We start from the raw sequence: 69,461 nt of genomic DNA, 5'->3' as shown, positions 1-69,461 counted from the left end.
AATGTCCTCCTTGAATGTACTGTCATTTAGATTTTTGTGCTTTATTGTTCTCACAGCGGGTAGCTGGATTAAAAACCTTGACTACTATCGTCTTGATGGTTCCACCAGTGCTCCACTAAGGAAGAAATGGGCAGATCAGTTCAATAATGCCAGCAATGATCGGTACAGATGATCTAACTGTTATTCCAATCTTTCTAAATATATTGATTGTTTTAATAAACTTTAATAAGATCCAGACAGAATGTTTCACTGTGACATGACAAAGTTCCTCTTCCGATTGCATTTTATTGATCTTTATTTTAGCGGCCGATTGTTTCTCATCTCAACAAGAGCCGGCTCACTTGGCATCAACCTCGTTGCTGCCAACCGGGTCATCATCTTTGACGCCTCATGGAATCCCTCATATGACATACAGAGCATATACAGGGTGTACCGCTTCGGTCAGCTCAAACAAGTGTTTGTGTACCGCTTCTTGGCTCAGGTAAAGTCACTAGTCTTCATTTATATCTAAAACGTGAGGGTTTTGATAAACATAAGAGGAAAAGTGTTAATTTTAGTAAATAACTGATGCTACTGTTTAACAATACCACGGCAACATTTTATGTAAAAAACAAACTGCACAAAATTACACGCTTGACATATGTGATACAGACTGTAATCTAAGTCAAACAAGCTGTTGTGCATTCTAGTTTTAAAAGAGTTAATCTGTCTCTTTACAGTTTGTAACTGGCTGCACAGTGCCTGGAATAGTTGCTTATTTATTTTTTTAAGTTTTAACAAGTAGGGATTTTGCAGCGAATACAGCTATCATCTATTGTCTGAAAATAACCAATTAAACAGAACTTTGTTAGCATTGTGTTTTTGGGACAAAATGCAAGTCTTCTTGAGCTTCACTATTTGTACCTTAAGTCAGATCAATTTGAGGGTTCAAATGAATTGATTGATGATTAATTGATTGATGGAATAGGAGTAAAGACATTCCATTCTGCTACATACATTTATGTTAATTTTGTTCTGACTCTCCCAATCTTTGCTTTTTTTTCCTTGAGGAATACTGGATTATTTTTTATTTTTTTGTGGTCAGTATAAGATCTCCCGGAGCTGCTGTATTTCTGTTGGACTTATATACCTTTCAGTCCTGTTTATTATTGCGGTCATTTTCATCTCCAGGGCACCATGGAGGAGAAGATCTATGATCGCCAGGTGACCAAGCAGTCTTTGTCCTATCGAGTGGTGGATCAGCAGCAGATTGAGAGGCACTTCACCCTTTTTGAACTGACTGAACTTTACGTGTTTGAGCCAGACCTGCTGGGCGACCCAAACTCTAAGAAAAGCAAAAGAACAACCCCTGTTTTGCCAAAGGTGCCTTTATGTTCAGGTTCTTCGATGCCATGTAAAAATTACACACAGCTCTCTGAAAAGGGCTTACACAATGGATTTGCAGTATCGAATGACTTTTTGTGTCCGTCTCTCAGGATAAGGTCCTAGCACAGCTATTACAAACCTGTAAAGACCAGATAGTGTCTTTCCACGAGCATGAATCTCTGCTGGACCATAAACAAGAAGAGGAGCTCAGTGAGGCAGAACGCAAAGATGCCTGGGCTGAGTACGAGGCCGAGGTAAAGAGCCGATCACTGCAAGGCATTAATTATCATTAACAGGCCTCTATTAAAACTGCATGCCCTAGACTTTGCAGTGTTTTACATTATAACTATGTGCTTACTGTATGTAAATATGTGTCTTCCAGTCTACCAACCCTCCACCCAGCTCAAGCCTAAACAGCTTGGATACGAAGACCAATGAACAGCTAATGGTATACATAAGTATCATTTTCTAAATTCTTTTCTTAAAATTGCTGCTAGTGTTTGTTTGAACACATTCCATAAAAAAAAGGTCTTTGCAGGAATTGCTGAACAGCAGCAGAGCAAATGTAGCGGAGGCCTTTAAGGCAACGCAGAGGACGACGTCTCCCACTATCGAGGATTACATATTACGAGTGGTGAGTGGCATTAAGGTCTCGTGGTAAAAGGAAGGATTTAAAATTAGGGTACATTTTTTAATGTGATGAAAACAAACTTACAACAGCTAATTAAGGTCATATTTGACACCTACCATGTTTTTAAAAAAAATATGATTATATAGCATGTTCATAATCATAAATGTATCTTTCCGAATGCCCTCCTTTTTATTGTTAACTCCACACATGCTGTGGAGTTAATAAAATACATTGCAGCACATTACTTTGCAGATAACAGATGATGCAAATGGCTCACGATATCGATCTTATGTTACAGTGAAAGATGTAATGTAAGATGAAAGTACAGTGAAAATTGAATGAAAGTAAGTGTTAATGACTGATATTGTTTGAGGGGTGCATTGGTAAAGGGTTGTTTTAGATTTGTATATTGGTTTGGAGGGGTTTAGAAATGGCAGGACTCATTTGTATGTTGATTCATAACAGGTAAAAAGAAATCTTATGTTACAGTTAAAGATCAGTTGTTCAGAATATTCTTTCTACCTTCTGTGTGTAACCATTTATTTATTTATGTTACAGTGGCAACAGTATCCTCAGCTGCCTGAGGACACGGTTAAGACCAAAGCTAAAATTTGGAAAGTGTCTGATGAGAAGGAGAAGGAACGTAGACAGGCCTTTTATCGAGACATTTTTGCACAGCAACAAACGGTAAGTAATTTTTACGTGTGTGCGCGTACGTATATACATAAATGTACAAATAGCCATTATCATGTTTCATCCCCCCCCCCGTAGCTTACACATAGCATTCGGGCCATACTGAAGAATCGAAGGATTCAAGTGAAGAAGCCGACCATGACCACTGTGACCCAGCCTGGACAGACTTGAAGAAAATCATGTTTTGGTTGGAAAACAAAATGATGCCTCTCCTCTTTATCACTGCTCTTGAATGTATGTTTAACAATATGGAAAAAGTTGAGTCTGAGCTCTTATATCATTAAAACAGCATACCAGCAGCACATTATCAGATGTTATAGAACTTTATTTCCATTTCTTAGGATTTCAAGTAATGTAATTTCAGTTGCAATGTTCAGGTGTACTAACCATGTTGTTTTGTAACTTCTCAAGCACTTTAACTAACACCTAGTTAGGTTTAACAAATGTCTTTTATTAAGAGTTTGCAAAAGAAACGAGTTGTTCAACTGCTTCATACCAAAAACTTCTTGAGTCCGAACATCAATTTGATGGTGTACTGTACCTGCAGCCTTACTGTACCTGCCTTACTGTTTAACCTCAATGTTTTTCTATTGAATTGTGTTTAACATTGTATGGGTTTGTTTCCAGTTGTTATAATTATGTAATAAATTGACAAAACTGAAAGTGGTTCTTATTTTTAAATTTGTGTGCGTTTGTGAACCAGCAACAAGATTCAGGCCATGACAGAGATGGAAAGATCTGTTAAAAGAGATCAAAGTTTTAACAGTGAGAATATCTGTTCAGTGTTATAAACACTTACAAAAAGTCCTCTCAGTTGTGCAGGACAATGAAACTGTAAGGGAACAACTTATTTTTTCAAGAATATCCTCAGAAATTGTGTGCATATGTAGCTTAAATGCTGTTAATGTGTGTATCTCGCTACAGTGTCGGTCATGGCATAAGCCAACATAACTCTCCCTTCTGAGTTTCCAAGTAGAAAGAGAACAGCTGTTCAGCCACTGAGTTGTTCCCCTGAGAGGAAGGCTCCATGCCCAGAAGTGTGTTTGTTAATGAAAGCAAGCCAGCTGCAGTGGTGTAAAAACCCTTCAACGTTTCCCTCCAGCTCCACTTCAACTGACAATAGTGCAAAGGTATCAGTGTGTACAAAACTACGCAAAAATGTAAACACAGGATACCATTCTTATAAATTATATTTTTAGATATAAAAGACACTGGGAAAAAATTAGAGTAACAGTCTTTGTGCACATGTAGATAGAGCAGTTCATACAAAAGTTGGCAGTTTTACGATTATAAAAAAGGTGTCGGTGTTCATGAACTTTTAATGCACAATCACCATGAAAGTGGTTTGGATTTGTGTAAACATGTCTGTCCAATTTATCTTAGATGATAAGCATTTTTCCCTTACACAAATGTTATCCAAGATAAATAGCTTTTATGCTTGAGTTTGGGATACAGTACAACCTCAAAGGGGAAATTGGATCTGTTTAAACAATAGAAATTGTTAGATTTTAATGCACTATGTAGATCAACTGTATCAACTATAATGCTTAAAATGCACTGGAAACGTTGAGTTCAAAGTCGAGCAGGAAAGAGAACACATTTGAACATATGGATTGGAAATGTGAAATGGCATTTAACCACCAGCTCTGATTATGATGACATGCATTTAGCCAGTCATGTCCACTACTTGCATATTGTCTTTCAGGGTATAGGAGTGTATCCCAACATGCACTGGGCAGAAGAGACAACAGTCCATCAAAGGTTTAACAATATATGGTTAACATGTGGATCGCATTTCAGTTTAAAATAGTTGCTTGACTTGTGTTTAGAAAGGAAAAGATGATACACACACTCACAGGGAGAAAACTCCACAACAAATAAAACAAGTGATGTGCTCTCACATAACCAACTAAAAAAAGAAAACACCAACAAGCAAGTGAAGGATAATATTAAATTATTTCTGGATTGAGGTACTGCCAAATTTTACATCCATGTAACTAGTTTAGAGGGTTTGCTGAGGTGTAAAAAAGAAATGATAACACGACAACTCAGACACAGTCATCTTTTAAGTTAATTAATAAAAACTTGGTATATTAAAAAAATAATTTCAGTCCACGAAAAAGTAGTCCTTCCATTGCCTGAAATCCTGGAAGTCTGACCCTCCAGATGGAGTTTTTAGTCTCCTACATACAACAGTCAAGTTTGAGCTTCTTAGTCTGTCCACAGTAAAAATAAAATAAAAAAGCAGCTCCAAGCTGTGCGGTTGTCAGGTAACATATTCACGAGTGTCTCGAGCAGCGGGTTGTCAGTGTCCTGTATCCAGGTCCCTCATGTACTCCTGAAGTGCCAGGAGCCTGGCATCAATCTCTGACAGCTCAGCACCTGTATCTACAGAGCTCTCTGGGGTTCGATACATACAAAATGGTAATAAGATGATATGTGGTGGCTAGCTTTTTCTTTTTTTCTTTTTTCAATTTAAATCATTTTATTGCAGCAAAGATGTTAAAAGACTTGCATTAATTACCTTTGTCTTTCATTCTGTGTGTTGGAGTACTGCATAATGGCTTCCTGGTCAAAAAGCCTCCTTTAGACTAGAAACAGACAAGTCGCACATTAAAGGATAATAAGCCTGGCAATATTCTGGTTTTTCTTTTATTGTCAACAAACCCCACGAAAAACCCAAAACCATCAATGAATGGATCTTACTAACTAAGTATTGTCTGTGTCACCAAACTTGATATACTGTATGTAGCTTATTCCTCTGTGCATTAGAGCTCCATTGTTAAAACAAATATGAAAGAAATGATTGCACTGGGTGAGGTATTCCTTCATTACGATGAACATGGGCACTGTAGTTTATTTTGAGTCATTCCCGCTCACTTGTGTCAAATTTATATTAATCTACGGATGAAAATAGTCCCCGACGAATGCACCATCTACTCCTTTTTGAATATGTTTGTCTAAAAACTACAGTGCCCAGATCGTTTAGAAAACTACTGAGCCCTTAAAAAAAAAAAAACTACATATTTGCAACTTGTTTTAAAGATTTACATCTTCAGAAGGAACTGAAGGTGTGAGCCACAGACAGAACTGAGAGACACACACACATACACACAGTTTTGGTGTTTTTGTGGGATTAGTTTTCGGTAAGAAAAATAGAGAATAACCCGAACCTTATCCTTGAGATGAGAGAGCAGCAACAGTTAGTAACAGCGTACTAGAGTTAAATTAATTACCAAGCCACTCACCACACTGGGTCCATTGTAAGTCTGTTTTCTTGCTCTGTAAACACACACAAAGAGATGTTCAAATAACTAGCTAAAACAACAGAGACTAAACAAAACCTATCCAGAGGTAATTCCATCACCTGAACAAAGTTTTGGCCATTTCATCCATATCCACTAACGAGCTTTCAGAGGAGTTCCTGCTCCCTCTCCGCTCCACTGATAAACTCCTGCCTCTGCTGCCAGAACGGGCCATCTGAGGATAGGCCTCTCTGGAACGTGAACGGCCCCTCTCAGAGACAACGGGCGATGCCAGCATGTCCCTCCGTACCTTTCTTTGTCTGACACAGAAAACAGGGTTAAAACTGTTGCTCCGAGCAGCTACAACATCAAATGCCAGTGTGCTGTCCAAAGGAAAAAGAATGGAGACCAACTTTTTGACATCTGCCTCTTTCTGTCTGCGCTGTCTGTCCTGGATGTAAGCAGTTGGGTCAAAGCGTTCTACCCGGGACCCTGTTAGATAGTAGGTGTGAATATTTAGATTTAAACACATCATTACCTTATATTTGAAATAATAGGCCAAACTACTGCAACATCATGAGCAGATCCAGTACCAGTGGGGGAAGGTGACGGCCTGGGTATGCGAGCACGTGGTCCCGAGGAGTCCGCTCTTCTTCCCCTTTCCTCTGACCTTTGCCCTCTGTCCTCCATCCGTTCTCTGGATCCTGAGCGAGCCCTGACTGTCCCGTACCCCGACCTCCTCTCGCGGGAGAGAGAGCGATAGATTTCCCCATCAACTCGAGAGCGAATGTGACCGGCCACAGGAGTCACTCTACTGCAGACACACAAAGAGGGTGTGTGCTAAGTAGGTAAACAATATTCAGATTTAACTCCACATTGTAAGTAAATGAATGGAAAAAAAGAGAGAAAGTAAAGACATAGTACACGCTTAGACAGTCTTACCCTCTCCGTAGCAACGCCAGTTCACTGGTGAGATTCTTGACACGAACGCGGAGAGCACACTCCGATGCTCTCAGCTCCTCAACCTAGCCAGGACAGGGAAAAAAAAAAAAAATAAAAAATAAAAAAAAAAGAGTTAAAACCAGCTGAGTCACAAAGGAAACAAGATTCATCTTTTTGACTACTTTGAGAAGCAGAAGAGGTCCACCTGCTCCATTAGGAGTCGCTGCTCCTGGCATCTCTTGCTCGCCGAGCGTTGACTTTTGGCCCTCTCCTTCACAAGCTGCTCCTCCAGCGTCCTCACCACATCTCTGACCCTCCAGTCCTCTCGTCCAGATGTGGGACCACTTCCGCTGATCTGCAGTCGCTCCAGAACCTTGCCCATAGACTCCTTCTCTTCTTTGACCAGAGCCAGCCTTGAAAACAGTAGGAGACTTTAATAAAAAAATAAAAAAAAACCTACATCCCTTCACATTGGTCATGACGATGGAAATGAAGTGCAACCTACTCTGCTCGAAGCCGCTGTATTTCTAGTTCTGCAGATTTGTTAATTCCATGAGAGGAGACGGTGTTGAGCTCGGCCCTCAGAGCTCGGACTTCCTTCTGTAGGGCAGCCGGGTCAGGCTTACCCACATAGGGCAGGGGTAAAGGGTAGTGTATTCTACAAATACAAAACAGTCAGCAAATCATGTGTTATTACCACAGACATAACCAAAACACTGAAGAACTAAATATGTGACCCAAAGAGGGCATCACCAAACTAAATTTGGTTTAATATGTAACTATGTTTGTTGCTACAGAGGCACAAACCTGTCAAACTCCACAGTGTATATGAGGATTAGATATCTTTTGGCAGTGAGAACAGATGACTGCTGATGGCCGCGAGGACGACTAACCACTCCTGCTTTTCGGTTACGTAGCAGCTCCAGGTCAGCATAGGTCAAGAGGTCAAGTGTAACTGAATCACTCATCTGCAGAAAAAGTGCAAGTTAACTATGCAACATCAGAAAATAAAACGGTAACAACACACATCTGTAGCTGCTCTGGTGGCCTCCTGATTTAAAAATAATTATTTTGTTATGTCTGCCTGACCCTTAGGTTTACAGCAATACATTTTTTTTTTTTTTTACCATTTCATTTACATTTAAATACACAAATAATAATAATAATTATGTATTTTCCTATCTGAGAATCATTAATCTAGTGTGATATTAAAGGGGTGACAGAATGATTATATAGGGTATTTTACACTGTTCCTTAAGGTCTCCTAATAGGGTATGTAACATTGGTTGGGCTGAAAATTGCCCGAATACTATTTTATTAGGCCCTTAACTACCCTGTGAATATGGCTCTATTTGGAACAAGAGCTTTTCTTCCAAATATGGTATGCTCATGAATATTTAGATGAGCTGCGCACTGATTGGTTTGAGCGAACCCCATAGAAACACTTTGGAGACAAGACAGCAGGTCTGATATTTCAGACACTGCAAAGTTATATAAATCAATCAATCAATATTTGTCATTGAAAAAATACAGTGTATTAAAACAACGAAATTCAGGGTGCCGCTCCAGATCAGTGCTTTTACATATATTTCACTCTCTTTTTCTCTCTCCCACACACACACACACTCACTCACCCACCCACCCACATATACAGCACATGTATCTTGGGATACAGACAGTTGACTGACACCCTACCATCCCTCCCAGACAATACACACCCTCCCTCACACATGTGTGTAAAATAGCAACAGGCTTCAGCATAGAAAAGTTCAGTTGCCAGGGGTAGTGTGGTTGGTCATGACAGGGGATAGTAGATGGTTTAAGGTGCGAAATGGCCATTGTTTTACAGGGTTATTGTTTGTTCAGTGAACGTATGGCCCAGGGGAAAAAGCTGTTTGTTAATCTGGCGGTGCATGCTTTCATTGACCTATAGCGCCTGCCAGAGGGAAGCAGGTTGAACAGGTGATGAGCAGGGTGGGCAGTGTCTTTGAGGATGGATTTAGTTCTGTTGAGGCAGCGGGAGTTGGCGAGCTCTTCCAGGGAGGGCAGGCTATGGTCTTTTGGGCTGTGCCTATGACCCTCTGCAGAGCTGTAATGGAAAAAGTGAGTACACTTTCGATGATTGACCGGTAGAAGGACACCAGCAGCTTCTGTTCAAGATGGTTTTTCCTGAGAATTCTCAGGAAGTGTAGTCGCTGCTGGGCCTTCTTTGTTATTTCTTTAGTGTTTGTGGACCAAGAGAGCGCTTCAGAAATGTGTACTCCCAAGAATTTAAAAGATGAGACCCTTTCCACACAGACGGCGTTCAGGTGGAGTGGGGCGTGGGCTGTGCTGCTTCGTCTGAAGTCCATGATGATCTCCTTGGTTTTTATTGTGTTCAGCAGTAGGTTATTCGATGAGCACCAGGTTGACAGTTGCTGGACCTCATCTCTGTACTCCGACTCATCTCCACCTGAAATGAGACCGACCACCGTGGTCATCTGCAAATTTTATAATGAGGTTGGAGGGGTGAGAGGGGGAGCAGTCAGATGTGTAAAGTGTGTACAGGTGTGGGCTCAACACACAGCCTTGGGGGGATCCAGTGCTGAGTGTAAGGGGGGAGGAAAGATGGTGGCCGAGTCTCACTTGTTGAGGTCTGTTTGAGAGGAAGTCTTTTATCCAGGCGCAGGTGGAGGGGGGTGTAAACCCAAGAGTTATTTATTTTTTTTAAATCAGAATGTCCGGGATTATTGCATTGAAGGCTGAGCTAAAGTCTATGAAGAGCAGTCTTACATATCTACCTGGGTGTTCGAGGTGGCTCAGCGTTGAGTGGAGAGTGATGTCGATGGCATCCTCAGTGGAACGGTTTGCCCTATAGGCAAACTGGTGAGGGTCAAACGATGGTGGGAGGCAGGCCTTGATGTGCTGGGCAACCAGCCGTTCCAGGAATTTCATTACCACTGATGTAAGTGCGATGGGCCTAAAATCGTTCAGGCTTTTACGAGCTGATGTTTTCGGAACTGGGATGATGATGGCGGATTTCCAGCAGGATGGGACGATGGCTTGGGTCAGGGAGATGTTGAAACTCTCAGTGAGAATCCCCGTTAGTTGATCAGAACAGGCCCGAGTACTTTCCCTGGTACTCCGTCGGGTCCAGCCGCCTTCCTCGGGTTCACTTCCCTCAGTACTCTCCTCACCTGATGTTCCTGGAGGGATAGCGAGATGTTGGTGAAGGCTGGGGGAGGCACTGATTGGCCGTTTTCCTCAAACCGGGCAAAGAAGCTGTTTAATTCCTCTGCCATTGTAACATCAGGGGAGGTAGATGTGATGTTGTGACCCTTGTAGTTGGAGATGTGTTGTAATCCCTGCCACACTTGACGTGGGACATTGTTTGTCAGGCTATTCCGTTATTAAATTCACTTCTGAGACTTTTTTAAGCGACAAATCAACTATATAAAGCTCAAATATGGGCCGTTTTACGAAAATTGATGGCTAATTGCAAATTTAGTAAGACGTGTCGGACTTTAGGAGCTCCACACAGTCTGACAAGAAAGCAGCAACCTCCATACCCAGTTAAAGTCACCGTTTCTCGGTTACTGGACAACCGGGGCTCGGGGCTCCGCGGAGCTCCGGAGCTGCACGCTAGGCTGTGTGTCCCGTTTAATCCTATAGGAAAAGATTGTTGCTACACTTTCGGTATAACTTTTGTATATTTACAGTTTGAATTTCGTCACAAGGTCTTATAAAGCTAACAATGGTGTCCGATTTGAATGTAATGCATTTTTGTGAACATTAGGGATTTCATTAGCTGCGACTGTCCCTCCAATCCTATGTTTACAGGTCGCGGCTAGTTAGCTTCATTTTCGGCGTAATTCGAGTATATTTACAGTTTGAATTTCATCACTCCACTTACATAACATGTACCCCAAGGTCTTATAAAGCTAACTATAGTGTCCGATTTCAATTTAATGCATTTTTGTGAACATTAGGGATTTCGTTAGCTGCTACTGTCCCTTCAATCCTATGAATCGCGGCTAGCTGCAGGCCCTGGAGCTCCATCAGGGCCTCGGCATTTTGTAGTCCAGTAACCCAGAAACGGTGACTTTGCGCGGGTATGGAGCGCCGCGGGCTTCCCTTCGTGACGGAGATCCAGCTAGCTCACAGCGAGCCGGAGTCTATGAAGTAGGACACGGGGCGGCGAGGCAGCACCGGCGGCTGTCATGTAGCCTGCTGAGCTCCTGCTGAACTGCGACACGCAGTCGGACAAAATTTGCAATTAGCCATCAATTTTCGGAAAACGACCCATATTTGACCTCTACATAGTTGATTTCTCGCATAAAAAAAGTCTCAGAAGTGAATTTAGTAATTAAATAGCGGACCTCTGGAGATCTGCATGACCTAGCTAGATTCAGAAGACTAAGCTGACCTCAGGTCAGTGGTGTAGCCTATGCAAATGTTGGGGCGTGACAAAGACTAGGAGTTGGGATGCTGACGTCAGCTTCCAACTTTGTTGAGATTCACCCGTTTTCAGCAGCAGTTTCAAAATGTGAGATTTACAGAGGAAAGAGGTATCAATGGGATTTTGAGCTTCTATGTATGTCCTATTTACCCACCGAACTGTCGCTATTCAACTATGACAAGGTAAAATCGGTTTTGCATTCTATCACCCCTTTAAGGTGTATTGATATACAATTCTTTGTTTCACTGTCTTTGCACAAGTTTGACTGTGTATTTGTTGTCTGTGTGCATTACTTTTGTTTTAGCAACAAATGGCCTGACAGGCAGTACTGATGTTTGTTGAAACAGCACACACAAGATTTCTAAATGTACCAAAATTTCCAATTGTTTCTTATTTTCCTCCAGGCCCTCTCCTTTTGGCCCCTGGTCCTTAACATTAATGAAAAGATTAGAGGGAGTAAGACAGCTCGGGATAACTGTACTTTTTTTTTTTTCCTCGCTCAAGTGGAAACATTGAACTCGAATGAATGACTCGCGCCTCAGCTCACACAGCCCCGGGCAAATCTGTGTCTGTTCACATCTTTCTATTGTCTTTGTATGCATTTGTGCCACCCTTGCATTTGTTTTTCATTCATATCATATATTTATATCTGTGTGCACCTTCAAACCTACCTTTCTAACAGCTGATTCCAACATGCTGCAGAAAATAGGGAACTGCTTGAAGTTGCCAGTTTTGCGGGTGAGGTCCTCAATGTCTAAAAGAAAAACATGAAATAGTGTGAGTGAGACTATATGTGCCTGTGATGACATTTCATGTGGAATAAATGTATGCTACTTACATGCTGGATCAAAGTCCCCCCTCCATTGATCGGCTGTCACTGAGTCAGAGATTTCGACTATCAGCAAACCCTTGTCCACCTCTATCTTCACAGAAAACTCCACTCCTCGAAATACAATGTCCTCCATCACCTCAGAGCCCTCCTCCATCGCTCTGAGTCTGTGTAGGAGAAATAGCTCTATCAATCAATCAACTGCAGTTCAAAAGCTGAGTAATGTTAGTGGGCAAGTTTACAAGCTCCTGTATGGTTAGGAATTGCAATGTCACAGAGGTACATCTGATACCAGGAACAAATCTAAAGCCTGATCATAACCCTGATTTGACCAAGAGAACTAATTTTCATCTTGCAAAGTCTTGCAGGAGGGCTGGGCGCCCAGATAGCTCAGTTGGTAGAGCGAGCGTCCATATATAGAGGTTTACTCCTCAACGCAGCAGGCCCGGGGTTCGACTCCGACCTGCGGCCCTTTGCTGCAGGTCATTCCCCCTCTCTCTCCCCTTTCATGTCTTCAGCTGTCCTGTGGAAATAAAGGCCGAAAATTCCCCCCCCCCAAAAAAAGGGGGGCTTAATGTTAACAGTTTGCACTTGTCCCATAGTGTGGTGGGGGTTTAGGAACTTAGATCTCTGGCCCCCCAACAGAGCCTCAGACCAGATGGAGCCATCGACATAATATCAAACGTCTTGACACATTTGGACACAACTGAACCTGATTCAGTGGCTTAAAGAGCTTAGCAGGGGGAATCTGAATGGAGAAAACTGTATTCTGTTAAAATTTTAAATGATACGTTTGCTCGTTTTTGAGTATTTCATACATCCACTAGTGGGTTCATGGTCTGAGGGAAACCAAAGCCACATTATCAGTAAATCAGGTAGTGCATATAGCATGTGTTTGCACTGTTTTCTACTCACATGATTGTTTTTTAAGAGTGTGTTATATTTGTACTTTTTTGTTTCAGTAACATAAGAACCTAGATGTAAAAACATAAACATGGGGGTATAAGGTTGTTTTAAACGTATCCATATCATTCTTGCGTTCTCTCTTATTTCACCTGGCTCGCCCATAGACTGTAAAAATAAGGGCTCACCTCACAGTCTGAACAGTCATCAACACAACGCGAGGGGCGGTAGCGAGCCAACCAAGTCCATTTCCAAAGGTGTCATCATTTTTATTGGGAAAAAGTTCTGGTTGGTTGGGCATACCATTTGTCGAGGACTCCGCAAATGTCTTAAGTCATGTTTTACGAGGTAAGTTATTAATTGTGTCTCTTTTGTTGCGTTACAATCCTGTTAGATTGACTCCACTTTCTCCCGTGCACAGTGAAATCCGTGTTAACCTCATCTTTCACTGTTCATGCACAGACAACATTATAGACGATTGGGGTAACGGCGGTAATGCTTGTTTAACGTTAGCTAGTTCACAACAGCAACGTTAATTTTGGGACTCGGCTAAATTGATCACTTACTTGCAGACTTCTGAAATATACCGTTAGGCAACTAACGTAAAGTTGACGCTACGTTATCTTCTAACGTTATTTCTCTGTCAATAGATCCTAACATATTCGCTCTGGTAACATTAGCTAAGGTAAGCTAGCATGGACATTATCGTTAGTTAGCGCTGGGTCACGCAAGTTAGTTAAATTGAGTCACGGTTAGCTAACCAAGCCATTTGTAAGTGAAGCAAACATGTTATTCAGTGTCCGAATAAACAACCAAACAAAAATACGTTAACGTTACCTTTGGTCGCAGTAATGATCCGTAAGTTACTGAGGTAAGCTGTCAACACATAACGTTAGCTAGTCGTTGGAAAAACATCGCGGTGCGTTAGCTAGGTGAAGTTCATGAAACAGCTGACCGCTTGATTGGTGGTATAATACGGTCCAAAACCATTTGGAAAAAACCACCGTGGAGACGGGAGCGGTTCAACAACCGGGAACCGTTAAATTCTTCTTCTTCACTTTGCTTTGCCTACGCTGCCTCTTCCTCTGCTTTAACTTGACAGAGGCTCTACGCCTCTCAGGCGCATCGCTGCCCTCCATTGGTGGTGAACGGACACTACCTCCACAGTACTACACGACCTGTTTTATACACTCTATGTGCACGACTACAATATGATGCTGAAAATGAATAGTGGTGGGAAAAATATCTGATGTAGTTGCAACATAACAATCTAAATGCTCCATTATACAATTTACATTACAAAATGTGACTGATATACAAATGCAGGAGTATCATCACTGATTATATTGCTGCAGAAAAATGTGAATGTGCTATAAAAATGCAAAATATACTATATATATATATATAAATATTCTCTATAAGGAAACCCTCTCTGGTAAAAGTAAAAAATGGCATCTGTGCATATTTTCAGATTATTATAACTTGCATTAATTTGTAAGCAGCATTTTACTGTTGTAGTTGGTTGAAGTAGAGCTAACTTCAACTGCTTTATATACTTTTTATAGTTTCATCTCTAACAGTGCATCATAATTTATGAACCGATCACCTGTTGTGAATGTAATTCATCTCCAAAGTAGCTATAGTAGCTTGAGTTGTCAAATAAATATAGTGGACTAAAGTACAACATTTCCCTCCAGAATGTAGTGTAGTAGAAGTATTAAGTAGCATCTAAGTAAAGTACAAAATACCTTTAAAAGTGTAGTGTAGTGGTACTTACTTTCCACTACTGCAAATCAAAACATTTGGCATTTAAGTAGAGATGGTCCGATACCATTTTTTGCTTCCTGATACCGATTCTGATACCTGAACTTGCGTATCGGCTGATACCAAGTACTGATCTGATACCAGTGTGTCATATATTTTATTATGTTTTAACAACTGTATACTACTATCCCTGTATGGATGTGATATTATTTCTATTTTTGTTGTCAGCCTGGCTCAGGTTAAACTCTTTGTGAAACGTGAACAAACACAAACAATGAACGCCACAGAACTTTCTTTTATTCTCCAGTTTGACAGTCAGTTATAACGGAAAAAGAACATAAATAAACTACTTTAACATAGATTTTCTTTAGGGCTTTATTACATGGTATTGGATCGGTGCATAGACTCCAGTACTTCCCGATACCGATACCAGTGTTTTAGGCAGTATCGGAGCCGATACAGATACTGGTATTGGTATCGGAACATCTCTACATTTAAGGTATCAAATGTACATCTCACATGATATGTTATGATATGATATTAATTAATTATATTAATATTATCAGTGAGCAAGATACAAAAGCTGCATTTAATTCAAAACACTGCTGCTAGATTATCTAATTTATAATGATCTGAGGAACAGACAGAACCAGAAATATCTTCATATTTGTCAAGCTGGTACCAGTTTTATCAAAATTATAATAGTAGACACATTTCCCTTCAATCAACCAATTAATTGTGTCGGTACCACATTTTCAACATCATTTCCAACTTCCATGTTGACATTGTCAATATCTGTGTGTTCAGCCTTCCACTTTTTGGTTCAGTGTTTAATAGCAGTTTTCAGTAGAAAACAAGTGCTTTTTGTAAATGTTTGATTTACCTCTTGCACAAGATTAGAGCCGACCCCGTCCTTTCTTTACTTAGTCTTGGTGTACGGCTGTTTCCATGGAGACATTGTTCACCCATTAGGCAAAAAGTCGAGTGACTGAGTCTGAAGTCTGCTGCTTGTCTATAACAATGCAGAAAAACACAGGCAGCAGAGGAGTGTGACCTGGAATGTGTGTGTGTACTAAAGAATGACTGACTGAGGTTTTTGGTCTTCCCATGCAGAACTCCGCATGGAAGAAACACAAAAGTTGTGGGACTTCATCTCTCCTCCCTATGACTCCCAAGAAACCTCAGCAGTGGCTGCAAGTGGTCGGACATGCAGGTTAGTTTATCTGGTCTTACTTGCCGTTCATTTTGCTCCTCAGCAGGTCTAAATCTAAAAATCCACAATGTAAGTAATAGAATATGTGTGGTTTGTCTTCTTTTCCTTGCTTGTCTTTACAGGGAGCTTTCATGTTGGGGATTATGGCACACTGCTGAAGAAGTTTTGTGAGGGGGAGCAACAATGCTACCTTAGGCTGATGGAGGACGTTTTGAGGCCCTTTGTTCCAGCCTACCACGGTGTGGTGCAGCGGGACGAGCAGGATTACAACATGATGGATAACTTGTTGACCCATTTCAATTCACCTGCCATCATGGACTGCAAGATGGGCAGCCGGTAAGTTTTAACGGGCACTTGTCTCACCAAGTTAGATACGTTTTATTTCAGAAAAATTTGAAGGAGACGTGCAGCACTAATTTAAAAAAAAGGCCTGATATTTTTTTGATATATCCTGAATATCAATATATTAGAGGCTGAAATACAACACTATAAAACACTCATAAATGTATTAGACGTTTAATTTCGATGCAGTTGTCAGACAGAAAAAAAGGTATATAAAAGATTATTTGTAAATACTAAACTTATGGGCATCTGTTATGCTCAAATTATCTTATTGGTGCTTACGTTAAAGCAATACATTCCTCTTTGAAGCTTTGTTTTTTCACTGTTATAATAGCCTTTAATGCAGTTAATAAGCTCCAGTTACAATAACAGTTAGTCACTGTCCTTCACAGCACATACCTGGAGGGGGAGCTGCAGGTGGCCAGAGAACGGCCCCAGCCTCGTAACGACATGTATGAGAAGATGGTGGCTGTGGACCCAGAGGCCCCAACGGTCCAGGAACGAGCCTTGCAGGCAGTGCTGAAAACCAGGTACATGCAGTGGAGGGAGACGCTGAGCTCCACAACATCTCTGGGTTTCCGTATCGAAGGATTCAGGGTAAGTTCATCCAAGATGGTTTGTGTCAGGTCATTGATTTTTTTTTTTTTTTTCAGAAATAAATGTCTATTTTAATAGTTTAATAGCTACACATTTTGCATCACAATGCTGTAACCTGTACGTTTCCTGTGCAGAAGTCAAATGAAGAATGTCACACAAACTTTAAAAGGACCAAAAGCAGAGAGCAAGTGATGGAAGCACTGAACAATTTTGTTGAGTCCAATACACACATTGTGGTAAGTGTGACCCTCACTGACTTTCATGTACTTGTAGTTTGTAGATTTGTTTTCTTTCCTCATGTAAATCTTGTCTTCCCTTCAGTGGGGCTATCTGAGACGGTTGAAACAACTGCGGCAGGTCTTGGAGGCGTCAGACTTCTTCAGAACACATGAGGTTAGATGTGGGACAGTTTTGTTAAATAGTGTAAAGGGCAAAAATAAAAGCACTGGGCTTGTTCCAAAAGAACTATGTTTGAAATTGATGGTGCTCATTTTTTGTTGGCTGGTGTAGGCATGCTTAGGCTTATACTGTAATATAGCACATTTGTCCAGTGGTGGCACGTTTTCCTAACAGCTGTATCCCTGTAGGTCGTGGGCAGTTCCTTACTGTTTCTACATGACTGGACAGGCAGAACAGGAGTCTGGATGATTGACTTTGGAAAGACAGCGGCATTGCCGGCACACCTTGCCTTGGACCACCGCACTCCCTGGGTAGAGGGCAATCGAGAAGATGGCTACCTGTGGGGTCTGGACAACCTCATTGATATACTGGCCAACATGCTGCCACTGACCTGAATACCTCTCTAAACTTGTGGAAATGTACTCTTAATCTTTCCTTTCCACCACTCATAAGTGAGTGACTGCAGATGCAATGGCTTCTGAAATGTTTGTGTTGTCGGAATTGTGGGAATTAGAAAATGCAAAATAAGGGTGCAAAAAAAGGAAGATGTGATTGATTACAAAAGTAAATACTTTCCAGAACAGATTAATTTTCAGCAAATTGGGCCCACAATATTGATCAAAAGGTCATTCGTGATTTATGGAATCTCAACCTGAGCCTTGTAAAGTTTGACCACTGAATGGACTCACCTGCACTGCACTGCCGCTAAAGCCAAACACAATGTCAGTTTCCGACCTCAGCAGGAGACATCCAACCCTACTGTCTTGAGATGACCTGCTCATTATTTCAGGAAACACTTGAAAAAAGCAATTATAAGCCAAAGACATGGCTGCCCCCTTTGGCTTGAGATGGTCAGCAGTTTAAATGTCTCAATGTGTCATTAAATTAGTGTTAAAACTATTAAAGTGGACTTATTTCCTACATTTCTTGAATTCATTTGTTTGCCTCCCTGTTAACACATTAGAATTGTGAAATAATTTCACCATTTATGCATTTATGAAAACACTAATCTTTGGGACTTCAATGGATATCAATGTCAAGTAATGTGGCAGTTTATTTTTATTTTCACATTAAATTTTATAATATTTTCAGTCTTGTCTTTGTCCTTTTACAGGTAATTATGAGGGGCTAAAAAACTGGGAAATGTTTTCAGCCATGTTAGCCGTGTAGCGCTAGGGAAGGCATTTCAGTTAGTGTCAGTCAGTCCACCACTTTGGTCCAGACTGAAATATCTCCAAAACTATTGGACGGATTGGCCCAAAATTTTGTACAGACATTTATGGTCTCCTGAAAATGAAAATGTTGCTCTAACACCAACATGAGGTTGACATTTGAGTGAAATGTCTTGATAGCAGTGCTTTGTGTTTGCTGCAAATAAGCAAATGTTAGCAACTAATAGAGTGAAAATGGTAAACATCCAAATGTTTGCATTTAGCTCAGAGCACAGTTACAGCCTAAATACAGCTTTACAGGGCTGCTAGCTGTAGACACTTAAGAATCTTTTTCATCAACAAGTCAAATTTAAGGCCCAAAGGCAACAATCAACTGACATTATCCAATGGATAGTATATCAGCACAATGAGGAATACTATTACAAAAAAATATTTCTACTCATATATTAAAGATCAGTGACTATGCTACATTAACTGTTAGCCACTGATCAGTTTATCAGTGTCACATGGAATTTAAAAATAAATGAACGCGCCATATTTATCCTTCCTGCAGGGTTAGGGTTAGAGGCTGACACCCTGATTGCTCTCTGGTCAAAATGTGAATCTTTTTGTCTCAGTAGTAATTATTGGTCTTGGTGACTCGTGAAAACCAGCTGTTTTTGTCCTCGATTTTATATATATATATATATATATATATATATATATATATATATATATATATATATATATATACAGACACACAGACCCCCCCACACACACACACACACACACACACTATATGTGAAATATAGCTCATCATCTAAAAACCTCTGCGAGTGCATTGTGTTGAGTGGGGGAGGGGGCAGTGTTTAGTTGTTGGTTATTGTTAAATCATTGTAAAGTAATATATAAAAGTGATAGATATGATAGATATGCAGTACTATAAACCTGAACAGATTCTAATATGAATCAAAGTCTTAAGTTCAACACCTGATGCAGGGCTGACTGGTGAGATGAAGGCAGATGTGCCCTCTTGTTTTCCACACCTGTCTACTTCTGTCATTCAGCCATCAGACGGCAGGCAGAGGGAACCCCTGCCCTTACCTGCAGCCCCAGATGAGATTAAAGGGATGAACAGACAGAGAAACTGAAAGTCATGCTCAACAAATCCTCCCACACAGTCTGTAGCAACAACAAAAAGACCTCTGAGAGGGGCTGGAAGCTGCACAGCACAACCACAGTCTGATCTACTGGCTACTGAGCAAACCCCACAGGTTGAGTTGAGTGCCTTGCAGAAAGGGACCTCGGTGGTGGTAAAGATAGAGGGGCAAGCGTCTGGTCACGTCACACATTAGTTTTAGTAGCAGGGGAGAATCAAGGTTGAAATTCAGACTTGAAACTCCTTGGTCCACCCTGGGTAGATACAACTGAGTGATTAAAGGACCAATTACATAAAGCAACCCTTGTGTCACCTGTAGCTCTTTAAGGTGAAGCTAAATTGAGGTGTGATGAAGGCATTAAAAAAGAGGAATAGTGTTTTCCAAATGAACAGATGACTGCACCAATCAGGGTGTGCTCAAAGACAGAGGGGTTGGGCAGGGAATGATGATGTAAGTGTGTGACAGATGAAACATCAGATAGCTGGTCATTTTTCAGCAGATCCATGGAACGAGAACAGCAGACCGGCAGTGCTCAGGGAACGGACACTACTGTTAACAAGACCAGGTACTATGTGTTTTTTTTTTTTTGTAACTTTAAACTTTAACTACTTGATATGTGAGTGGATTACATATCAACTGCTACTGACTAAAATGTTTTCATAAATTTAGTGTTTTGACCAAAGCGTAGCATGTTTTCAGTCAGATTTTTATGGTTGAAATAATTTTGTATCCATAAAGGGAAAAAAAATACAATAAAAAAAAGATATATATTGACATTGTTGTTACATACATAATAAATACAATACATAATATATCCTTTTTGTTTTCTCACAGGCTATTGTCTTCAGATGCGTAATTGTCCTCCTAAATGATTACAGCAGCAGAGTAACCTTCAAGAGATGTGCAGACTTTTAGCAGCAATTCTAGAGCCAAATGTTTTGCAGTATATTTAAACTAAAAGTGTTCTATATAGCCAGTGCCTGGATGTTGTGTGGCGGGTGATACATGTAACACATACTGTGAGTGTGTGACTTGGCAGCACTGGCGGAGGCGGTGCATGCTGTTGCAGTGGTGTATCTGTGCTGCTGCTGTGCTCATGGCTCAGAGGAGGGCTGCTGGTGGCTGCTGCTGCCCCAGGGCCCCCATGAATGAAGACAATGCCCGTTTCTGCCTCCTGGCTGGGCTCATCCTGCTGTACTTGTTGTGTGGGGCGGCCATCTTCTCAGCCCTGGAACACCCCTTTGAACTGCGTGCCCGCCGCCTCTGGAAACAGCAGCTGGACAACTTCACCCAGAGATACAGGGTCAACCTGGGTGCCCTGCACACTCTGCTGCGACAGTATGAGGAAGCAAATGGAGTTGGGATCAGAGTGGACACGCTTAGGCCCCGCTGGGACTTTTCTGGAGCCTTCTACTTTGTGGGCACAGTGGTCTCCACTATTGGTAAGCTTTAATGTTTTTTGGTTTTTCTTAGATGCTAAATTGAAAGTTAGACTAGGATTATTCTTATGGGATACCAACTCCCAAACATTGACCTTTTAACCTATTATTTTGTCTCTCGCTTTTCCAGGTTTTGGCATGACCACACCGGCGACCATAGCTGGAAAGATATTCTTAATCTTCTATGGTCTCATCGGCTGTGCTGCAACCATCCTCTTCTTTAACCTCTTCCTGGAGAGGATCATCACGATGTTAGCTTACATCATGCGCTGGTGTCATGAGCGTCGGCTAAGGTGTGCTGGAGTTGGGTTGGTGTCAAGCAGGGAGGAGTTGTCCGGTGAGGAGGACAGCCTGGAAGGCTGGAAACCATCAGTCTATTACGTGATGCTGATCCTGGGTGTTGCATCGGTTGTGATTGCGTGCAGTGCCTCCACTCTCTACAGCTCCATGGAGAACTGGAGCTACGTGGACTCCCTCTACTTCTGTTTTGTGGCCTTCAGCACCATAGGCTTCGGGGACCTGGTGAGCAGTCAGAGACAGCAGTATGAGTCTCAGGAGGCCTACCGGCTTGGGAACTGCCTTTTCATCTTAATGGGGGTGTGTTGTATCTACTCACTCTTTAATGTCATTTCTATTATCATCAAGCAAACTCTAACCTGGATCGTGGGTAAGCTGGTCTGCTCGGGGCGGCATCGGCCCTGCTCCTGCTCTAAAAATGGCTGCCGGTGGCTTTGCTGCCCCTGCCTGCAGAAAAAAAATCCCAACCGCCTGCGTCCGCCTGCACACCTCAGACAAAAACGCTTAAAATGCAACACCGTACAGCCCATGTCATCCCGCTGCCCTGCAGGAAAACACCTCTGCAGGGACGGCTCGGTAGAGACAGTGTGTGACAGTGAGACGGATGCAGGTGCAGTGGCCGTGGGCCGGCGTCTGTCAGGAGAGATGATCTCCGTCAATGAGTTCATGGTGTCCAATAGGGTGTCTCTGGCACTGCTGCAGAAGCAGCTGAGCGAAACAGCTCATCAGGGCCCACGGCAGAGCTACGGCCATCAAAATGGATTCTCTGGTGGTGTAGGGGCCTTGGCCATTATGAATAATCGCCTACAGGAAACCAGTGTGGATAGGTAGCACCACTGAGATGTCATTCTTGTAGTCATTGCTTTGAGCTCTCTATATTGGAGCCCTAATCCAACCTATTTCCTTACCGAGTGATTTAGAGAAAATCTATCGTCACTATGACAAAACCAAATTCTGAGAATATAATATTTTCCCTATAACTAGCATTTGTTCAGCAACTCTCTGAGCAATTTCAGTGGAAGTCTATGCAGATAATAGCAGACCTCCACCGTGGATTCTGGACATCAAATCATTTTTTACATTTTGTTCTGCGTAGAGAAAGAGAGCAGAAAGACGAATAGAATTCAAAGAATTCAACACCACTATGAAGAGGGGACTGATGTCCTGAAGTGATTGGCTCATTCGAAAGCAATCAGATGAAAGAAGCAGTGAAGGACCACTTACAGGGGACTGCTGATTTAAGAGTGCTGCACATGTCCCCTGAGCTCCTCAATAAATATGGTTGAATGTGAGGTGGTAGTCAGTATTAGTGAACATACAGACCTAAACACAATATCTTCAGTCTCCTCAGATAATTAGCTGTATATATAAAACATTTGAAATGTGATTTGTATTCAAACAGAGCGCCGTAGACGCACTACAGGAGCGCACAAGCACAGAGTAAGAGACATTTTAATTTGTTGATTCTTCACAAGTTGCCCATCTTGTTTCATCAATTCATGTCATTGAAATTCATAGTAATCATGAAAGAGCGCTGAGATCCAGGGTTTTCAATATAGCACATCTAATCAAACGTGGCCCGTAGAGGACGTCCTTACGTAAATAAGTGCTATACAGATAGTCGCAGGATCACATCAACAGAGCGGTGAGCAAGATTCAGGCTCTCCTTGGCGAGCTGGAGGAGATCCTTTACTATGCAAGAAAACCCATTCTCATCCATTATGTGATGGTATGTATCTTCTATAGGTTTTCATCAGTGCTTGAGATGATGTGCGAGGAGAAAAGCTTCCTCCTTGGAGACAAAATCATCCATTTTCTTCTAGTGGTCACGCTTGACGAATTGTCTTCACTGTTACTCATTTCTTTCGTGAGTTATTGTGGGAAAAAAATACTGCAGGTCGCAAGTCAAATATTCTTTATTTAGGTTTAAAACAGTGATGACTCTTAACATGTAATATTACTACTGAAAAAATACAACAATGCAGTATATGATGCAGATTAAATGACCCATCCTGAAACTGACCAGTTCTTATGCTGTTTGTTTTATCACTATATAAAAAATGAATAAGGCAGCACAGTACATATCATTAAACTTAGGAGAAAAAACACATTTCACATACACTGTATTGAATAAAATGTTTAGAAATATGGTTAATATATCGAAGGAATTGCAAAAAACTGTGTACACACAACTTATTCATGTAAAATCAATTTTAATTGGTAAGTAAATAAAGATTTTAGGGTATTTGACCAATTATTGGATACTTTTAGTTTTAGTTTAGATTTTTTGGTCACAATCAAACTGCAACATGCTATAATGATGCTTTTCATTATTTTTGATAATCATTTATTAAATTATTTTAACAAATATCTAATTTTCCAAACAATCACTTCAGCCAAGTGGATCCTATTCTACATGTTTAAAAAGATAACACCTCTTCAAAAGGAGTTTAGATTATGTGTGAAATTTAGTTTTTCTTGACTAAGCGTGTGTTGAGATTTTATTAGTAGAATTAAAAATTTATTTTAGTGGTTTTTTTTGCCTTTCACGTTCTGCATAGCCACTAGCACTGTTAGCATTTCCTGTTAAAACAAATGGATAAATGTTAGCTGCAAGCCAGCCTTTGGCTAACATTTTTCCTTCCTGGAAAGGAAAGGCAAACGGAAATTCTTAAAAATTATCATTTTATTATATCTATTCTTAAATCTTTAAAATACAACTCTACATATGTATGTTCCTTATTTTATCCAATGAAAATGTACAATGTCACAGCTGGTTGTTATTCAGTTTTACAGACATTTGAAATGATAATCTGTATCTTCTGTTCACTGAATATGAGGCAGAGGTTTGTTGCTGGATCAGTGTCTCTGAGTACGTTTTACAAAATGTCCTTCTTGTATAAATATAAAATGTGTCAGGCTTTATTAGATCTCTTTTTGCATTGTATTTGTTATGACAAGATGCTGTATGCTAGTATGATGTAAACAAACACCCCTGTCTGTTCATCCTCTCTGTTTTTGTCAAAGTGCACACATGAAGAAAATTGTTTTAATATTGGCATTAATTACATCCCCTCCATGGATGGTTGGAGACCAGCCGGGCCACTCAGGAGCCTCCCATGCCCTGAACAGATAGGTAATGGGAGAAACAAATGGTGAATGTACTGTGCATAGTGAAGGAAATAACATGTCTTCTGATGGTTAGAATGGGACAGATGTATAGTTTGTACTCACATTTGGTAGTGTGGGCTTGTGAGTCTCTCTTTGTTGATAGTAAGCTGAAATAATGCAGTTCCTTCTGCAAAACACAGAAGTAACAATGTGTAATTTCACAATACAGGGTATATAGGTGCACCCACAAATACACAAACTACATTTGCGTCTCTTACTTGCTCTGTATACCTCCACCTGGTGGTAATCCAGGGATGACAGTGGATGCAAGGACTGTGAGGACAGACAGCAGGTCAGGTTCCTCCCCTCTGGCACACAGTTCATCATAAATCTCTGACAGTTATTTAAACAAAAACAGAGAAAAAAAACATAAGCACATTTGGAAAGTTTCGTACAATTCTTTCAATTCTTTCTTTCGTTTTCCATTCAGGTTAAAGAATAAGACTTTAATTATTGTCAACAAACTGTCAACCATGAAAAGACCAAAACCAACAATGTGTTTTTAAAGGGGATAATCTGTCAGCAGGGCACTGTAGATTTTAGCAAAGATTATTCAAACAGGGATAAATAGTGCATTTATTGGGGACTATTTTCAGCTGCGGATTAAAAAAGATTTGGTGTTCTAGTGAGTATTTGCCACATAAGGACAATACACTGTATGATCGACTCAAAATAAACTATAGTACCAATGTTCGTGGCTCACTGATGTGTTTTTGGCAATAATGGAGCTCTATGGCAGAAAGCAATATATATCAGGCTATGGCAAAACAGACAATACTTGTTATTGTCAGTAAGATCAATTCATTGGTCATTTTGGTCTTTTCATGGGTTTTTTGAGTACAACAAGAAACAAATATAATATCACAACCTTATACTTATACTTGAAATGGTAAGAGAGGTATTGATTTGCATTAAATAAATTGTTAGAGCTGTGCAGCCCCCATGTGGTTGTCTGGCCTCATAAACCAGGACAAGTACAGAAGAGTCAATGTGCTTCATCTGAAAACCATAAACCCCAAGAAATCTGAAAAGTGTCAGGACATTAAACCATGACCAAACAAGGTCTCCGAGTGCCTTATACGACGCTATACGTTGCCTACTGCACACCCTGTCTATCATTATAACCCACGCACCTGCTACTTTAGACTCCAGCAGGTCCTCCAGCTCAGCCTCCTGGTGTAATGCCTCTGCTGACAGCTGGGGGGCTCCAGGGAAGCACAGCAGGATGATGCTGATGTTGTCCAAGCTGCCCTGCAGAGCGAAAAATGGCATCAGCGAAAGTGAGTAATGTTGGCTGACCTTACAAAAGTCAACATATGAAACATTATAACATCCTAGGTGAACGGTTTTAGAGATATATAATTTTCACCCCAAAGTCACCTCACAGATCAGGGTGAAGCAGGGAAATGTCAATGAAGCATGAGAGAAGCTGTGACATTTTGAGGTCATTGTGCATATCCAAGCTGAAGCCCTGTTACATAACAGAGTGACATGATGGACATGATGTCCAAACAGAGTGCAGCATGGATGTTAGTATGTGCACATGTGGTCCATGTTTATCCTGATGTGTTTCTTTGACTATTAATACAAGATAGACAATAATCTTAATTTATATTATTAATTACCTTGCGGTTCTGTGAACCTTGTTTTTAAATAGGGGATGACTTTATAGAGGGGATTTGTTTCACTTAACTAAGGTAAAGGATATGCATCAAATAACTTATGGGGGCATTTTAACAAAATAAAGCTTTTCTAACAAAATAACGCTTTTCTGCTGAATAGCTTTATTGGGTTTCCCCTAATAATTCCCTTATTCTACAGATGAGTTACTGTATAGTGAAAAAATATCCTTCACTAAACACCCTGAAATCCAGCAGCTATAATATGAGTGGATCTGGCTGTAGTGGAATAATTATTCTCCCTCATTGGTATGAAATTATTCTTTATGTATAAGGACGGTATGACTATAAATGATATGTTTTTGAACATCAACCTTCAATCGTCTGATACTCAGAGTGAGAGTGGCTGAAATGAGTCCTCATAGGAACCCAAAATTATCCCATCTAACCAGTTCTGACACCCCTGCAGTCTATTTTAAGGGGGTCTGTCACACTATTATACGAACAGCAGCCACAGTGTAAACGAGACAGAACCAAAGCTCTAGCAGAAGTCAGAGCCATTTTACAATTTTTTCATTGTTATTGGGTTCACTTTTAGACCTTCCATATGGGCACGGACGTATTTAAAGTGACATTACAAAGAATTATCACTTGATTCTGCAGTTAACCTCCCCTATACAGAGTAATTTAGCATCTTTCAGATCATTTGTATGGTATATGGCATTGTGTGTATTTATTATATTTTCTACTTGTCAGAACTAATCCTCGTGCTTTTGAATTGCCCCAGGGGATAAATAAAGTTATCTGATTTTAATTTAATTGTTTTGTTTTCTGGCACACAACTTTACAGTTTTGGTTCATTCTCACTGCTCTTATCTTTCTAAACAAATCATGGCATTCAATACTGTTTGTAGAAATATATAACCAGATCAAAAAGTCTTCAGAACATTTATATTCACAAGAAAAATAAGGTCCACTTGTCTAATCAAAGCTGTTGGATAGAAAAGTTGGTGTGACTGGTGTGAGCGTGTTGCAAGTCTTAGTGGAAGTCATAAAGAAGATTGATCGTGATTGATTTGGTGTGTGTACTATCAAACAAATAGAAAACTTCCCCAAGTTACCTTCATAAAGCTGGGCTCTTTTCTCAAAAGCTGGAATGACCCCGGCAGTTTTTAGATCAAGCTAAATCAATTTAACACAGTCACAGTTTAAGGGATTATGTCATAACATAAAATCCACTGCCTATTAAAAATGATGTAACACAGTTTCACAGTGACATTGTGTTTTGTATTCATAACACGTTAAAAGGATTTGCCAGTTAAACTACCAAACATGTAGAAGGGCCCTAAAAGGGACTAAGATAACATTCAAACAAGGTCAAGGTTTTAAGCAGCAGGTTCTGACCTTATAGAGACAGAGGTCTATGACTTGAGTGCAGACGTCCCTCAGGTCAGTGCAGACACGCAGCCTGTTGTGGATGAAGGCGCACAGCTCCTCGTTGCTGATGGTGTCCCACACCCCGTCGCAGGCGAGCACTAGGAACTCATCAGCTGGTGAGCGCTCCACCACACACACCTCTGGCTCTGGTGACACCATCTGCTGGGTGGGCGTCCGGTTCTCTGCTCCCTTGTAGCTGAAGTCCCCCAGAGCACGGGACACTGCCAGGGAGCCGTTGATCCGTTGGATGGACACAGAGCCGCCTGCACTCTCAATGCGCTCTTTCTCCAGAGGGTTGTAAGGTTTGTGGTCCTCAGTGGAGAAGCAAACCTGGCCAGACCGGCACAGCACGGCCCTCGAGTCACCACAGTTGGCGAAGTAGATGTAATACGGTGAGATGAGAGTGGCCACCACAGTGGTACCACCCCTCTCCCAGCCTTCTCGACGTGTCACAGAGAGCAGGTGCTTGTCTGTCTGCAGGAAGCCCTCGATGATGGCTCCTTTCACCCTTTCAGGGTCGTCCTCTGATCTCATCCCACCTGTGTGCACCAACAGATATAATGCTGGAATACTTTGTGTACAGCATAACAAACATCATTACATAGAATAGGATAGATATTTGCAGAATCCAATGAGAAATGATAACAGGGAAAAATCATCTCCCTTTCACTGTAATAAGAGCCTTTTCTCCAGGAAAGAAACTGTTTCAAGATCAGAATATCTTAAACATAGCTGAGCATCATTACAATAGCATCATACCACACCACTTATTAAATCTTTTTAATTCATTCATGCATTTTCAGTTGCATATCTTTCACCTGTGGCCAGGATCTGACCCAGAAGGTGCTGGGAGCAGTACTGTGCCACTGAGCTGCCTGCATGACCATCGAACACAGCGAAGAAGCTCCAGTCGGCCAGCTCCCCACCCAGCTGTGGCACACAGTTATGGAAGTCCTCCATGTTGGCCCTCCAGCCCTGCATGCTTCCCAGGGTGTATGTGAGGCCCCAGCGGGCACAGCCCTCCTCAGTTAGCTTGTCCAGGACCGGCCGGTCCAGGTAGGGGCTGGGGATGACCTCCTCCCTCTCCCCATCCCCTGGCTGCTCTCCCTCTGCTGCTCCTCCACGGCCCCCTTTGAAGAAAGAGCTGACCCTCTTCTCTGTCTCTTTCACCAGCTGCCGCATAAACGCAGGCATCTCCACGCTGCCCTTCCTGGCTGTCCTCATGGCTCTTATGCACAGCTGATGTGAGTGGACTCTTCTTTTATCCCTGGCCGGTGATTGTGGCTGGGCCTGTTGCTGGGCCTGTGCAGTGTCTGCGTAGCCCTGCTGCTCCAGGGCTCAGAGCATGGCTGGCTGAGCTGATAGATGTTCTCAGTGCTGGCTGCTCACCCTCCTCTCCCTGCTCATCTCCTTGCTCTCTTCTTTCCTCTCTGGAGACCTCACTGATCAGCGCCTTTTCCTCCACTCATCATTCCTCTCCTCCTTGTTTTGTCTCTCCTCTGTGCTACTGTGATTTCAACCTTCTTTCTTGTTTTTGGCTCTTCCCTCTTTCACCAGCTCTCCCCTTGTTATTTTCCCTGCCTCCGCTGTGACTGGCTGGCTATTTTTGTGCTCCAATCCCTGCTTAGTTTGCCTCGCCACAGTCATGTTTGAGCTCCCCCTCTCTCACCGTCCTCCTATCAGTAGCTCTGCCCCTCCCACATGTTTGGTAATCTCAGTTTTTGATCGGTTCGGATTATGGGCTGCCTCTGCTGTGGATTACAGGACTGTCAGCCATTTAGCACACAGTGTGTTACTGACAGTGGGAAGAAGAGGTTTATTTTCAATATGCACACAGATGCTTTAAACTGATATTTCACTTGTATACACTAAACACGGTGCATGTACTGTACCTCTGCAGGGATCATGACTCCACCAACTAAAAACAGAAATCCAAGCCTAATTTATTCTTTAATTATGAGTCAGATTGGACTCAAGGTTGGACTGTTTTTGTATCTACATCTACAATGTCTGCAATGTAATACAAATATTATCATGTGCACCAAACTTGGATTATGTTTGTATTATTTATTTTTTGCAGTTCCTATTTTATTTATTTTTTTGTGATTGATATTATTTAAGAAAACCCAAGACTTTGTACTAAAACATTCTATCAAAATCTTTGTAAATGATCAATCAAAATCAATAACAAATAAAGGGGCAAAAATTGTGGCATGGCTGTTCATTTTATTGTGAAGAAGCAGAAATGTGATTTTGGATTTGTTTTGATTATGCATGTAACCACAACATGACTTACAGCTGTTTTGTTTGGCACCATACCCCAAATAACTGCTTAAATCTGTCGAGTCAGCCAGGATGACATCACCTCTCTCTGTAATTCTCCACATTCTTTGATTTTGGGGCTGACACTCTGCCAGTCCTGCTACTGTGCCCATGCAGGAAAGGGCACATCTAATTAAACTCACTCCTCATGGTGGTGTTAAAGCAACTTGTTGCAAAGGTTCACACAATAGAAACAAAAAAATGTTGTGCTTCAAATGCCCGGGAGATATAAGAACATGGTACACATCTGAAAAATAAAAGTGTTATTTTGCATGGCTAAAATAAGCAGAACAATATCTTTATTTACAGCTGCAAAATGTGCTGTTAGACAGCTGTCCATGAATTTGAGCAGCCACGTCATTCTGAAGCAACATTATTAATCTAGAGGAATTTTGGCAAACCAATATGAAGGACATGCAATAACAGTACACATATAGTGCTTATAAATATCCTCTACAATAGTCTGTACCATACAGTATATATTCTACCTGTAATAATAAGATGGATATACTATAATTTTCAGTAGACATGGTAACAGCTGCTTCTAAGATAACTGCTGAAAGCAAATTAAAGAATGAATCAATAGCTTAACTATTAGATGGGAGTTATAGTGTTGCATTGCAGGAGCTGAAATGAAAAGCTATATCATTCTCACATAATGAACTCTGCAGAGAAAAATGTCTGCGTATCTTTGTGGGATGCATTTAAAATGTGATAAGTGAAGCATCTCAATCATTTTTCTATTAGAGTATGCTGTGTTATTGATTCACGCTCTATTGTAAAGTAATTAGTTTGTCATGAATGCTAGAGGAGATAGCAGCCTACTGATACTTGGTTGTGTTCTTATTGATCCTGGCTGGTGATCAATTTTACATGAAAAGCTTTTTTTCACTAACGTGGCTGCATGTGAAGGCCTCTGGGTGCAGGTCGGCCACCAACTGGCTGAGGTACCATGAGAGTCTCTGGGAGCTAAGGGACATGTACATGCGGATATCTCAGGTTCCCAATTTCAGTGTGTGTGTGTGTGTGTGTGTGTGTCTGAATCCAAACAGGGGGTATCCAATACAGGATAAAATTAGGCCAGCCAGGCCTTATATTGCTGACAGAGCTGGGGAGGCCAAAAAAAGCCTGGAGTGCGAGCCAACACTGGAAGCACAAGGAAGAGAGGAAAGCAAGCAGGATCATCGCTGAAATGGCCACCAAACGTAAGGAAATAAATGGCGACAGCTTAAAGTTTACTGAATCAGAGCAGACAGGGATCTGGTCAGAGTCCAGCTGTCAGGTGGAGGAAGAAGAGGTTATTTTTACCCCTTTGCTGAGCAGGTGTGAATACAGACAGGATGACCAGTCAAATACTGCATGTCGTTCATTTGGAGGACAGATGGGCCTTAACTAAATGAGACCCTATCGCTGATTGAATGTTGTTTGTTTGTTTCATTTGTAAAGGTCCAAATTGTCCCATAAGAATAGAAGACCGATAAGTGTTTTCTTGTCAGGGCTATTTTCTTTAGATGATATTTTTATTTAAAAAAAAAAAAAATGTTATTAGGAGGGTATGGTTATACTATGCTTGGGCAATGACTTCATACAGTAGGTGTAACAGCACAAGTATGAGTGTCTCCGTTTCTACCCCTCCAGCTTTTTGTCCAAATTTACCATTAAAAAAATGAATCTGAAAAAGGTTCACCGAACCTATATATTTCTCTGGAAATCTGATTATGAAAATGGGTTGCTAGTCTAGTTACGTGTGTGTTAATGCATGTCTCAGTTGCTTGTAAATGGTCTTTTGGAAGACAAGTTGTTGTGTGTATCTCTGTGTGTGTTCATGTTTGGTGTAAGACTCCTGTTTGGTGTTTGTTTTAATCAGATAATTACCTTGAGATTAACACTGCAGCTAGGAGGTTTATTTGAAGATGTTTGAAGATCTAATATCATACTGTGACTCACGGTATGATAATTCCTTAATTTATTATTCATTTAGAAATATGGTTATTAAAAGCAACGCATTCATGCAGATGCATCTTTTATCCTAAAATATCTTCTTTTTTGGCAAGAAAAAAGATGAACAAAATCATAATAATAATAATACATTTTATTTATGGGCGCCTTTCATAGCACTCAAGGACAACTTACAGTTAAAACAAGCAAAAATACAGATAAACAGGCAAATATAATTAAATAAACAAAAACACATTTAAAAGATTGAGATAGAAAATTAAAGGAAAGCCACAAAAGCATTTTTTTTCTTGCAACATAGCCAAATAGACAACATGTATTTTAGGAGTTAGAATCACATGCACTCACTGTTTTTTCAAGTGGTGTCACTTTCATAGAATTTTGGTAGTACTGAACTATTTGAAACAAAGTCTGAGTCTCTTTTTAAAACTCACACCAACAGGGTTGTGTGATCTACCATTCAAATGCAGATCCAAAAAACAATACAGTGACAGTGCTTCTCCAGACACTGCTTTCATCACTACCAGGCAGCTTTACACTTTTTCATCTCCACTGCAATTCAGTTAACTTCTCTTCACCCTTCTGTAATCTATCTGTAAGTGCTACAAGGAGTACGAGGAGTTATCAAGTCAGTGCAAAAAGCACTGACTGAAAAAGCAAGCAAGAAACAAAACATTCCTTCACTGGTGATGCACAATAAAACCTTGAGATGATCGCTTATCACACAAGTTGTCACCAAAATAAAAACACCTAAGCATCTATTTGATTACTATATTTAAAAAACAAAATGGAGTATCTTATCTAACTGATCAAGGCCTTACTGAGTATGTAATAGAAGATGATCTACAAACTTCATATTTCTGTCAACCATACATTCACACTGGCATCTTCTGTTTCTAACGTGTACAGTTGTGGATCTGGTGTATTGGCGGAAAATGAGGAGGACCGGTGTGGTGTTCACGGGGCTGGTGATCAGTCTGGCCAGTCTGTTCCAGCTCAGTGCCATCACCGTGCTGTCCCACATCTGTCTGGGTGTCATGAGTGTCACCTTCACCCTCCGTCTTTACTATAAACTGCTGGAGCTGCTGCGCTGGAACCCTGGGGTCCACCCCTTTCAGTAAGTCTGTCAATGTGTATTCAGACCTCATTTGTGTGTTTTTCCAACTTCAAGCCCACACTGATTGCTGCTGCGCTGCTCTCTATAGGTCGATAATTTCAATCACGTTGCACTTGTGGCTAAATATAGGGCTTTGATTGTTTTCAGCATTACTTCAGCATTTGTGTTGTTAAAGGCCTGTGTCTCTGCCCCCAGGTCGTATCTGGATAACGACAGCTCATTGACAGATAAGGAGACGGTGATGCTGGTAGAGGAGGTGGTGCTGCTGATCGCATTTGCCTTCACAGAGATCAAACGCCTGCTTTTCATCGAGAGCATGATCGACTCTATTAAGGTCTGAGTGTGATGATACAATAATGACAGATGATGTATGAACACAGACTGATTCATGAAACTTAAAAAAGTGAAAGAATAAAAGGTAGGCAGGTAGTGTATTGTCAACTTGTATGCGCATGTGTCTGTGAGAAGTTTCCCAAAGTTTTAAATCAACTTCTCAGAGCTGCATGGGCGTATTGATTCTCAGTGGGATCTGCAGTACAATCAACCCCTTCACATTACAGGGACTCATTTGTTAATACAGTATTATTGCATCAACTTAACAATCACGTTATTTTCTGCTGTTCCTCAGTTTGTTGTGCTCCTGTATCTGCTGACCTATGTCGGTGTTGTAACCAGCGGACTAACTCTGGTGATAACTGGTGAGTTCTTCATCCAGAGTTCTATTCTGCCACCTCTATGATTAAGGTCTGGTTATGTTTAGGCAAACCAAAACTACTCAGTAAAAGTTAGGGAAATATCATAGACATGTTTTAAAATAGACCAACTTTGACAAGATAGAGGACACAAAGTGAAAAGTCTCCTGTTTCAAAGTCAAAGATGCTGAAGAGAACGTAATTGTGTGAATGCTAATTCAGCAGCATTCAAAGTATTGTTATAAGATTCTTTATTACTTAATCTGTACGGTTTTGGGTTGCCTACCACTACTGCATATTTTCAGCTACAAAAGCTATTCAAAAATCAAAATGTTCAGCTCTTTAAGGACATTTATGCTTGTATTTTTCAACTATTTATACTTATTAAATAAATATTAAGCTTTGTTCATTATTTATTTTATACGTTGAAAGTCAATGGAGCAATATTCATCTTCAGGCATCTTTTAATTTGAAATGCTACAATACTACGCTATGCTACTATACTATGACTTTTTTCGACATACTGTAATATAATTTTACCATACTATGACTTTTTCACGACTTTTATTTATATTCTATACCATGACTTTTTTTAGACATACTATACTATGACTTTTTTGACATACTATACTATGACTATGACTTTTATGACATACTGTTACTTTTTCATGATTTTTTTCAACATACTATACCATGACTCTTTTCGACATACTATACTATGACTTTTTTATGAAAAAATAAACAAAGTGAAAGAGACGAATATGCCAAAAACATAAACTTCTGTGTCAGGTCAGTAGCTTAGGGTGATAAGAGAATCATTGTAAGACAGGAGGTTGAGTCTTAACATCCTATATATTTCAGGAAATTTTGAGGTCCGATACCCTTAGTGAAAGAGACAAATGTTTCAAAAACATAGCTTTTGTGTCATGTCAGATAGCTTGGAGGGATAAGAAAATGATAATAAGACAGAAGGTTGAGTGTTTGAATCCTATATGTTTCATTAAGTTTTGAGGTCCTACATACTAAGTGAAAGAGACAAATGACAAAAAAATACACATGTGACACACATGTATTTTTTTGTCATTTGTCTCTAGCTTAGGGTGAAAAGTGAATGATTGGAAGACAGAAGGGTGAGTGTTCAAATCCTCTATGGTGCTATTAGTTTGAAGACCTACATTACAGGAATAAAGAGTACAAATAGACTAAGAAAAAAGTGATCACTTTTTAAAAATACTATGCTATAAACTAAGTGAAAGAGACAAATATGCCAAAAACATATACTCGGAGAATAATTGGAAAATAGAAGGTTGTGTGTTCAAATCTTAAATGTTTGAGGAAGTTTTGAGGTCCAATATACTATCTATCATCATCATATACTAAGTGAAAGAGACAAATATGCCAAAATCATGAACCTTTTTGTCTGGTTAGATATCTTAGACTGATAAGAGAGTGATTGGAAGACAGAAGGTTCATTGTTTAAATCCTCTATATTTCATTAAGTTCTGAGGTCAAATATACTAAGTCAAAGAGACAAATATGCCAAAAACATAAACTTCTGTGTTAGGTCAGTTAGCTTAGAGTGATAAGAGCATGATTGTAAGATAGAATGTTGATTGTTTGAATCCTACGTTTCATTAAGTTTTGAGGTCCTGTATACTAAGTGAAAGAGACAAATGACGAAAAAAGTGTGTCAGGTCAGATAGCTTAGGGTGAAAAGTGAATGATTGGAAGACAGAAGGGTGAGTGGTCAAATCCTCTATGGTGCTATTAGTTTGAAGACCTACATTACAGGAATAAAGAGTACAAATAGACTAAGAAAAAACTTGAGTTCATGTCAGTCTCTCTTATCACTTATTTTGACAATGGACTATGGCATTTTTTATCAGTTTTTTTGACATACTACACTATGGCTTTTTTCGACATAATATACTATGGCTTTTTTCACTTTTTTCGACTTACTATACTATGACTTTTTTTAAACTTTTTTTCGACATACTATGCTATGGATTATTTCAACATACTATACTATGACTTTTTATCACTTTCTTCGACATACTATACTATGGCTTTTTCATCACTTTTTTAACATACTATACTATAACTTCTTTTTGACATACTATACTATGGATTATTTTGACAATCTATACTATGGCTTTTTTATCACTTTTTTTGTCATTATATACTCTTTTTTTTCTCTTTTTTTCTACATACTACACTTTGGCTTTTTTCGACATGCTATACTATGACTTTTTCATCACTTTTTTCAACATACTATACTGTGGCTTTCTTATCACTTTTTTCGACATATCATACTATGACATTTTATCGCTTTTTCTGACATACTATAATATGGCTTTTTTCACTTTTTCGACAAACTATACTATGGCATTTTTTCACATTTTTTTTCAACATGCTATATTATGACTTTTTATGACTTTTTTGACATACTATATTACGACTTATATCACTTTGTTCAATATACTATACTATGGCTCTTTTACTTTTTTTGACGTATGACTTTTTTTTGACATACTATACAAAGGCATATTTTGACATACTATATGGCTTTTTATTCACTTTTTTCAACATACTATACTTTGACTTTTTCACTTTTTTTACATGCTATACTATGACTTTTTCACTTTTTTCGACATTCTATACCATGGCTTTTTTCAGTTTTTTCGACATACTATACCATGGAGTTTTTTGATATACTATACTATGACTTTTTTCATTTTTTCTCGAACATAATATACTACAGTGTATGGTTTATTTCAACATACTATTCTATGGCTTTTTCATCACTTTTTTCAACATGGCATTTTTTCTCTTTTTTCAACATACTAAATTATGATTTTGTATTACTTTTTTCGACATACTAGACAATGGCTTTTTCACTTTTTTCGACATACTATACTTTTACTTTTTATCACTTTTTTCGACATGCTATTTTATGGCTTATTTCGACATACTATACTATGACTTTTTCACTTTTTCCGACATATTGTACTATGGCTTTTTAATGATTTTTATCATTATAAAACACATAATTACACATAATATACTATGACAATTTTCGACATACTATACTATGACTTTTATATGACTTTTCACAAGAACCTTGAGTTTTTTCCATTTGGATGAATACATTATTGATATTTTTCTACATTTCAATGAAATCCATACTAATTGAAACATTTCCACTTTTCTAACTATTGTCACTACTTCAACTTCTTCTTTTTACGCAATCATGCCAGTAATCCAGTTTAGCAATTTAGCTTTTCAGCATTCACAAGCATTTTGTAGATCACAAATTAAAATAAACCTGTACCATATTACTGAAATCATTCCTCATTTGTCTTTGTTTAACAGCTGTGATCGTTATATTCTCCCTTCCTCTGTTGTACAAAAAGCAGCAGGTGAGAGTATCAATAATTTTTTTCAATCAAAATACTTCACTAAACTGCAACACAAAAAGAGAAATGATAAACTAGTAATATATATAATGAAATGAAATGACTTCTCTGACCAAAGAAATAAAAGTAAGATACAGAAATGCTTTGAATGCACTGACCTGCGTGTGATTTTGGTGACAGATGCGGATAAGGAGGATGGTTAGAGCGGTCAACGCTTTTGTAAAGAGAATCAAAAACCTGTAAGTAACCTGCTCTTTGTATAATGTTATTTTATGTGCTCAACAAAATATGACTATCTTGTTTTTGTGATGCCCCTGTTTTGTTGCAGGTGCCTCAGTCTGCATGATTCAATGAGACCCTCTCCTGCCCCTGCACCCGCCCCAAAACCTGCACCCACAGCTGCACCTGCCGCCAATAAACAGAAAGCCAAGTCAAAGTAACTTGTTGGTTGCATGTTGGAAGCACCCAGGATTAAGAATTTGGAAAATGTTGGAATGGTACATCCTCTGTGGGGCTGCTTTGAGGGGCAGTTCATTTCCATTTCTCCACCATAATGCTTGTTTATGGGAGATTTTATTGATCCTGACAGCTAAAACAAAGCTGCCATTCACGCACGGAGAAAGAGTGGAAGTGTATGAGGAGAGAATTTTATTTACTGAGTTGCTTTTTGTGAGCAGCGTTTAATATAACCAGTTCACACAGTCATCTACTCCAAGCAGGGACAGAATATCACTGTTTTTTTCCTTTGATAACAGGTCTATTTTTAGCTCACAACCAGTGAGCACCATGTTCCTGTTGAGCTGCAGAATTATTCATAGCAAAGCAGTGAAGCATTATTGCTGCATTCATTATGTAGCATCATATATTGTTAGCTGGATAGAATAAATCTGACATGAACATCCCCTGCAATTAATTAACATTAATGGCTTTGCGCTTACAATGTTTAAGTATTAGCAAAAGCTTTTAAGCAGCAACACCTTACAACTTTTAAGAGACTTACATGAGAAATAATGAGAACATTGTCCTCTGCTTGTCATGCTTATTGCATTTAATCAGGTACAAACACTGACTTCCTGCTGTTGCAGTAGTTTGGTGATTAAAGGTACAAAGTGCATCAACAAAATAACTCTTAACAAGTGAGAATCTCTCCAGGAGTTACTCCAGCTGTCCTGCAGTAACTCCAACTAAAATTGGACTGATTAATAGGACAAAAAGACACCACTTTAGGGCACAATACAGCAGCATTTTTTACTTTGCAGATAAGACAACTTTATTGCTGCTCTTATGTTTAAACTTCTGGTTTCAGGGCAACAGAAACAAGCTGTGAACAACGTTGAAACACTATCACTCTCTGTGTCTGCCAAATTAATATGTCCAATATGTTCTCCTTTTTCAGCTCTGGTTTGCTTACCCCTGACTCCTTATTAACAGAATACTTGAGTGAACATAAACTACAAGCACATTAAAATGTTTAAAGCTGCATTAATTAACTTTTTTTCTGGGGGGAGTAGAACAAGCTGTAAACGTAACACTTTTTACATAACCAGCAGACACAGAACCAACAAGTCCTCCAACCCATACGACCATATATTGTTTGTTCCTACCCTCTAACCCTACCCTACGTTTTAACACCAACCTAACCATAACCCTAAATTAGTGCCCCTAGCGGTGGCAGGAGATCAAACATCCTCGTACCTAAACATAACAGTTGCAGTTCTAAACACGTTGTTAACCTTGTGAAATGTTGCAGTTCAATTAGATTTAGGCAACAAAACTACTTGGTTAGGTTTAGGAAAGGATTATGGTTTGGGTTAACGTAAATATGTTTGTGACATATTTTCAGTTAAGTAGGAAAGTAACTTAAGTAGGCTACGTAACTTAACTTATGTATGTAACATAACTTACGTTGACTTTTGGTTTCATACAGGACCTTTACCTCCTAGGTAAAGGTCCTGTATTTCTTTGACCAACCCATCCATCCACCCCAACCTCCTCCCTATGTGGACTCGCTCTTTACACTATCCCCTGCCTTCATCCTTTGCTCACGTCAAAATTACTACGGCCACTAAAGGTCGCTGCCACAATAAATGTGAATATGGGTCGTAATAATCTGCTTGTACAAACAATCTATGGGGTCGTTTTTGGGTGGAGGACACAGAACACAGAACAATGTTAGTATTAATTTGTTGATGTTTTTCTGGCCACCTGACAATTGTTAGTATAATATTCACTCTCCCTCAACAAGGGAAATTTGTGGTTCTATGGCCACTAAATGCTCCATTATGTTAGTCGCTAACTTTGTCTGACATTTGGTGCTGAGCATGTAGTGTACGATGGGTTTTTAAAGCTAAAAACAGATGCGCTGTGTGTGTGCTGCGTCCGAAAATAGTGAACCAAATCACTCAAGTTGCGGGCAGGAAAACCAAAACTATGAGCTAACTAAGATGCTAAAATGCTATAACTAATTATCATGATGACACACCACCTGCACCCTATTGCAGCTGCATAATTGTGTGTGAACCGGTTGCACCATTACCTGCCTTCAGAGGACATTTCAGTAGATAAAACTACAATCTACATATTTAATACCGTTTGTAAAATATTTATTGTCATCATCAGACATTAGAAAAAAATCCAGTTACTTAAATAAAGAATTGAGACACAAAAATAGGTCAATGGACTCATCTGGTCTCACTTACTAAAAACAAATCATTAAATGAAGCAGCATCACAACATGTCGCTGACAGCTTGCGAAGAGAAAAGTGCTTGAGGGGCAGTTTGATGAGGAGGTGGAGGTCACTGCAAAAACAAGGCAAAAGGAAAGCCATTAAATTCCGTATTTAGACTATTCTGTCTCTTGTACAGTGTTCAACCAACAACTTCTTCATCACATGCTGTGTTACGCATTTCATGGCAATGTCAACACCCTGAAGATAAAATGATCAAGTAAATTACATTTGAATCAAGAACTTTCTCTTTGATATTTCTGTCAGTCCATAATACAACAATTTAATACTTCCAGCGAGGATCTGATGTTTGCATGTCAATACAGCTGGTGGCTGACACAAGTCCATGTCAACATTTTCCAAATCAACCAAAAATGTGTTCATTGTTTGTTTCTAAAAATACATAACTAAATCATCACCTTAAAATTACACAAACACCTCATAAAGTAAAGTGTGTAAAAAACTGTGAGCAGTTATTTTAATGCAGCTGTTTAGCTGTTGGTGACCATGTACTCTCTAGTGGTTGGTGTTTCAGACCTTAAAGCGCAGCTGCATTCATACTAACATGTCTTAATGAACTGAAGTTATTTACTGTCATTTCACATTATGGGCTTCACTATTAGCTTTGGTAGTTTCAGTATTTAATGAAAAAATAAAGGGGTCAGTACACCTCAATTATAAAAACAAAAATATTTTCACACTATTTTCATAGGGACTATTTCTTTGGTAGACAGTAGTCCCTATGAAAACAGCAAGATTTATGGAAAAGAGAGGTTCCGTTAAAAAAAAAATTAACTTTTCAAAGGTGTGAGCAACACAACCTCCATTGTGCTGAGGAGGCAGCAGATAGACAGATATCTCAAAACCTGGATATCAAAATGATGTGAATTGCTACTAGAAGTAAGGGAGAAAATAAGTATTTCTGTAATTTGGGTGAACTGACCCTTTAAAGATGCACCCACACAACAGCTTACCATGGTAAGAGTTGATATTGCTTAACAGAAATATTTATATCATTTTTACTGCCTATTTTTGGCTGTTGATGTGGAATTGGCATATTTGTGATCTTTTTTTCTCAGCGTTTGTCACTTAATACAACTGTAAAATGTGCAACAAAATAAAAGTGTAATCATGACGAGAAAGATGCTGTAAGTGACATGACAGAGCTGAACCTACATTGCACTACAATGTTTTTTCTGTTATGGTTGTCACTTTTATCTGTATCTAGCCTTATTTCTATAGGTATTTATTATTTTCTATTGTTATTTATTGTTATGCTGCTCCCCAATAAAAGGTTATTTACTAAAAAGGCTTGGTAAATATTAATGGCATCTGTTACTTGTGCAAACTTTAATAACAATGATTGAAAGTTCTTTCTCACAACAGATGTTTTGACTTTTCATAGGAAAAGCGCAGGTGTCACTAACATTAAAGATGTTCTGTTCAAGTGTCCCACTAAGTCATGACAGTGTGACAGTGAGCCAGAATAAACAATACTAGGACCCTGAAAGTGAAGCAGCTAAATGGAATTCAGCCATCATTGATTTTATTATTTACACCTTTGCTTTTTCTACAGTGACATGTCAAAATATCTTCTGTGAAAATGGCCTATTACTCTTCTAGTATGTAAAACAGTACAGGCAACCAAACCAATAAATTTCATGAAGCTAAATAAACAGGAAAGTAAAATGCTCAAATCTGGCAAAACAGTAAACAGCAGAGGCAAATATAATAACATGGGGAGGCTGCCACCCAGGACACAGTCATTATATATATATATATATATATATATATATATATATATATATATATATATATATATATATAGGCCTATTCCATGGCTAGACAATACATGCATATTTATTGTCTTTTAAATCATATTTTATCAGTCAATGTAATAGATGATTTTTCATTTACAAAACTTCCTTAGGCTTGTCTTAGTTATTATGAATGATCCAACGGTGACTTAATATCTCCTCCACCCTAAAATCTAGACACATTACGTTATATTTTTAATCAAATACAGTGACTTACTCATGGACAGAGAGGGACAGAGAGGGGCCAAGTGTCATATTTACTATATATATATATATTCAGGGATGGTAATACAGTCACCACCAGAGGTTGCACTGACATGTTTGACCACTAGGTGTTGCTCTTGGAAAGTGTCAGCATACGCCCCTTCACGAGAGAATGGAGAAACCCACTGATCACTGACTGATCTACAGGAATCAATCAATCCTGAAAAAACATGTTAACCATCAATAGACTGCATCATCTATCCAAATGTTTATCCTGGTAATACAAACAGCCTTTCACCCTGCTGTGACAATGACAGAGGATGAAATGTGACTGTGACCTTGCGATGAATGTACCTCAGAAGCCCACCACACCTCAATTCAAACTCTATCTCTCACTCTCTGAAATCTTCAAGGACTTCTTCTCTTGTTTCCACATGTAGTGACTCAGAGCTTCCATCTCTCAGCCTGTTTACTTTCAGAAGGTTAATGAACACCATCATGTAGAGCTGTCTGATTCTATACAGAGGGAGAACCATAGGGGAGAACACATGACTTTTAATCTACTGTTGCCACAGCATCATGTCACTGGTGCAAATCGTACGCATTTAAATTAAAAAGCATTTTAATAAAAAAAACTACAGCATACTATATACTTAGAGGGAATACTCCCAAAATGTCATTATGGCACTTCAAACAGTTCTCCAGATAAAAGTCAGATAATATGAAGTATGTAATCCACTTCAACTTCGACAAACAGTGAATCTGTTGCAGCGCTGACTCCTTGCCAACAAAATATTCTGATTATTTCACACATAACAAGTGCATTATTTTTCTACAGTATATTTAAAAGGTAATGACATCAGTAATGTCTCAGATTACTGTTTCCCTGATTAGTAGGAGGTTACAACTCTACATTATTACACTGAGTGACAGAGCCAACGTTTACACATTTACAAATTATTCAGTTTATGCTGCCAAAAAGCATTGTGTTATAACATTACAGCAAATTACAGAACTGGGACTGAAATACCTTAATTAATCCCTTCATGGTGATATGCCTGAGAATGAGTCTGTGATTTATGCTTTGTGGTACCCTCTCTGATAAAAAAGAAAAAGGAAAACAGTGTTTGGATTTCGGTGGATAACTATGACCCTCAGCTGTTTTCTACTCATGTACAGTATAGTGCACATGCTGATTAGGGGGCAGATGTGATTTCTAAAGCATCTTTTTGGTATCCTAAGTGACATAAAACACTATATGCTGATAGATACAGAAATAAAAAAAATTAAAAAGAATTGAAGAAATAGTTAGAGATTTTGGGAAATGCACTTATTAACCTTTTGGCAGAGAGTTAAATAAGAAGGTTGATACCACTTTAATGTCGGTACAGTAAATATGAAGCTAGAGCCAGCAGGCAGTTAGCTTAGCACAAAGACTGGAAGCAAGGGGAAACAGCTAGACTGGCTCTGTCCAAAGGTCAAATAAACTGAATTGTAAAAACACAATTTGTGATTTTAAGGGGGGTTTGAACTATTTCTTGGACAGGTGTCAGGAGTCATGTCATCACTGTGAGGTTCCTAGGCAACCGGCAGTGACTCCAGGTTTTAGAGATGCAACTATGATACTGTTGTAACGTTTGGACGGAGCCAGTCTTTGTGCTAAGCTAAGCTGTAGCTTCATATTTTACAGACAGATGCAAGAGGGGTATCAATCATCTCATCTAACTCTCAGCAAGAAAGAACAAGCGTATTTCCCAAAACAAAACTACTCCTTTGAGACAAAAGACATTTAACAATGTGAAATAGAAGAGCTGTTGCCCTCTAAGGCTGCCAGCTGTTCCCTCCTCTGGATTGATGGCTCAGTGAATCAGGTGAAGCCTGTACACTTGAGTGACTGACAGGAGCTTGGTGGACTGTGTTCAGGATGTCTGTCACACATAGTGTTCACGGTGGTTGATGTACACCCGGTCTGTCCCACTCTGATGACACACCCACTGCAGGCGGGAGAGTTGCTGGGTGGGGCTTTGCGTTGCTCGTGGTCCTGGCCTTGTTGTTAGTGGGTGCTGTCTGTCAGTCAGCTCGTGACTGCGGTCTGCCCTGCGAGTCTGCTGGTTACAAATCATCAAAGATAGTGTGACTGCACTTTTACGACACACAGTAGTTTTATCTTCTCATGATTTCTCATGTCAGAGAGTCAGAGAGCCACGCTAAGTGTAAGAAGAAACTGGAAAAGTTTTCTTTCGGGGTGTGACTCAAAAAAGTACAGGCTTATGAAAGCTTGAGTTGAGCTGAGCACACAAATTAAAAATTAAACTATTACTGCTACATATTAAATGAGTACAGCCATTAAGCCTACTGCTTATTCAACACAGAAAATGATGCTGGCCAGTATCTAGGTTGTTATTACTTCCTGTTGTGACTCAGCGCTCATCATCAGCTCACCAAGTGTTAATCTTTGTGGTGAAGTGATGATTCAGATGAAATGTACTGACATGATATTAAAGTGGTTATAAAAAGGGATTGGGGTTTACCTGACAGAGCCAGGCCACTTGTGACGCGTGGACACCCAGGGGAACAGCCGGTGCTCTCTCAGAGTAGGGAGGAGGCGGCTTGTGTGTCGGAGGAAGGTCAATCCTTCAGAGAAAGAGAAAAAGAAATAATAAAAGAGAGATTTTATTTCCAGAACTGACAGACACCTGAAAGAGCAAACTGTGTCAATAAAAAGAAGCAGCATAAAACCACCAGTTTAGTGATTAAGTAAGTTAGAGGAGGGCTGCTTAAAGAAACACCTTTTGACTCAAATGCTGCTTTGTCTGAGAAAATAACCCTGAATTACAAATTCATAACAGAAAGCTGGGCGGAGTGTGGAGTTTTCTCATTGATTGAAATCCCCCTCCACTACTAAACTGAAACCTAGAAACTGACCTTGGCCATTCATAAAATGATGTCATGACAGACAATTGATTCTCTAACGCTGTGTATCACTTGATGCTGCTCTTCTCTTTCATACTTGGGGTGGAAAACGGTAAGAGATTCCGGTTCAGTGACATGCTGTCCTGCACTCACATCCATGTGTGATGAAGGAGAGGAACGATGCCTGTGTCCACACCCCCCTTCCCCCGTCATCCCACTGGGACTTCCAGCCACGGTCACACTTAAGATGCTAAGTTTGTCGTGGCATTGACCGCAGACCAACACGCGGCTAGATACACCGTCCTGTCAGTGTGCTGATGCATGGCCCACACCCATGCACAAAGTATTCCCCCCTCAGATCATGCTGTTTTCTGCCAGTCAGCAGTGTCTGAAGGTGGCCTATTATCACTGTCACATGATCAGTCAGAGGTGTACACTGTCACTGAAATTAGAATGCAATTCTTTTTTTTTTTTTTTTTACAAAGGACAATATGTTTGGAATAAAAAACAAATGCCATTGCTCATAGGTTGACTGTGTACTTTAAGGACAATGAGAGAAAATATGAGATTTCAGAAAGAGAATATCATAGTCAAGAAAAGGTAATCCATAATCCTTTAGCTGGAACAATAATAATCCATGTATAAACATTTTTGGATTATCAGCTCTACGCTTTGTACTTCCCAATTATAAGCTGCAAGTTGTATATCCAATTAGTCTGTTTGTTTTTCATACATCATTGACTTATTTGCAATTGACATGAAATTTGTATTTTGGAAGGATTTGGAACCCTGAGTTAAATGCTACAGGAATGACATTTATTCAGCAGCGACAGTAGCTTTCTTCCTTGGGACATGCTTGATGCGTGTAACTGTTTTTCCCTGGAGTGAGCATGCTCAATGACACACTAACAGGGATGGATGAGGGGGATCAACCTGCAACCTTGCAGATATGGTCCACAGGTTCATAATAATGATTTGCATGTAGCTCGGGGTAGTTGGTTGGTCAGCAGTATTTTAAACTACACCTTTGTTTTGCTATAAATGCTAGATAGAAGCAGTTAATCACAGTTATACAGAACATAGACAACAGAGATAGACAAAACACATACGTGCAAGGTTGCAGGTTGATCCCCCTCATCCATCCCTGTTAGTGTGTCATTGAGCATGCACACACCCACACACACACACACACAAACATTTATTGTCAGTCAAAGGACTCTGGTGGCATGTGACCCAGCTCCTTCTGTAAATAATTCAACCTCAAAGTTATTCTTCTTAGCTCTTACATTAACATGAGTGCTGGTGCACTATAGGAACAGACTGAACAAACTAGGACAAGGGCTTTCTGCCAAGACAGCAATTATCTGCCACCCCTCAACCTTGTCCTGCAGCCTCCCTGCTCCAGGGTGCGCACCGCTGCAGCGCTCTTCACAGGAGTAAGGAGCACCTCCCTGAACCCTCTGATGGGCTTCAGTCAACCTCAGTAAGGTATCATGTCATTAATTAACCAGATGTGCATGTTTCTGCAGCATGAATTATTTGACGGACGTACACTTTGTCAGCGAAAGCTGGTGGCGGGGCCTTGCGAGCGGTGATGATCACGATGAGGAAGACAGCGATGAGGAAGAGAGCGAGGACTGCCCCCATCACAGCTCCAGCCACAACGATGGAGTTTGACCTCTTCACTTGAGATTGGTCTGAGACAGAGTAGAGAGAGCACAAACACAATAACATCCACATGAGGAAGTTCAACAGACAGAGTCAAAGACTGCTGCAAATGAGAAGGTTTTGTGTAAACACAGTCAGAGGTGTTCATTCAAAGCTGCATTAAATCATAGAATATTTGTTTTCTGACACACTGTCAGAAGTACTTTAAGCAGGCCCGGCCAGTATAATCCATTTGCAGAACCATAGTGCAACCAGTTTCAGACCCCCACCTAGAGGCATGGAGAGTAACCAACATCAGTTTTGACTTGCAGATGACACTCTATCAATGTCACCATCTGCAGTCAAGCAAAGTAAAAGCTTCTGCAAGTTTGACACTTACCCTACACAGCAGGCAAGTTACAGTTGATGTTAATTTTGTTGCTTTGTTTTGAGTGTGTGCGTTTCTTAGGCTTGACATTTTTAAATGTTAAACCTGCAACATGTACGAGTTTTCTTAACTAGAGCACAGTTTGTTCTGAGGAGTACAACTGAGTGTCACTATGTGTCTTCTGTCCTCAAGGACTGTCCTTGTTTCTCTGGAGAGGAAAGGAGGGGGATGCACGTATGCAGATGCCAAAAGAAAAGGAACATAAAAGCCTCTGAGTAATTGAACTATAAACCTGGTTGTTATTGGAATTATTTAGGTTTCTGTTAGTTAGAATAGCAACAGACAAGTCAACATGTTGTCAACTTGTCTAATACTTATTTTGCAACCTTGCAGGAACCTGAGCGTTCGCTATGCCTGGATATATTGGGGTTGATCAGTCAGCTTTCTAATTCACATCACCTCCATCCATCCATCCATGTCTGTACATGGTCTTTCCTGTCTTTTGTGTGTGTCGAGTTCTAATTGCTGTTGTAATGTCTGCCGAATAAGCTTTGTTTGACCATATGCTTGCATGCGCTCCATGTTGTCCACTGAGAGGATTAGGATTAATTGTGATTATGATGCATTAAACCCACGGAACAGCAAGTTTTGGCCAATCAGCGGTAATGTGTAAAATTGTGATTGTGGGACACTGAAGGAAATGAAGGACAAAAGGTGACGGGTGGAAAAAAAGCATAGTGTGTAATGGTCAATTCCAGTTGATTTAGCTGTTGAGGTGGAAAAAGAAATCAATAACGTGCTGAGATGAGAATCCTAAATAACAGATCAATTATGATGCAGATTGAACAAGCTGGGACTTCTGAGCTCACCCCTGAAAGCCACTTCTTCCTCCTTGTATCACCCTCCCCCCTCTTCTCTCTTCATGCTGTCCTCTAACAGTTAATAACCGTTTGATTACCTGTGATGGTTTCTGAACTATGACAAGAGCCTCTTGAGTTGATCTAAAAGCCTTTAAAAATGCAGTTCATCAAGCTTCCTGCTTTAATGCCTGGTGACAGACATATTCGCAGACATTCATGTGACGAGGAATTAAAAAAAGAAAAGTACTTTGCCACAATGCATGGAGCACCTCGAGAGCTCAAAAGGTTTATTCATACAGGAGTTGATGTGGAAGAATTATAGGCTTGAATATATTCATGCATGTTCTGTTTCTGTTTAAAAGGTTTTTCTCCCATTTAAACATTTCATTGGTTCAAATATCATCCATTCTGGAGAGGCTGGGATTAGTGGTGGATCAACTGTCCCCACACTGGGATCTGGCTTCAGTGCAAGGCTCTGTCGGTCTCTCTAACTTCAGCACTTTATCACAAAGACACACAGACGCACACACTGTGAAGCTAGGAAAAGTGCATGCTGGTACTCGGCGAGGTCAGCGTAGCAGACGGGATCATCATGAATTAAACACAGCACACCTCGGTGGCATGAAGAGAAGTTAAGGGAGCGAGTGATGGCAAGACAAACCCCCCCATCCTTAAACCTTTACAGCAGGGTCAAGGGTCATGTTGCCCAGACAACAGACCCTGCAGGGAGCAGATGCTGGTGTAATAGTGGAAAAGGAAGGTTAAAGCAGTAGGTGGTGTGCCATTTTCCTCTCTGATATCTATCTCAATATTTTCAGCTCAATGCTGGTGACAATTTGATTCCACCTCTGCCAGAGAGTTAATATCAAAGTCTCTCTTACACAAGCGTCAGTGATGCATCCCTCTACGCTGCCTTAGACGTTTGCTCACTCCTTTGTGTGTTGTGAAAAGTATCCTTGGAAACTGTTGTCTTGCAGGCAAAAAGCAAACCCACTGATCTTCTACACGAGTGTCTCAAACTAATTCAACCACTGCTGGCTGACATCATTACTACTACCGAGCTTCTCCTCTTTTGTAAGCTCCACCATGGATTTTTACACTGAGGATGCCCTGTTTCAAGGTCAGAATGACAACAACTGCTGTGACCATGATAAGATCTACAGAAGGCAGAGGTCAGCTGAAAAAAAAAAAAAACCCGTTTTAGGTAAAGTGTGGTCTTGAGGACCTGGAGTCCAAGCTTAACAGTGTCAAGGTGACATCAGCGTTATAGGTCCTTATAGACAGAGGAGCTCTCTGTGGTGCAGCGGGGCATAATAGGCCATTTTCAATTCCAGCAGCTAATTCTCTTTTTCTGGCTCTGCTTTTCACAGCAGTACAGTTCAACGCTCAGCTTCATGCAGCCCCCCGCATCTATCTCCCTCTGCTTTCTGTGGCCAGGTAGAGCTTGTAGGAAGACAGCCTCCATCAGGAGCTCCGATGAGCTTGTTGCCATGGGGACAGTCAATGGGCTGGTGAGTGGGGACTTTGGGCCAGACATAAACACTCAGCGTTTAATTTTACCAGCTGGTAGACAACGGGAGAAAGACACAGGGGGGGGGGGGGTGGGGGATTCACAAAGGAGGCAAGCTGTAGGGGAGAGTGAGGGCCTTTCTGCCCTGAAACAAAGCAAACTAGGACTAGTGAAGAGGGCTCAGAGAGAGCAGAGGAGGTGCTGGGTCTCCCCTCACAGTGGAAATGCCAGTGGAGAGGAACAGCTCAATATTACAGCATTCTTAGCTACTAAAGAGTAATGAAGATATGGTGAAGTGAGGAATTACATCATGTGCGGCATCCCACATGTGTGCACTGGGTTGGGGTGGCGGGAGGGGGGTATGCAGCATTAGGGAGCTAGAGATGATGTCATTTATAGTAGCACAAAGAGACAGAGTGAGCAGTGTGAGTAATGGCAAGCTCAAAAAACCTCCAGAGGAAATAACTCACAGGTGCTAAGGTGCTTTATTGAACTATCAAAGTATCTCAAAAAGATTGACAAAATAATGCTTCACTGTTGTCACTGACATAAATATTATTTTTTTTCCTTCCAGAAACTTACATTTTCTTCTGTATATATATATATACACAAACCAAAAAACATGACCACAAGGTGCTTTTCATTGATAATGTGAGACTGAAGTTAATTCTTCACCTCTTTGAACAACAGTGATTCTACAGAAACCATAAACCCCTGACAGATACAGTACTTGTGCAGTAGAACTGCTCTAACTAATTCCACATCAAAATTCATTCAAGCTTTGTCTTTGTTTGTGTGTGTTTTAATGCCTCTAGGTTTGCAAATATACTGCGTCATTAATGGTCATGGTCATTAATGGTCATGATAACAGGGGCAGACAAGTATGTATAATATGGCACTACAGAGTCCTCCTGACACACAGTATGCAGAAAACAAAAAAGGCAACAAATAAATCTCACAGAGCAACAAAACAGGTTCTTAGATCCATAAGTAAACAATAATGAAAAAACACTAACATTTCTTCTATGTATCTAAGGCACTAGTTGTATTTCTCAACCCAAAGTGAAGGACATTTCTCAAGGTAAATATATTGATGACTGATCTTTATACAAAATGTCACAGTACAAAAGAACTTCATCAATCCAGGATGCAAACTGACGAGTCAAGCAAAATGTTTAGATTGATTAGTGGAATTTCCGTCTTAGTGCATAGAAGCAAACACAAGAAGGGGTTAGGCTGCCGTGCTTCCTGTTATTCTTTGCATTTATGTGAAAGTGACCAGAAAGGCAGAAAGAATAGGCATCAGCAGAACACCCAGCACCAAAACCGTACTTTTAATTCAACAATGTAAATGAGGTTTTCTGGTTCACAAATTGCCAACTGTACAATTCAGTTTGGGCACTCCCATTAAAGGGTCAGTTCACCCAAATGACTAAGAAACACATGTTTTCACTGCATGAAGCGGTATCTAATAATGCAGATAGTTTAAGATTAACCCAGGCTTTTCAAATTTACACAGATTTCATTACATCCACTTCAATCCAATAAAAAGGTGGATGGAAATTTTGTGTACACATTGCATTAAAGACATTTTCCAGAAACACTGTGGGTTTCTTTGGGTGATGTTTTTCATTGGAACTACATTCTACCAAAGAAATAGTGTGTTCTGTAGAATATCCAGAGTGTAGTAGGCAACAGATACCAAAACTTTCTGTACACCACTAGTGGTAATTGAGGAATTATGTTAATGTAATTGCAAATGAACTAAAACGTAAAGGTACTTATTAGAATGGTGTACTGCACATCGTTTGAAACAACAGTTGAAACAACACAAACTGCAGTATGGGGGTCATTTTCTCGGTTTGCAAGTTACAGTGGCACATTATCAAATCTCACTATGAGAATTGCAGCCTATTCACTGCACAAAATTCACACTCCGACAAAAAAGTAGCGAGGGTTCATAACAATATAACTAATTCCCATTTTGACGACTGTTACTGTAATATTAAAGTGGCCTAAAGCATCTTTTCACTTCTATTTCAGGCTACAAGACCCTGCTTACAACAGTGATACATTTTATATAAGCTTATAATCAGTTGTTAGATAGTCAGCAATACTTATGTGCGACTGTCATCATATTTATACATACAAGTTCAAATATTTGGCATCTTGCAGCAAATATTGTATAGGTGACCATACTACTAAAGTTGGCATGTAATCACAAACACTAGTGTACATGAAATAAATTGTTAAGTCTCCTCCATGCTGTTTGGTAAATAGGTGCGTGTGCCAAAAGATTGTATCTGTGTGTATTTGATCACGTACAAAAACTGAAATGTATCTTTAAATCTAAAGTAACTAAGTAACTAAAGTAGCTTTATCCAACACCTAAACTATTGGGGCCACAGCCCAATGACACGGACATGTAAATTCCTCAGTTCAATCACAGTACTTGGTAAGTCCTGCAACGTTTTAGAGTCTTGATTAGCAATAAAATGTGGCTGGTTACATATGAATACAGATTCACTTGTAAACCTAGCCAGAAATTAATTTTGAGAAAAAAGTGTTTTATAAATATTCAAAGGATAATTATGAATGAACGCTTTAATGATCAGTGCAACAAAATATTGTCTGTCACATCTGGCGAGTAAGCACTGCACTGCGGCTTTGATAACCACAGGCGACAGTGACAGCACATCCATCACAGATGACCTGATTTGTCTACATAATGTATTATTTTACTGTCATAATACTGGTAGTTATAATAAATGCTTAAAAAAAGACGACAACTGGTGAACATGATTAGTGTGCAGTTGCACACATGGATATGCAACAATAAGCCTTAATGCCTCAGATTGTGACACAGCCATGTCTTTTTCTAGGAGGAGTAAAATTACTACATCGGGTGTACTGGCTGCACTTTTGAATGAGTTCTTTGTATAACAAAATACTGTGACTAGGAGGCCAGCATATGGTGGCTGCCGTACAGTAGCCTGCTTTCAACAATATCCCTGCTTATAGCACTCTTGAATTTCCAAGAGGCCTGGGTTAGTGCCAGAGTGCAAACTCTCAAACACATCCATTACCATCTGGTAGACGACGGTACAATGTGTTTGTGGCTACATCAAGAGGACAACCAACTTGAAACTCTTCCCAAAAATCAATAAATCACACAAACGTTAACAGAAGTAATATTATTCCAGCTTATCTAACTTGCAGACTTTTGTAGCCAATTTGCATATCGAGGCTTGACTTTTTGATAAACCCAGACTGCTGCTGTGCAAGTGATACATTGCTGGTGCCTCACTCATACAGACATCCCTTCTAGTCCTCCCTCCCTCCTGGGAACAAAAGATGAGCCAAGGTCATACAGCAGAAATGCTCTGAAGGTTCCAACTCTAAGCCATCAGTGTTAAAGGACATTATTAGGACGTCGGTGGTCAAGTCCTCAAGCGCAGAAGTCTCTCATCATTGTAAGTTACATAACAGGTATACCTTTTTAGTAGAAAACAAATGACGTGGTCGTCCATTATAAAGTTTTGCAAAAGGCAGTGCAACACATTTTATGACTATGAATCAGTGTAGAGAGATCAGTCATGAAGTTATTCTGACTTCTAAGTGGGATAATTCCTTTTTTTTTTTTTTTTTAAATTAGCCTACATGCCTCTACTGTGTCCTACTTTTATTTGGAAAAAGGACCTGTAACCCTCTGAATTTAATGGATTTACTTTCCGTCATGGGGTTGTACCATTCTTGAATATCAGCCATCGTATTGAGAGGTCAGAGGTCTTTTAAACAAAACCAGTGTAGGCCATAACACACAAATACAATGTCAGTGTCACATAGCCTGAGAAGGCTGATTTTGTAGAAACAAACCTTTCTTCTACGACAACCATATGTGACCTGTGAGCCTCCAGCGCTTCAACTCAACTGAAAGACATTAGTGATGCTAAATACATTGGCAGTCTATGTAGTAAGGCAGAGACAGCACATACATCATGATCTTTAGTTAGTCTCTACACACACACAAACTAGTGACATGCCGACTTCCGTAGGCATGTAGATGTTGACTGTCAAAGTGGCTGTGCAGTCCACAGTCTTTCTACATCGAGAACAGAAACATCATGTCTCAAGTGTCGACCAGGACGCTTCAACAAAACCAGGGAACTACAGAATTGAGATTAGTAGAAGTGTGCATGTGCGTACAAAAGAGAAATGATGTTTGTTCCTATTTTGATAAATGAAACTTTCTGATTTCTGTCGTATCTCTGCTCCGGGAGGACCAGGTAGCTTGTCAAACGTACCACTCCCTACGCGAGATGACAGACCCGTCTTTGTGAGAGACATAGTCACCCTCGGGCCCGCTATCGTAGCAGTCATCTGAGAGGTAGGGGGAGCCGTTTCCCTGTGGTTTAGGTGAATGAGGGTATCTAGCACATCTGGCCTGCTGTGGACTAGAATACTGTGCGTGTTCACAATGGTGATTCTGCTGATGGCTGTGGTGACTGCTCTCCCTCATTGCCCTAGTGTAGCCATTAGAGGGATACTCCTCTCCGTTGTAGTTGCTAAGGTGACGACGGTCACGCTCAAGTTTGAGCTGGCGGTCGCCCCACTCCTCTCGGTCGTGGTCCTGATGGTGGGAGCTGCTGCCAGCTTTGGTAGGGTGGAGCTCATGCTGCGTGGGGGCTTTCTGGAGGTCATTGGGGCCCAGGTACTGCTTGGTGTAGTAGTTGCCATGGAAGGTTTGCTGTTTCCGTAGGTAACACACGCCAACCAGAGACAGCAGCAGTAGCAGGAACAAGGCCCCGCCCACAGCCCCACCCACTATGGAACCAAGATTACTCTCAGGTAGGGCTTCAAGTGTGGGGGAGCTGAGAAGAACATGTCCCTTATCATCGACTAAGGTGGAGGAGGCAGAGCCAGTTAGGACAGGAGCAGTTATGGTGGAAGGCATGGTGGGAGGATCTAATGGAGGGAAGGAGTGTGAGAGGGGAGTAGAGGGTGGAGGGGAGAGATGAGCAGAGAATGTCATTGCCAACTACATCAGCATTTTACTAAGTAGCGATAGGTTGACTAAAACATCAACTAAACTACCACACACACTAAACTATGGAGCACATACTCGCAGCAGCCTCAGGTTTGCATTGCCAATTCCTCAAAGCTTGAGGTTGCAGTTTTCATTTATTAAATAATGATTTGTAAGTAAAACATACACATCTATTTGGTATAATGGGCTGACATAATTGACATATTAGATGATGGGCAACTGAGAAAGTATTAGTCATTAGTAGGGTCTAAACAGTGCTTCCATTAAAATAAAGACCACAATTACAAAATACTGCACTACATCCCTGGCAAGGTTTTTTAAATTGTCACTACACCATAGTAGTATCCAATATTCTCTCAAGACCAAATCCCACTAGTCACAGTTCAGTAATTACAGATGAAATGGCTCAAATAAGTAATCACTTCCCATTTAAATCTTTACAAAATGTATATATATTCTCTGGTCAAAGCAGGCCACGTTGTCATCAGTTCAATGATTTAACAATTACCATGTAATACAAATATTTTACAGACTGTTCTGCATTCACGTTTGTGTTTCTTGCTAACTAAATCTTATTTGAGTACAGTTTCAGGAATTTAGGCACCATTTTACAGTCAGTTTTCTTTACTTGGCATGAATATACTTGAAAGACAAATATATCTCTGGAAATTTTTAGGCTGAGGAAGGGCAAACAAAAGCTACTGAAGAAATCAAAGACTACTTAATGGAGTATATTGTACACAAGTAACAGAAACAAAGGAACTTGACTGAATGAATTTCTGGGTAATTACAACAGGAGCCTAACATGGAGGGAACAACCAAAAAATGCTTTGATTTAAATTCTACAGTACTCCTTCAGTCTGTATGTTTGCTGTTGGCTTCTCTACTATTATAATCACTTACAGTATTGTAGATGAAGGCTACAGTTTTTCCGACCTACAGAGGCTTCAAACAGCAGCTAGTTGCTAGTCGTCTAGCTTTTACTCAAGCCTGGTTACAGATGCACAATTCTTGTTCATTTCAAACTGGTATTTTAGGAGAGTATTCCCTTGGTGGTATGCCATTTACGATTACTTGGCTCAGTAGGTGACTTCGCCTCACCCAGTATGTTAATTTAGTTTCAAGTGTATTATAGCAACGGCCAGGGATGTTTTTAAACACCACCACCTGTAAGACTTAATGAGCGCAGCTTTGTAACAGGTAATTAATTTCTTGCTTTGTTGTCAGGAGTTTTAGGCTGTTTACCTAACTCCCTTAAACTCCCCGATTTGTGCGACTGTCAGGAAATAAATTCCAATATAAATCAAATTAATAATTGTTGGGTGACTAAAACCCCCTTAAACAAGAGTTTCTCAACCTTGTGGCCAGGATCCTGGGGTCACAGTATGCAGATGGACTTATAGGAGATAAGACTGACATATTGGGCCTAAGTTCAAATAAAAAGGAAATTGGTTGAAAATATATATTTTTATATTTATTTATATCTACACTCATTGGGTGACCAAGAGACTAGAAACCCCTCTCTCACAACAGTCGTGATCAATATTACCTTTGTGGAAGTCACTGCAGTTTAGTTGGCTTTCTTTAGGATGGACAAAACAAACAACTGCCTGAAAAATGAGCAGTGGCTTAAATGAAAAGCTTAAAGATTTAAAAACCTATTATGCAAGTATAATGACGCATTGCCACTATTACACCATGCCATCATTAGTACCCCAAACTTGAACTGGAATAGGCCCACAAAACAGAAAAGCCAAAAGCCATAATCAGACCGAGCTAAAGTAATGGAAAGAATCTGAGTCTCAAAGCTTTAATGGTGCTGCAAAATTGCTCTGCCACTTTAAACTCTGTGCCAGGCCAGATGTGAGGAAAAGATTCACATAGGAGAGATGACATGAACCCGAAGGTTTATAGGCTCTAAGTATATGAATCGTACAACTCCATGCAGAGGCAGTGAACTGACACATGTGAGCACACCAACACATACAACAAAGAGTACACCAACATGTGTAAGCTTCCGCACACCCGTACAGGTCCTCTCAAAGGAAAATGAAATATGGATGATAAATAATAAATAGGAGTTGAAAAGAAGTAGTTAATGTTTTATGAATCTGGGACATCATCTCACAGTAAGGCTGCAGGCTTTTGCCTCTTACTGCATGACACATGCAGAAATAAAAGAAACACAGAAAGGAAGCGAGAGAGATGTAAAAGAAAAATCACATCATAATCAGAACTTCATTCAGGAAGAGAGCTTCCACCGACAAAACAGATTTTGTGAAACCAGAGGAACATGCTTATCATACACAACAGTGAGACACTTAGATGCCAAGCCAAGAGGACAGAGCAGAAGCAGTACACTGCACTCTAAAGGTCTTAAAATATTTGCAGCTGTTTGGCTCAGGAACTCCCCTTTTGAACATCTGGAGACCTAATGTTAATCAAGGCTAATTACCATGCAATTAAGACTTAATGTAAAGGTCAAATATTATCAGTGCCAACACACTTAACCAGGGGTAAATGCTTGGACTGTCAGTACAGAATGGGTGAGAGTGATACAGTGTCACATTTCAGCTTGAAGGACAATGTCACAGGCAGTGATACCCTCTATGACGTCCGTGCACGCACAGGGCTTCCTAAGGGAGGAGAGGGCAATAGGAATCAGCTGTGTTCCGGTGTGTAAACTCAGCTCACCTTGTATGAGAATGCGCACATCCCGACTGCGGAGGTTGATGTCATTGGCAACCTCACACCTGTAAACTCCAGAGTCATTCCGCTGGAGGGGACGCAGGAAGAGCAAAGTGCTGTTCATTATATTCACCCCTTCTGGCATTTCACTGTCCAATCTATGATGCACAAGAGACACAAACATTTAGACACACCTACAACAACTATGCTGTTATGTAACCATGCACATGTGACATTTTATGTACACTATATGATACATGATGATTTTAAGGTTTTGGATGAGTAAAAGATATTTGAAAATATTTGAAAAGTGAAGCTAACTAATTACCCTTCAGTTGCTAATCTTCGATTTAGCCTACAGAAGTCTAAAAACGGCATTTTAGGTTTACTGAGCAGTAGGTTTCTACTGGCAACAAGCTACAACTCAAGTGTTTTGGGTAGATCCTTTGCTAAAGATTGAAAGAATTAATCTTAATACTTAATCTAATATTTTTGGGAAAACGTTTTTGGCCTGTTGGGTCAACTCATAAGCGAAAAGAAAAATGTCATCCACACAGATACACCCACCTGATCCATCTGAAGTGATTAGCCGGTGGGTTTGCGTTGGCTTGGCACGTCATTTGCACATTTTCCCGACCCACATACCAGTCTCCATCATAGCCCACAACGGAGATATCAGGAGCAACTACAAAGAAAGAGAGAGGGAAAAAACTAAAATAATTTAGATATCACTAAAACCTGGCCAGAAACTTAAACAACCTTAGAAAACAGCATTCAACTGCACAGGCTGACCATTTCGGCTCTGTTTTACCATAACAAGGTACATGGTATACACCAAGGTCAATTTTCATATATTTAAAATATTTCTGCTGTGTTGTATTGATAGTTCTAGCATAGACTGTTTTTTACATTAGCAAACATATGCAAGGTGACCGTTTGCATGGTTTGTGTGCAGCATTATATGGAGTCTGAGGTCAGTCATGGCCTCGAGACATGAGCCTGTGTCCTTCAAATATGCATTAAGGTGTTTCGTAATCTATGAAAACAAAGTACAGTGTACAGAGAGTCATGACTCGCCATTTTATAATGGTTTTCGCAATTTTAAACAAAATCTTCAACACCATTCCCCAACTGGGGGTCCAGTTTTCATGTTTTTTTCAGCTACATAATGTTTGCTATTCTTTGGTTTCTTTTCTGCTGTATCATACATTGAATAAACATAAAAGCCTTTGTAGCCGCCATCAGTTAAATGCATCTGTTGAACAAAAATTCAAGGGGGTAATTTCACCCCTTTCACCAGTCTATTTGCAGCTGCTCCGCAGACACCTATTAGTGCCCCACAAAGTCCAGACATGTGCTCTAACATCTATGGCGGCTTACTGACAGAAGACATTTTCACTTTTGACAGTTTAGGGGCACACACGGACATGTGCTGAAAAAGAAAAAGATACAGAAAATTCAAGGAAAACACCAAGGACAGCCTCTCTTAAACCATAATTAATACCTGTAAGGAACCTGCATGGATCGTCCTTGATTTTGATCTATGTCAATTCAGCTGTTTTCAAAAGTGAATTGTTGTTGAAGTGCTTTAAATAAATCAAACTTCAACACTGACAAGGCCAAGCATCATCAACTAACTACTGTTGGAAATCAAATACTTTTAAGATTATCCGCCTGTACTTTCTTCTCAATACAGTGTTTAACTGTGGAAAGTAAAGGAAATCAATACTTGTCCCCCTTCAATTGACAGATGGGAGCCTTCACTTGGGCCTAAAAGATTCCCTCATTTTATAATGTAGACTCTACTGCATCCTTTAATCTACTCAGGTTAGGCCTGCAGTTTATTCTGGCCTTAAAAAATACCCTAATAAGTCTTACAGCAGGACAGACTCAATAGAAATCAACATATTTACTATAAGGCCATCTTTCAGCTGTTCATATGTTAACCCAAATAGCCACTCATAAGACACCCACACTGCACATTGAGCTGGTAGGGGATCCTGAAGTCACTCTGCAGAGCCGGGTGGCGGACCACACATGTGAGTGTGTGGCCCTGGATGTGACGTGTGGGCTGCCAGAGGTAGCTCACTTGTGTGCTGGTTGTGCCGTTGGCTTCGTCAAATAGCTGCACTTCTGACTGGCCAAAAAGGTTGGACTCCCAGGACACCTCAGCAGGGGGCCGGGCCCGCTCAGCAATACAGGTGGCCACCACAGTATCATTGCCACCGTCGATCAGGGCCGTTGAACCTGCAGACACGTAGACTTTCGGCTCCACTGTGATTCAGAGCAAAGGAAAGGGGGGAAAAAACAAAGAGTTGACACACACACAGTTTTTTTTTAAAACCCTTCTGAGGTTATTGTACTGAGTTAATCGCAGTGTTTGAAAGGTTTACATCTCACACACACGCCCGCGGCGTTAAGTTCTGGATGCTGAGATGGTGCCTCTGCAACATTTGCAGCCCACAAAGGAAAAGGCCACATACAATATTAAATTAATTTAAGTGTTTACAAAATACAGTAACGTGAGCCATTTAAATTAGCTGGATACATGGTTAAATGTAATTTGCTCTTAGCAGTGAATCGCTGTATTGCTTCGTCTATAGCAATCCTCTCACGTCGGTCCCACAATGTCCCAGTAGGTGAGTAAATGCCGTCAACATATTCTTTGTACATCTTTACAATCATCTGCTTGGTTCTTAAAATTGAATCTTGTTGCACAATCCAAATTTTCTTCAACTTGCCATTTTCAACACCTAGCTTGCTAGCTCGAAGTTTGTCGTTTCCCGTAGCGAAGGGATTTTGAGAACGGCAAAACACAGAGAGCGGAACATCCGGCACGCCAGCCAAGCGCCATATGTCAGGCTTTATCCTGGAAATGTACTTCGATTGATTCAGACTAAATATAAATCCATATACTGTTACTTTATAGCCTATTTCTCACGTAAAATCTTTTCAGAAACATATTTTAGTGCACTAAACTATGGACGAGCTTGATGAGCTCGCATTCATCACCCACCAGCGGATGGGTTTGTTGGTCCGGTGCGGCGCAATGCATTCTGGTAGATGTAGGTTTTAAAATATTAAGTTACTGTCAAAGCAGAACTCTATATAAACTATATCCATAGTTTATATAGATTTGATAAATACTCCATATCCAATCACGTAATCGATTAATTGACTAATTGTTTCAGCTGTACTTGACATTACCTACAAGACTTGTTACATAGAAGAACACACATGCGTGCAAATATACATACTTACCGAGTACATTGACAGTAGTGGAGGCTTGAGTGTTTCCTAGAGGAAATGTGGCAACTTTACAGGTATAGATCCCGACGTCAGCAAAGCCTACGTTTCCCAGGACAATGGTGGCATCATGCGAGGAAGGTGAGCGAAAATACAAGCGATGAATAAACTCTGGAGGGATAGAGATGCCATACCGTGGGTTGTAGACAGCCACTGTGACAGAGCCTGAAGGCAGACGGCGCTCCCAGGAACTCTGAGTAAGAGTAAGGTTTGTGCCCACCTCCACTCTGCACTCTAATGTCACATTCTTCCCCAGCACAGCATTCACCCTCTGAGGCACCAACACCTGACTGCCCCAAACACCTGCCAGAGACACAAAAACAAGACTTTAACCACATACAATCATGTTCATTTGCAAACAGGTTTGGATAATATAACACCATTTATTTAAAAAAAAAACTGTTGGAGTTAAAAGCACTTACAATGCTTACTGTTGAATTATTAGCTATCTTGAGGCCTTTAAAAAAATGAGAATCTAGATAATTGCTAGTCCTACTTTTATTCTTGCAAATGGAAAGGGTTTTGAAACCAAAACCAGTACTTTTTATAAATTACACAAGTGAATAAATCTCACCTTGTATGGACATATGAACTGAAACAATAAGTCGATCTATGAAAAAAATGAATCAAGCAATACATTTGACGATCAATTAGGCTAATTATTGCAGTCATTTAATAAAGCAAAAATGGCAACACTTTTATATATTATAAAGTATTCAGTTCAAACTCTGGAATTAGTGCATTTTTAGCATTTGTTATTGAAGATGACTTAAATGGTAATTTCATTATCAAAATTGTTGCTGATTATTTTCTGTCGATCCACTAACTGATTATCGACTAATTGTTGCAGCTTCTTTAATCTTTAAATCTTTAAAATGTTGTTGGGTTTCGGTGTGGTCGGACTAAACACACCTTAAGTCACAGTCTAAAGTCACATTGAGCTCCTAGAACTTGTGTCAGAACTTTGACATTTCATAGACTTAACGATCTATTGAATCCAAAAATAATCAAAAAAATGAATCTATGAGGAAAAACATTGCTTGTAATTGACATGGCAGACAATTCCCTTTTCAGGATGACAATAAATACATTGCTTTATCCTACTCAATAGCACAGATTTGCCAATAAAAAAATGTCAGATGGGATTATGAGAGCGGACGAGTCATCAACCTTATACTGAGTGCCAAATCAAGAACACCATGATAGCATCAGTGAGTGAAGAGTATTTTCAATGTTACCTCTGACATCTGTGGGTATCAGACTGGAATCAAAGCTTGATACGACCACAGCAGGCGTTGGGCTTTTCAACAAATAAGACACAGCTGACTGAGTGATCCATTGATGAATTTGTTTCATCTCTACATCTTTCCTCCTCCTGACCTGAATTCAGGAATTAAAAGCAGGCTGTCTATATGTCCTTTGTCCAAATATAACTACCCTATGCACTCAGTCACTGGTACTTGTCAGAAATGTGGCATGTCTCAAAAGCAGAGAGCTCAACGTCATGTTGAGGAAAGTCAGAGGGATATGAAGAGAAGAGAACAGACTGAGACCGACAGAAAAAATGGGAAGAGATATGCATACACGACAAATGACATCATCGCTGAGAGAGGAAAAAGAGGGCTGTGAGTGAGGAGAGGTGAGAGCAAAGTCACGTATGAAACAAGTGAGAGGAAATTATCACCAGGATTCCAGTAAACAAAAAACTGTGGAATTACATTACTGATTTAGAAAAGACAATACAGTATAGCACTGCTCAACTGCCAAAGCCCTCAACCAGATCACTAATTGCAACAAGCTGCCAGCAGGAAGACATCATCATAAATCAAAACCTTCTGCGCTGCTTGGCAACTGACTCCAAAAATTCTATTGTTGTTTTGCCAAAAACAGCTCTCTTTTTGGCCAATCTCCCTCTCAAAGGAAGAAGAAAATGTCCCTACCCCTAAAGTATGACGTACAAATGACTAATTTCTGAGGACGCTGTACTTATTTGACAGTTTGTATTTTTCCCTTATGTTTAATTCTCAGGATATAGGTTATTTAAAAAAGGTAAGACATTAGGATAATGACTAAAGGAAAATATGTAATGATTGACACAGCATTTTTTTTAAACATTGTATATGTTGGCCCAGATGGGGCTGTAAATAAATATGTAAAATTTAAGCCAAAAGTTAAATTGTGCATATCAAATTTTGATTGCATATTTTGTTGTTATTGAGCAGGTATAATGAGTCACCTTATCCCTCATGAAGGGAAAGGGCAGCAGATATTAGTGCAACAGTGGGGGGGATGTTTAGCTGTGGCTTGTGGATGCACTATTTCTGATTTGATGTGCTATTTAGGGCTATGCATTGACACACACGTGATAGGGACAAACTCCACAGTCGTCATTCTGTGCAAAAATGCATTCCAAACTTTAGCTGAAAAAGATATGAGAGTTTAGTAGTCTGAGTTAGCCAAATCAAGTGGGCATCATCCAAAGTTGCAGTCCTTTTAGTACAGAATTCCCTCTGTGTTTCACAGTGCCACTGGCCAATTTCAGTGTCACAGAGGGAACACAAAGTAGGTATTCTGTACTTAAAAGACTGCAACTTTGGATGATACCCACTTGATTTGGCTCAGACTGTGTCAACTTGAGTGTATTTTTGCACAAAACAAGAACTATGGATTTTGTCTCCCATCACGCCTATTGAAATCATGGTAGGAAGGGATCTTTTAATTGCCCGAGATTACAGCAAGGAAAAACGGTTTAAATGTGTGTATGAACACCTGATTATTGTTTTAAGACAGACTTGAACAAATGTGAAGCTATCCTTTAATCCAAAACACAAGTCAAGCTTGCTAAGCAGTGATACCCTTTCAATTCCACTGGTGAATCCAATACAGTTAAAAAAAAAATATAGCGATTTCAGGGCTGTTTCATTTTAAACCAAAATGATCTTACTTTTTAACAAAAAAGGTCAACCTCTGTAGGGATCATTTCCATAATGTTGTCAGACACTTAGAATTATAATCTAAGCATGTCAGTGGCAAAACAAGCACTTTTAGTGGACGTGATTTGAAGGTGCGCAATTGCATTAATGTTTCAATGCAGCTCGTTTCGTCGCTGCTGACTGCAGTAGTCTTGTTTAGTACTGGAACAAGTTCATAAACTGTTGCTCCGAGTCTCCTAGACACTAAAACATAGGAAAATAGGGTTGAAAAAATACAGAAGTTACCCTTTTAAATCCTTAAATATGAATCAGATATTTAAGTAAGAAATCAGAGTTAAAAAAAACAACTATTGGGCTTAAAAAAACTTTGTTATTCTGTTGGCAAATGTTTTTCAAACTGTTGCATCATATTTCTTCAAAGTATTACACATAAATTAGTCATTGTCTGCACTACAAAATAGCAAAGTTTTCACCTAAATATTACTGGGAGTTCATCATTGCTTGCAGAGCTGTGTTGGATGCCATCTGAAGCAAGTCTCTGTCAAACCAAACTAAAACAAGGCTACACTTTGAGCCACCAGTTAAACAGCCTTGCTAAAAGATATGGAGGCATTCCTTCCTTAAAGTGGCTATGAGGAACTTCACTACTACTACTGTACAATTTACTGTAAGTGAGCCTCTCCCTCAAGTTGTAAACTGATTTTCTGGCTTATGCATTTGTCATGATAAGGCTGGATGGCCAAAAAAAAAAAGCATTTTCCCTGCACTGCATATGAAATGGGAGAGGTATAGGGACTCTATTAAATTTTTATTGGTGACATGACGACAACCTTACATAAGCGTGCCCTCGTTTTCTCCAACTCAGAATAAAAAAGTGATGAGAATAAGGGCAAAGTCTATTTGATGTTATATGCAGCCTATCTTGACATAGCAATACGAATGTTTTCACTCTTCTTTCAGAGACCAAGAAAGAAACGTCTTTAAGTCCTTACAATCCTTAAAGACGGCACACACACACACACACACACACACACACACACACACACACACCCCCTCTCCTGGGGACATTCTGCTGCTCGTTCTCACTTTAGTCAATATTACCTTCACATGCACCACTTATGTGGCAGCAACTGTATTAATATGTGTGTCTTGCCAGAGGGCAGCATGTCTTGTTAAAAATGAAAAGCAGAACATAAATGGTGATGGTGTTAGGGTGGCAGTGGCAGAGCCAGCTTTATAGAGCAGGTCAGAAAAGGTTGTATGATCATTTGACAGTCTGACTTATCAGACCTTCAAATCAACTTTTTGGCTTGATCGAGTTGCACAAAAGGCACATATACACAAGGGATATGCAATCTGCATTTCTAGCCGACTGCAGAAGGCAGTAATGCCAACGAGTAGGCACACTAATCATTTCTACTACATGAAGTGTTTTATGGTAGTGTTTTTAAAATGTGAGTTAGGCCTTGAATCTGCATTATTTTTGATATTACCATCAAATTTAATGATTGTAAACAAATCACACATAGTGATAATGTTATGAAGAATGAGTACCAGCTTTTCAGCCTGTGCTAGCTAACCATTTGTCTATTGTTTCAAGGCAAGCACATTTATATATGGTTTAATCTGAGCTGTTCTCATTAACCCCTGTAAAACATCCAAATGCTAGATGCTGGCATTGCTCCTAAGGATGTTAATGACGATTAATCAGAAATATATTAACCAATAATGCAGAAAACGAGGAACTCCAAAAAGGTGTATTCGATTTGCTGTAGCATGTGGTTGGGCCACTGGGTAAAGCCTCTTTCCTAAAAGGTCCAATGTGTAGGAAGTTCTCCCATCTAGCACTGAGATCATATATCACAATCAACTCTCTCGCGCAACGCAGTTCTAAGTACGTATTACAGCTACGGTAGCCTTCACGCTTCAAAAAGCCGGTCTCTTGCTCTTTTCAATATCCTTTTTCTTTTTCTGGGTGAAGAAGAAGACTCCTGTTCCTGAAATTTGGATTTTGAATACGTGTGGTCCTCCATGTTTCCTTCTTCAAACTTGCCGGGGCTGGGAAGCTACGATACCCATTAGCAGCACCTGTGAGTTTATCATGTGACAGCGAAAACACAAAAGGCGGAGCAGTATGTCCTGTATGTCCCTTACCGGCTAACGTATTTCAAGATGGCGCATGAATATGGAGCGAAATTTCAAGCCAAAAGGAATACTTGGAATTGATGGTGGTGGTAAATATTCATGAAAAAGGACAAGTTTGTGAACGGACAACACAGATTTTGATAATGAACAACTAAACACGTTACACACTGGACCTTTAAATGAGACGGAGGTGTGTTTGGTGACCCCCCTGAAGGGGCACGCAAACTGTAGACTGTTGCTCTGCTCACTAAGGCAGTCCTATTGATGAATTCTGAAGCAGAAAGTTGTAAAAATTGTTGTTGCTTGGTGGCTGTGCGGTTTAGCTATCTATGGCTCATGCTCACGCTAAACTGGCATCTTGAAAAGAAGCAGCTGCTCGGTAAATGCAGGTTGAGAGCTGACTTTCAGACAGCAGCACTCCAATTACACATGCTTCCAACTAAATCAACAACGATACATCACTCCATCCTGTACATCAGGTCTGCAAACAGGAGCTCCGCAATTTTAAATGAAGTCATTATTTTGTGTTCTTTAGTTTATCATTCAAGTAGTCTATACCCACGACGTTCCACTTTTTTTTGGGGATTGCTACCGTGCCACCGGATATTCCGCCGGATGTCACTCCTTACGGCCAGATGTCCGTTACCTTCTGCTTTCTTTGTGTTGTCATTTTAAACACGGCCACCTTTCGAGGACTATGGTTACCTGCTCCTCAGATCTCTGCAGGGTAAATCCAGACAGCTAGCTAGACTGTGTCCAATCTGAGTTCTCTATTGCACGGCACCGTGGTCTCTATCCAGCGCTTAGCACCGCCCAAGACGACTGTGATTGGTTTAAAGAAAAGCCAATAAACCAGAGCAGGTTTTTCTTCCATCCCAGAATGCTGTGTGGACTATCCAGACCCTAAGTAACTTGGCGTTTACTTGTTTTTTAAACTCTTAATGGAACGACAGCCTACTCTGATTTTGCGTCGAACATAGGTCAGTGGGTTTTTTTTTTTTTTTTAATGGAAAAACATCCATTGAATTTCATAAATTCTTAATGATTAATCAATAATTCCTTGTTAAGGCAGCCGACTATCGATAAAAGAAATTTGCATCCCTAGTTGTCCAAGTGCGCTGGATGTGTAAGCAGGAAATTGTTTGCTAAAATAACAACTTTGGAAGCTGAAGATATTGTGTGCATCTGTCAGCTAAGCTTATTTTGATTTGAAAAGCTTGTTTGTTCCTCTTTAAGGTTAAGACATGTATTAGCCGTGAGGGTGTGTGTGTATCTATTCTGCATTTTTTTTTTTAAAAGCACAAGGTCAAACTCCTCATTGAAATGTACAGCAGACTTAAACAGAAGGCAGACAAATGGGCACCTGTCTCTGCTCCTTAACTTGAACTCTCTGAAGGAAGTAAAATGTCTTTAGGAATGGACTTTGGGATCCTGGTAACATGACAGAACATGCAGTACATTACTAATGTAACAGAGGGTGTCTGGGTCACTCTGCTCGTGTCTCGCATCAAGTGTTTAACAAAAGAGTATGGATCCGTCCATGGGTTCAGTCCTAGTATAGTAGCCCAGAGCTTCTCTTCTCAGCACACTGTCGAGTGGCAAGAGAAGCCCACTACAACATAAAGCAATTGTATAGTGCTGGGTACACAAGCATCCTGGCAATACAACCGCTTCTTTTTCATTGGGCAATGGATAGAGCTACTGATGAGACACTGATGTGCAATGCTGCTCTGATGTGATGCGATTATGTTATGGAGCCCATTTTGCTATCCTATATATTCCATACATGTGAGCTTTATGGCTTAAATACAGCCAATGTTGAGTAAAAAAATAAAGAAACCACTTTGCAAGATAATACAATCCAACAGCCCTGCAACAAACTGTAAAATTTAGTTGAGAGTTGAGTTGACTCTGCAGTGGTTTTTGAATGTAGTTTGTGGTGGTGGTGCATATAACTGAAAATGTTCTAGTCAACATATTAGGGGTTGTTTTCCTACCTTTAGATAAAGCAAGAGAAATATATTAAAGAGAACAACGTAGGGACAGACAAACTGTCTGGCCTGATTTACACATTGGTCAGTGATGGCGTACCTGCCTGCAAAGGCAGGATACTCAACTATTGATTGTCTCTGAGCAAAGCAAAGTTTTACATTTGGTGTGAATTTAAATTTTCCCAAACAAGGTATTTTGTTCAGGGAGTCTTTAGCCTGGTTGTGTGCGTCACACTTAATAAAAGCTTTTCATTATACTTGTATATTGAAAACACTTAATTAACTATTAGGCTAACATTTGACCTTTGTGGTGGCACATTCAGTCATACATTTTCACTGGTTTATTTTTAACGCATGTGCTAACTTGAAAGTAATATAGGGGAGAGTTTGGAGACAGAGTTAGAGCTCAATTGTAGTATCCTTGCTTTTAGAGTTGTAATACAGCAGTAGCACTAACGTTACAGCACTAGGCACAAAGTTGGCGTGTTTCATGGTGGGGTTAGTAAATTGCTCACCCCTTGATTAAACCCATAATGAGTTTCTGGCTTTACTGTAGGCACATGGTGGCTGACCCTCATCCCGAGCTGAGAAGTACTGACATTTAGGATGGTTTCCTCTAATGCTGTAATGGCAAATGTTTCTGGAGCTAATATGGCTGCCACTGAATCTGCAATGACCCATGTGTAGGTTGGGTATAGATAACTGAATATTACTGCCTGTCGCCTCCTCGGCGGTTTCTATGGACTGTTTCTATGGCAGCCTCGGGTCGCACCATCATCCGCGGCGGTAGCGATGGTTAGCTAGTCACTCCGAAGCGTTGAAGTGAACTTGTAACCAAGTTTCCTTTGGTCTTTAAATGACACCTGCTTAACTTGCTAAACTTGCAACTTCAAATGCCCCACACGTAAAGCACACGGCGGTAGCTAGTTTTGCCGACTCGTTCGCTGAGATTTCTGCATGGTTTCGGCTCTTTCCCAAAACTTCTGTGTAACGTTAATAGAACAAATACAACTACCATACAAAATTCCTGACTCACCTGTAATACTGCACAAAAGGTGAAATAAAGCGACCCTGCCCTGCTGTCCAAGGTAACTCCGGTGATAAGACGGTAACATTTTCAAAATCAGTGCAGTCTCCTGCTACAGGACCCAAGCGTAGGCTGCATGCCAATTTAACGGTATGTGCTGAACAGTGGAACCTCCTCAGCAACAACTCCGAACTGCATGTGGACTGTACCATCTACACAGCACGGAGCGGGGAGACCGGGAGCTCACCTGACAATGGAAGTTAACGGTCATTTTGTCGAGATCTTACAGCAACATCCCCCTGGAGGAATGATCCATTAGTATACACATTACGTCATCTCTGTTGATAACTCGACATACAATTGATTGATCAAATCACTTTATTCACGGCTGTCTTTGAACGTTCCTCAGGGAAAATACATCTAAGCCTACATGGTTTTACCGCTGCCATTAAGGATACATATTCGACCTGTTTTTCTGTCTCTCAGTCAGCAGGAAGTTTTGAAATCATGTAGGCCTACTGGTTTCCAATTAAATTAGGTGGAAAGTTAGGCCAATTAATTAAGAACAATTGTTTCCGTTGTTGGTGCAAATTAGGCCACCATGTGAATTTAAACATTAAAATCCATACTTTTCTCCTACAACTCTTGAACTTTGAAGAGTAGAAACACATTTTCCTTATTGACTGCTTGGCCCAAATAAAGGTGGTCCAACCTAGACTGCATAAACCATCCACATACTGCATTATACAGTAGGCCACGCCCGTTTTCGCCTACACATTTAGAATTTTTGGCAAAAAAAATTCTTTCACCACTTCTACAACTTTAATCCAATGTTCTCAAAATGTGGTACTTAACATATTTGACGGACCCTGTAAAAAAGTTACAAAGTTATTTTAGGGTGTTCCATACCATTTTACTTTAAGACAATGGTTTTGCTATCATTTGATTGATATTGATATCAAGTTGCTATCATTTTTGCTTGAGCACGCCACACACTTGAAGCCATATTACATCAAATATACCCTCATCAACTCTGAGCAATCTTTTGAATGTTTACAGTATTTGTCCAAAGGTGATGCTATAGCAAAAAACACTTTGAACTGAGCCATCATTAATGTTAT

At 40.1% G+C, this 69,461-nt stretch overlaps 8 protein-coding genes across 10 annotated transcripts in view; 4 read left to right on the top strand and 4 right to left on the bottom strand.

Annotated features, from left to right (window-relative positions):
• Window positions 1–3,469, top strand: part of LOC144528314 (transcriptional regulator ATRX-like) — a 24,372-nt gene extending 20,903 nt beyond the window's left edge. The window contains exons 28-35 of the mRNA XM_078266850.1: window positions 57–162; window positions 304–481; window positions 1,171–1,362; window positions 1,476–1,619; window positions 1,748–1,813; window positions 1,904–1,999; window positions 2,555–2,683; window positions 2,768–3,469. Of these exons, the coding sequence (XP_078122976.1) occupies window positions 57–162; window positions 304–481; window positions 1,171–1,362; window positions 1,476–1,619; window positions 1,748–1,813; window positions 1,904–1,999; window positions 2,555–2,683; window positions 2,768–2,860 (1,004 nt within the window). The 3' untranslated portion in view covers window positions 2,861–3,469. The remainder of the gene's footprint in view (window positions 1–56; window positions 163–303; window positions 482–1,170; window positions 1,363–1,475; window positions 1,620–1,747; window positions 1,814–1,903; window positions 2,000–2,554; window positions 2,684–2,767) is intronic.
• Window positions 3,470–3,861: 392 nt separating this feature from the next.
• On the bottom strand, window positions 3,862–14,124 carry ccdc61 (coiled-coil domain containing 61). Of its 3 annotated transcripts, none has more exons than XM_078266853.1 (13): window positions 13,884–14,124; window positions 12,153–12,310; window positions 11,986–12,068; window positions 7,684–7,844; window positions 7,382–7,534; window positions 7,082–7,307; window positions 6,877–6,959; window positions 6,528–6,748; window positions 6,348–6,426; window positions 6,057–6,254; window positions 5,938–5,971; window positions 5,214–5,280; window positions 3,862–5,089 (listed from the first exon to the last, which is right to left on the bottom strand). In XM_078266853.1, the coding sequence occupies exons 2-13, from the start codon at window positions 12,298–12,300 to the stop codon at window positions 4,995–4,997; spliced, it is 1,548 nt and encodes a 515-aa protein (XP_078122979.1). In that variant the 5' UTR covers window positions 12,301–12,310; window positions 13,884–14,124; the 3' UTR covers window positions 3,862–4,994. The 3 variants fall into 3 exon arrangements, with proteins under 3 accessions (XP_078122979.1, XP_078122980.1, XP_078122981.1); XM_078266854.1 differs by having other exon boundaries at window positions 6,528–6,745; XM_078266855.1 differs by having other exon boundaries at window positions 7,082–7,289.
• Window positions 13,283–18,452, top strand: itpkca (inositol-trisphosphate 3-kinase Ca). Its single transcript, XM_078266856.1, has 7 exons — window positions 13,283–13,394; window positions 15,924–16,023; window positions 16,146–16,359; window positions 16,758–16,962; window positions 17,097–17,198; window positions 17,284–17,355; window positions 17,550–18,452. The coding sequence occupies exons 1-7, from the start codon at window positions 13,383–13,385 to the stop codon at window positions 17,754–17,756; spliced, it is 912 nt and encodes a 303-aa protein (XP_078122982.1). The 5' UTR covers window positions 13,283–13,382; the 3' UTR covers window positions 17,757–18,452.
• Window positions 18,453–20,768: 2,316 nt separating this feature from the next.
• On the top strand, window positions 20,769–22,239 carry kcnk12l (potassium channel, subfamily K, member 12 like). The gene is made up of 2 exons (XM_078266622.1): window positions 20,769–21,114; window positions 21,242–22,239. Exons 1-2 carry the CDS (start codon window positions 20,769–20,771, stop codon window positions 22,237–22,239), a joined length of 1,344 nt encoding a protein of 447 aa, XP_078122748.1.
• A 1,075-nt stretch (window positions 22,240–23,314) lies between these two features.
• Window positions 23,315–29,166, bottom strand: ppm1nb (protein phosphatase, Mg2+/Mn2+ dependent, 1Nb (putative)). The gene is made up of 6 exons (XM_078266566.1): window positions 28,454–29,166; window positions 27,603–28,174; window positions 25,713–25,830; window positions 24,798–24,912; window positions 24,643–24,706; window positions 23,315–24,532 (listed from the first exon to the last, which is right to left on the bottom strand). Exons 1-6 carry the CDS (start codon window positions 28,857–28,859, stop codon window positions 24,515–24,517), a joined length of 1,293 nt encoding a protein of 430 aa, XP_078122692.1. The 5' UTR covers window positions 28,860–29,166; the 3' UTR covers window positions 23,315–24,514.
• Window positions 29,167–31,149: 1,983 nt separating this feature from the next.
• rtn2b (reticulon 2b) lies at window positions 31,150–37,578 on the top strand. Its single transcript, XM_078265290.1, has 7 exons — window positions 31,150–31,162; window positions 32,823–33,030; window positions 33,226–33,364; window positions 33,659–33,728; window positions 37,095–37,141; window positions 37,319–37,377; window positions 37,467–37,578. The coding sequence occupies exons 1-7, from the start codon at window positions 31,150–31,152 to the stop codon at window positions 37,576–37,578; spliced, it is 648 nt and encodes a 215-aa protein (XP_078121416.1).
• A 4,975-nt stretch (window positions 37,579–42,553) lies between these two features.
• On the bottom strand, window positions 42,554–49,185 carry LOC144528260 (uncharacterized). Its single transcript, XM_078266748.1, has 4 exons — window positions 49,062–49,185; window positions 46,351–46,495; window positions 44,417–44,519; window positions 42,554–43,990 (listed from the first exon to the last, which is right to left on the bottom strand). Exons 1-4 carry the CDS (start codon window positions 49,183–49,185, stop codon window positions 43,817–43,819), a joined length of 546 nt encoding a protein of 181 aa, XP_078122874.1. The 3' UTR covers window positions 42,554–43,816.
• A 3,892-nt stretch (window positions 49,186–53,077) lies between these two features.
• Window positions 53,078–68,470, bottom strand: LOC144528147 (nectin-3-like protein). The gene is made up of 6 exons (XM_078266618.1): window positions 68,350–68,470; window positions 60,200–60,547; window positions 58,913–59,212; window positions 57,506–57,623; window positions 56,945–57,096; window positions 53,078–54,168 (listed from the first exon to the last, which is right to left on the bottom strand). Exons 1-6 carry the CDS (start codon window positions 68,426–68,428, stop codon window positions 53,498–53,500), a joined length of 1,668 nt encoding a protein of 555 aa, XP_078122744.1. The 5' UTR covers window positions 68,429–68,470; the 3' UTR covers window positions 53,078–53,497.
• Window positions 68,471–69,461: the final 991 nt, after the last annotated feature.

This window comes from Sander vitreus, chromosome 13 (genome assembly GCF_031162955.1).
Source record: "Sander vitreus isolate 19-12246 chromosome 13, sanVit1, whole genome shotgun sequence".
Classification (NCBI taxonomy): Eukaryota; Metazoa; Chordata; class Actinopteri; order Perciformes; family Percidae; genus Sander; species Sander vitreus.
The sequence above is the reverse complement of the archived record's forward strand: the minus strand, read 5'-3'. Positions and strand labels throughout refer to the sequence as shown.

What these genes read in the sequence shown, in the direction of transcription:
- rtn2b (XM_078265290.1), top strand. An exon ending in GCATGATCGACTCTATTAAG is followed by an intron (nt 33,365 to 33,658) that starts GTCTGAGTGTGA and finishes GCTGTTCCTCAG; the next exon opens with TTTGTTGTGCTCCTGTATCT. An exon ending in GTAAAGAGAATCAAAAACCT is followed by an intron (nt 37,378 to 37,466) that starts GTAAGTAACCTG and finishes GTTTTGTTGCAG; the next exon opens with GTGCCTCAGTCTGCATGATT.
- LOC144528260 (XM_078266748.1), bottom strand. Translation starts at nt 49,185, where the DNA reads ATGGCAACAAGCTCATCGGAGCTCCTGATGGAGGCTGTCTTCCTACAA. An exon ending in GAGCGTTGAACTGTACTGCT is followed by an intron (nt 46,496 to 49,061) that starts GTGAAAAGCAGA and finishes ACTCTGTCTCAG; the next exon opens with ACCAATCTCAAGTGAAGAGG. An exon ending in AAGTGGCCTGGCTCTGTCAG is followed by an intron (nt 43,991 to 44,416) that starts GTAAACCCCAAT and finishes TGTAACCAGCAG; the next exon opens with ACTCGCAGGGCAGACCGCAG.
- ccdc61 (XM_078266853.1), bottom strand. Translation starts at nt 12,300, where the DNA reads ATGGAGGAGGGCTCTGAGGTGATGGAGGACATTGTATTTCGAGGAGTG. An exon ending in TACACTGTGGAGTTTGACAG is followed by an intron (nt 7,535 to 7,683) that starts GTTTGTGCCTCT and finishes TTGTATTTGTAG; the next exon opens with AATACACTACCCTTTACCCC. An exon ending in AGCGACTCCTAATGGAGCAG is followed by an intron (nt 6,960 to 7,081) that starts GTGGACCTCTTC and finishes TGTCCTGGCTAG; the next exon opens with GTTGAGGAGCTGAGAGCATC.
- itpkca (XM_078266856.1), top strand. An exon ending in AGTCCAATACACACATTGTG is followed by an intron (nt 17,199 to 17,283) that starts GTAAGTGTGACC and finishes TCTTCCCTTCAG; the next exon opens with TGGGGCTATCTGAGACGGTT. An exon ending in ACTTCTTCAGAACACATGAG is followed by an intron (nt 17,356 to 17,549) that starts GTTAGATGTGGG and finishes GTATCCCTGTAG; the next exon opens with GTCGTGGGCAGTTCCTTACT.
- kcnk12l (XM_078266622.1), top strand. Translation starts at nt 20,769, where the DNA reads ATGGCTCAGAGGAGGGCTGCTGGTGGCTGCTGCTGCCCCAGGGCCCCC. An exon ending in CACAGTGGTCTCCACTATTG is followed by an intron (nt 21,115 to 21,241) that starts GTAAGCTTTAAT and finishes TCGCTTTTCCAG; the next exon opens with GTTTTGGCATGACCACACCG.
- ppm1nb (XM_078266566.1), bottom strand. Translation starts at nt 28,859, where the DNA reads ATGAGGACAGCCAGGAAGGGCAGCGTGGAGATGCCTGCGTTTATGCGG. An exon ending in GGGTCAGATCCTGGCCACAG is followed by an intron (nt 28,175 to 28,453) that starts GTGAAAGATATG and finishes TGGTGCACACAG; the next exon opens with GTGGGATGAGATCAGAGGAC. An exon ending in GCTGGAGTCTAAAGTAGCAG is followed by an intron (nt 24,913 to 25,712) that starts GTGCGTGGGTTA and finishes AATAACTGTCAG; the next exon opens with AGATTTATGATGAACTGTGT.
- LOC144528147 (XM_078266618.1), bottom strand. Translation starts at nt 68,428, where the DNA reads ATGTTACCGTCTTATCACCGGAGTTACCTTGGACAGCAGGGCAGGGTC. An exon ending in CACTACTGTCAATGTACTCG is followed by an intron (nt 59,213 to 60,199) that starts GTAAGTATGTAT and finishes TCTGAATCACAG; the next exon opens with TGGAGCCGAAAGTCTACGTG. An exon ending in CTACCAGCTCAATGTGCAGT is followed by an intron (nt 57,624 to 58,912) that starts GTGGGTGTCTTA and finishes CTTTCTTTGTAG; the next exon opens with TTGCTCCTGATATCTCCGTT.